Source organism: Triticum urartu, chromosome 1A (assembly GCF_056163025.1).
Source record: "Triticum urartu cultivar PI428250 chromosome 1A, HENAU_Tu73, whole genome shotgun sequence".
NCBI lineage: Eukaryota > Viridiplantae > Streptophyta > Magnoliopsida > Poales > Poaceae > Triticum > Triticum urartu.
This window is the reverse complement of record NC_141873.1, coordinates 244,688,751-244,760,839: the sequence shown is the minus strand read 5'-3', so window position 1 is coordinate 244,760,839 and position 72,089 is coordinate 244,688,751. Positions and strand designations below refer to the sequence as shown.

General features: G+C 47.8%; 2 protein-coding genes across 2 annotated transcripts; one reads left to right on the top strand and one right to left on the bottom strand.

Annotated features, from left to right (window-relative positions):
• The first annotated feature begins 32,371 nt into the window (after positions 1-32,371).
• Positions 32,372-42,529, top strand: LOC125552281 (putative prolyl 4-hydroxylase 7). Its single transcript, XM_048715784.2, has 7 exons — positions 32,372-32,639; positions 32,731-32,788; positions 32,886-32,990; positions 41,156-41,213; positions 41,305-41,480; positions 41,584-41,644; positions 41,854-42,529. The coding sequence occupies exons 1-7, from the start codon at positions 32,509-32,511 to the stop codon at positions 42,153-42,155; spliced, it is 891 nt and encodes a 296-aa protein (XP_048571741.1). The 5' UTR covers positions 32,372-32,508; the 3' UTR covers positions 42,156-42,529.
• A 7,041-nt stretch (positions 42,530-49,570) lies between these two features.
• On the bottom strand, positions 49,571-52,795 carry LOC125552272 (glycerol-3-phosphate acyltransferase RAM2). Its single transcript, XM_048715773.2, has 2 exons — positions 52,013-52,795; positions 49,571-50,548 (listed from the first exon to the last, which is right to left on the bottom strand). The coding sequence occupies exons 1-2, from the start codon at positions 52,661-52,663 to the stop codon at positions 49,664-49,666; spliced, it is 1,536 nt and encodes a 511-aa protein (XP_048571730.1). The 5' UTR covers positions 52,664-52,795; the 3' UTR covers positions 49,571-49,663.
• Positions 52,796-72,089: the final 19,294 nt, after the last annotated feature.

Here is a 72,089-nt window from a genome sequence, read left to right as displayed (position 1 = left end):
GCTGCATCTGGCTAGCCAGCTGTCCTCACCTGCGCAAAAGCGGGTCATGAGGCTTGTTAATGCTGCCATTGTTATCGGCTTTTCTTGGCCGAGGTGTCTGGCAAGCCATTCATCGCGGACGATATGCTTAAAAGTTGCCAAGGCTTCGGCGTCCGGACAGTCGACTATTTGGTTCTTTTTAGTAAGAAACCTGTTCCAAAGCTTTCGGGCTGACTCTCCGGGTTGTTGAGTTATATGACTCAAATCGTCCGCATCCGGAGTTCGGACATAAGTCCCTTGAAAATTTGCCCGAAAAGCGTCTTCGAGCTCTTCCCAGCTTCCAATGGAGTTTTCCGGGAGGCTTTTAAGCCAGTGCCGAGCTGGCCCTTTGAGCTTGAGGGGTAAGTACTTGATGGCGTGGAGATCATCTCCTCGAGCCATATGGATATGGAGGATATAGTCCTCAATCCAGACCCCAGGGTCTGTTGTTCCGTCGTATGCCTCTATGTTTATGGGTTTCAATCCCTCTGGAAATTCATGGTCCAGCACCTCATCGGTGAAACATGGGGGGTGTGCGGCACCCCTGTATCTGGGTGTACCGCGTTGTTCAGATGTTTGTTGTGTTGCATTGTATGCTGGAGCGCGCTTGCGTGGTCCGTAGATGGATCTGGTTGCGCCGTCCTTTTGATGCGAGCCCTCGCGTGGATCGCATATTGGCTTATGTGCGGCGTTGTTTGCCGCTCTATGTTGGCCGTGAGGTCGTCTGTCTGGCCAGGTGGCTGTTTTAATTTTTGGTTGTGGGCGGTCTAAGGCCTCCTCATCGAATTTAGGTAGCAACTTCCGCTTCAGGTAGATCTTGGTGGGGCAATTACCGCCGTACTTCGCTGCTGTGTTGAGTACTTTACTCCATCTAATTTTAAGTGTCTCTTGCGCAGCCTTGAGACTTTGCTTCTACTTTTTTAGACTCCTCGCGGTGGCAACGAGCCTTTGACGGGCATTATGTTGCTCCGGGTGTCTGTCCAGTGTGATGTCGTCCGGACTATTATCTTTGACAGAATTGGGTTGTTCGGTTTGATTCTCCATGTTGCCGTGGTCCGGCGATGGTTCACCCTGCTCTAACGCTGGGTCTGTATGATCGTTGTTTCTGCCAAGGCGGGATTTGGAGCGGCGCTTACGCCGCCGCTTTGACTGCTTCTCGAGGGGACAACCCTTTGTTGCGTCCTTCTGTTCCTCGTCGTCGTTTTCTTTTGGTGTGTCCACCATGTATACGTCGTGTGACGAAGTGGGCGTCCAGTGCCCTGTGGGCAGTGGTTCCTGTTTGTCTCCTGCATCGTCGTCCATACCGTCGATGTCTTCGGAGTTGAAGTCGAGCATGTCGGTTAGGTCATCGACAGTGGCTACTAAGTGGGTGGTGGGTGGGCGGTGAATTTTATCCGCATCCCAATCCTGCCAGACATAGTTCGGCCAGGATTCTCCTGACAAGGAGAGAGATCTTAACGAGTTCAGTATGTCGCCAAGCGGCGAGTGCTGAAAAATATCTGCGGAGGTAAACTCCATGATCAGTGCCCAGTCGAATTCGCTAGGAACGGGCGCAGGCGGTTTGGAGTCCGTGGCCGGAGAAGAATCCAGCAGTTTAGCAACACGGCTCTCGTGCAGGGTAAGGTCGATGTTCGGCTCGATCGTCGCTGAGGGTAAAGCCTCTGTGGCGGGGTCCATCCACCCGTCCATAGAAGGCGCAACTGGCTCCGAATTAAGGGTCGGAGCGGCTGCCGGTGCGATCTCCTGAACACTGTTTGATGGTAGAGCTAAATCGTACTCATCGTGATCGTGTGATGCACAAGGCAGAGACTCGAATCCGTCGAAGATCAAGTCTCCGTGGATATCGGCCGTGTAGTTTAAGCTTCCGAACCTGACCTGATGGCCAGGGGCATGGCTTTCAATCTGCTCCAGATGGCCAAGCGAATTGGCCCGCAGTGCGAAGCCACCGAATACAAAAATCTGTCCGGGGAGGAAAGTCTCACCCTGAACTGCATCGATATCGATGATAGAAGGGGCCATCAATCCTAACGGCGACGACACAAAGGAACTCTCAATGAAAGCACCAATGTCGGTGTCAAAACCGTCGGATCTCGGGTAGGGGGTCCCGAACTGTGTGTCTAGGCGGATGGTAACAGGAGGCAGGGGACACGAAGTTTTACCCAGGTTCAGGCCCTCTTGATGGAGGTAAAACCCTACGTCCTGCTTGATTAATTTGATGATATGGGTAGTACAAGAGTAGATCTACCATGAGATCAGAGAGGCTAAACCCTAGAAGCTAGCCTATGGTATGATTGTGTGTTGTCCTACGGACTAAAACCATCCGGTTTATATAGACACCGGAGAGGGCTAGGGTTACACAAGGTCGGTTACAAAGGAGGAGATATGCATATCCGTATTTCCTAGCTTGCCTTCCACGCCAAGTAGAGTCCCATCCGAACACGAGACGAAGTCTTCAATATTGTATCTTCATAGTCTAACAGTCCGGCCAAAGAATATAGTCCGGCTGTCCGGAGACCCCCTAATCCAGGACTCCCTCAGATACACTCACCCAATCCACGTCTACTAGCATAGCATGGCAATATAAGCAAACGTAGAAATAACTCCCAAGGGTTTGATAATAAAACAGGTAATAGGTACTACCTCATCTACTTCCCAAAACCCACAATTTAATTAGACCCTAATAATGCAATGTTTGGGGATTGATCTAATGCAACAAAACTAGGTAGTAAGAGGTATGATCAAAGTGTTACTTGCCTTGCTGATGATCCGTGAAACCTAGAGATTCGAAGTAGCAAGCAGCGCACTCTGGGTACTCTATCGCAAACAAACAAGCATACAATAAGCACTCATCTAATGCACAGGTAAAACTCAAATAAGCGAACTAACCAGAAAGTTCAACTTAAGAACTCCGGTTTGCAAAAAGAAACAAATCAAACGAAGCAACGAAAGTCAAACGGCGAAAGAAACAAGCTTCGTTTACTAATCTGGATCTAAGTAAAATTTTACAGAAGCAAAAACTTGTTTGAGTTGGTTAAACGAAAAGAGGATTTCGAGAGGCACTTGAATCGCCTGATTCCGATAAACGAGCGAAAAGTTATACTAAAAGAAAATCGGATCAGAAATCGCGATTGAAAATAATCGCGGAAAATCCGAGAAAAAGAAAAACGGACGAACAGGCTAACGAACGAACGTTCGCTGTCTGCGGCTAAACAGCGAAACCCGTTCATTAAAACGAACCTACGGACGAATGTCCGCTAAATAACTAAACCGAAAAAAACAATCTAAAAAAATAAACCGGATTCCTAAAAAATAATAAACCGACAGTTTCCTCTCGAAAACCGCGGCGGCGACGGGGTCTACCTCCGGCAGGTCAACGGCGGCGGCGGCGGGTCCACAGGTGGCGGCGGCGGTCGGCTCCGGCGGGGCGGGTGGCTCCGGCGGCGGCGGGTGGCTCCGGCGGCGGCGGCGGAACGGGCGGCGGCGGCGAGGGCAGCGGGCGGCGGTGGCGGCAACCGGCGGCGGCGCAGATCGCGGGCGGCGACGGCGGCGGCTGGCTAGGGCAGCGGCGGGGCAAGGGTTTGGGGTGGGCTAGGTGGGCTCGGGGGCTATATAAAGGGGGCGGGCCAGGGGAGTCCTGGCCGAATACGGCCCGAGGACGGTTCGCGTTTTTTTAAACATTACACGCAGAAAAACAAATAAAAGAAATACTAAATAGACTCCAAAAATCCTGAAATAAATTTTTCCCGACTTCTAAAATCAAGCCGGACAAGGTGAACATTTATTTGGGGCCTAAATGCAATTTTGAAAAACGCCCATTTTTTCTAAATTCAAATAAAACAGCGGAAAGCTCCAAAATAAAATCTTATTTGATTTTTTATTAAATCCTCAATATTTCTTTATTTTGGGAAAGTCATTTTATTCCCTCTCACTTATTTTTATAATTGAAATAATTGAAGATAAAATAAATAAAATCAAATGATCCTATTTTCAAAATTTGAGAAAACTCAAATATGAAAATAACGAAATCCCCAACTCTCTCCGTGGGTCCTTGAGTTGCGTAGAATTTCTGGATCAGGATAAAAGCAATAAAATATGATATGCAATGATGATCTAGTGTATAACATTCCAAACTAAAAATTTGGGATGTTACAGAAAAGATTCGGTATTTGTCGTTGTGGACTGATTCTCTAAGATGGCACACTTCATACCATGCAACAAGATAGACGATGCTTCACATGTTGCCAATCTCTTTTGTAGGGAAATATTGCATCTACATGGAGTGCCAGAGACGATCGTCTCGGACCGTGACGTCAAGTTCCTAAGCTACTTTTGGAAGACCCTATGCGCCAAGCTCGGAATCAAGCTACTCTTCTCCAAGGCGTATCATCTGCAAACCGACGGCCAAAGGGAAGTGACCAACCGCACACTCTCCGCTCTACTTCGAGTACTCATCAAGAAGAACATCAAGGAGTGGGAGGAGTTTCTACCTATCGCTGAGTTCACCTACAATCGAGCAAAACACTCAACAACCGGCAAGTCCCCCTTCGAGGTCGTCTACGGATTCAACCCATTGTCACCATTGGACAATATTGTTCCTCTACCACTCCATGAGCGCATCAATTTGGACGCAAGTGCACGTGTGAATCATCTCAAGAAGGTGCTTCAAGATACAAGGCATACCATCGAGCGGCAAGTACAACATTGGAGATCTTGTGTGGCTACACCTTCGCAAGGACCGCTTTCCCCAAGAACGCAAGTCCAAACTTCGACCACGAGCGGATGGACCCTTCAACGTGCTTGCACGCTACGACAACAACGCATGCAAGATCGACATTCCACGCGACAAGTACTCCATGAGTGACATCTTCAATGTCAAAGATCTCTCTCCCTACATGGTGATGAAGAATTTGATCCGTGGACAGATCTTCCCCAAGGGAGGGGAGATGATGCGGAGCATCCCAAGGTCATCCCCATGGACCTACCATTGTCTCACCAAGTGCCTACCAGACCCATGACACGAGCACATGCAAGAGCTCTCGAAACCGAGGTGACATCTCTCCTCTCACATTTCCACTTCGATGCAAATGAGACATGGCTACTACCTCAAACGGAGACATTGTGCATACTCAGGTATCAAGGAGTTGGCCATGAAGAAGCTAAGGAGCAAGGAGGATCAGAAGAGGAAGATGTCCGTGAAGACGGAGAAGAAGAGGAGCTGGAGGAGAAGTCCCAGCCACCGGACGACCGGTCTGGACTGGACGTCTGGAGCCTGAAGCTCCAGCCGAACCCCAGCGAGCGGACGCCCGGCCCGGACCGGAAGACCGGTGTCCCTGCACCCGAGCCCAGCGAGCGGACGTCCGACGCCACCGGACGACCGACCACTTTCGGAAATCCGCTACACCAGCATCCGAGCCAGAATGAGCGGACGACCGGCGCTTACCGGACGTTCGGCCGCCCATGAGCCACCGGACGATCAGTCCCCAGCGGACGTCTGGTACCTGTCTGTGCACAGGATTCGGCCACGAGGCCCATGTACCCCCTCACTTCGTCCCCATTTGCACTAAGACTGTAAATAGACCTCCGATTCATCATAGCTAGGGTTAGCATTGGTTTAGCTCATATTTAGAGATAGAGCATTGCTCATCCACATCGGATCTACTCCACGGGAGAGACCGCGGCCCCTCTTCGGAGAAGATCCCTTCGGATTCAAGACCCTGTTACGGGAAGATCCCCTTGTGGATTCAAGACATCCTCATGGAGAAGACCGGCTACCTTTGTATCGTCCTTAGTTGTCCGTGGATCGTGTCATTTCTTATGTACTCCAGGATCTAGCACATGTGTGACTATTTCTTGTTGGTTTAGTGTTTCTCTCGTGTTTCCCCCGTGTTTTCCCTCGTTTCCCTCCTCGTGTTCTTCGTGTTCGTCGTAGGAACCGCTCCTTTCATGAAAGGTCGGCCGATTAGGGTTCTGCCCTACATCATTTTGGTATCAGAGCCACGTTGATCACGATTTCGGAGCCTCCCCGTTGTGTTGCTAGCCTAGTTTTTGTTGATTTTGTCCCTATTTTGAAAATTCCCCACAAAAATAGCCCCAAATTTTTTTGTCATTTGTTGGTGTGTTGAAATTTTGTTGGATTTGATCCATGGATTTGCTTTGTTTTGAGTGGATCTAGCTTTTCCCCCTTTTCCCCACCTTTTCCATCCACAAATCCGCCCGGATTCGAAGAATTTCGACCTCTCCATCACGAACACCGCCAGTTCATCCCGTGCCTGTGAAGAACCCAAGCACCGGACGTCCGCTCGCCGCCGGACGTCCGATGACCGGATGAACGCTCACCACCGGACGTCCGGAGTTCCCCGACAAAATTGAATTTTCTTCAGTTTTGGTCACCCCCACCGCCACAAATTTCCGCATACGCACTCCCACACCACCTATACACCATCACCACTTCTGCATACCACCACCATTGCTTACCCGTTTCGCACTCCGACACGTGTTGCCACTACGAGTTTTGAGAATTTGAGTTGCGGTTCCATGTCCTTTTGTGTTTCGGCTATCTAGGTACAGTTCGACATCAACATCACTGCCGCTCATCTTCGCCACGGACGCGTCATCAACATTGACCACCTCGACTACATCTTGGTATTCGTGCCACCATTTTGACACCATACTGTAAGAAAGAACGGTAACCTCGTCTTGGTATTGGACATATCACTCTTGCCATTACATTGATAGCCATCATAGCCTTACTCCTTTGCATCGCTTACCCATCGAGACTAGCCTTTGAGTATTGCCGGCAACGAGACTTGTGCACATTAGTGATCATACTCCCCATAGCATACATACATCATTGTTACATATCCTGGTATCATCTCTTGTGTCACAAGGTTGTCATCGCATACACAATTGCTATCTTGGTTCGTGAAGCATTGCATGAGAAAAGAGCTCAAACAACAAAGAGCCAAACAAGCTTTTAAGCAAAAGGGAAAGATAAGCAAAGAGCTTTTAAGCAAGCACCATAGCATCATACAACATTAAGATTGTCATACTAGATCATCTTGGATCATATCATAGAAACACCTTACATAGTGCATACTTGGGATAGAAGTCGTTGCATTTTTGCTTAGTAGGTTGTGCACAAGTCTTGTATCCGCCTATTGTGCAATCGTGCTAGCATCTCTCTAGTGTTGTGCAACAAGAGCATTCTTGTGGATTCCACATTTTGGCTCATCCTTGGTTGCACAACCCCACTTATCTTTTTGCGTGTGTGTTTCCGTGTACCGTATATTGCTTGGTCTACTTGTTGCATTGCGAACTTGCAAATCTTTTCCAACATTATTGAAGCTCACTTACAATTGCATTAAATTTTGTGCCACCATCCTAACCAAGCTCCACCATAAGCTTTTACTTGTGTAGGTGTGAGAAACCGACAAGAATTGGTACCAATTGTGTTATTTCCTTTTCCACATTGGAGTGATCATTGATCCAATTTCAACTTCGGTCAAGGTACATTTGGTATTCATTCTTCTCTTTCTACCACTCACATTTTTCTCTTGGAATGATGGATAGGCCAAGTACTTCTACCAACCCACTCTTCATTGAGCACGGCGACGACATGAACTCCTACGTCACCAAGAGCCACCTCTTTCGTGCACAACGTGCTTTGCATCAACAGCAACAAGCAATGAATGAACGCATCGACAACCTCACCGACGACTTGCGACTCTCCGAGCAACGTACAAGAGATTACTTCGACCATAAGCTCGACGATCACAAGCAAGAGAACGAAGCAAGAATGGACGAGATTCGTGCTTTGTTGCTCAGTCGCTCTTCTTCCACTTTGTCCTCTTCCAGAAGGAGCCGCTCAAGTCGACACTCCGACTTCACCCTCTCCGGCTCAAGTACACCGACATCGAACACTCTTCGATGTGCCGCGCGCAATGATCGTCAAGCAAGCCTCAATCCTCTACGCGAGACCGATTCACAAGAGCACTGTTAACGGCAAACCCAAGCGGCTTTCGCGCTAGCACGAGAAAGGCAAACGACAATGTCAACATGAAGCGGAAGAGCGAGCACGTCTACACCAAGAAGCACAAGATGCCGAGGCACAACGTCAAGAGCTACAATTGCGAGATGCTCAAGCACTTGAGGTACAAGAAGCCCTCCAAGATGCAAGTCGAGCCATAGCCAACCGAGGCCGACAAGCTCGTGAACATGAAGAAGAACTTCGCGAAGAAGCTAACGAACGAATATTTCAAGCTCGCGTGCATCATCAAGTTCCTCAAGTACCTCCTCGAGCTCGACAAGCTCCTCCACAAGCTCGCCAAGAACATCAAGTTCAACAAGAGCATGAAGACAATGGACATCCTCCACGACAAGAGAGCAACACGAGGTTGACAACCCTCCTCACCAAGAGCAACACGAGCTTGACAATCATCAACAACATGGACGTCATCATCCCCGACCCCAACACAATGAAGAGAAACGCTACCTCAAGCTAAAATTCACCATGACTAAGTTCAACGGAAGCAATGATCCTGAAGAGTACCTTTCATGGGCATTGAAGGTCGACAAAATCTTCCGTTTGCACAACTATGACGAAGAAAAGAAGATCATGATGGCATCCCTTGAGTTCCAAGACTATGTCCTCATTTGGTGGGAACAAGTTATCGAGCGCCGTGAGGCAAGAGGTGAACCACCCATCACTACTTGGGCGCATATGGAGGATGTCATGAGATCACGATTCGTGCCTACCACTACAACCGCGACCTCTTCAAGAAACTTCAACTACTCAAGCAAGGAACCAAGAGCGTTGAAGAGTACTACAAGGAGATGGAGATTGCCATGATAAGAGCCAATGTCACGGAAGATGATGAGCAAGCTATGGCACGTTTCTTGAATGGACTCAACCATCCTATCAAAAATATCGCCGACCTCCAACCATACTCGAACCTCATCGAGCTAGTGCATCAAGCTACCAAAGCGGAACGTCAAGTGCAAGACGATTACAAGTATGCCCAGTTCTCATCCAAGTCATACGACTTCTCCAACACCCAAGCCTCAACGACTCCAACACCGTCTACCAAGCCTTCTACAAGCAACGTCGACAAGTCGAGTTACAAGAAAGCTTCATCAACTCCAAGTCATCCTCCTACTACAAGCAACTTCAAGCCGAGAGCTTCATCATCATCAAACCCTACCGATGAGACCGTTAAGACAAGTTCCTTCAAATGCTTCACATGCGGAGGCCGAGGCCACAAGTCCTCTGAGTGCACCAACAAGCGGACCATGTTCCTCAACGACGATGGCATTTACGACTCAATGAGTGAAGGATAAATGGACGCCCTCGAGCAAGTCACCATGCACCGACAAGTGAACGATGAAGAAGGACAAGTATTTTGTGATGAAGATTCAAGTCCCGCCCTTGTTGTCTCCAAGGTCTTGACTCTCCAACATCACCAAGAAGAAGACCAAAGATGCCATGTCTTTCATACCAAGGCCGGCATCAATGGAAGATCCGTCAAGGTCATCATCGATGGAGGGAGTTGTCATAACCTCGCAAGTGAAGAACTTTGCTCCAAGCTCCAATTGCCCAAGACGAAGCACCCACATCCCTACAAAGTTCAATGGCTTAGCGACTCCAGCACTATTCAAGTCGAGCATCGAGTACAAGTCTCTTTCAAAATTGGCGCCTACAAAGACACCTTGGAGTGCGACGTCGTTCCAATGACCGTTTGCCACCTTCTTCTTGGACGCCCATGGAAATTTGATAGAGGTGTCATCCACAATGGCCGAACGAACCAGTACATCTTCAAGATGAAGGGAAAGGAGTATGTACTTCGTCCCATGTCTCCAAGCCAAGTGATCGCCGACAAGCAAGCCACCCATCATGGAGAGAATAGTGAGAGAGCGAGCCACCAAAAAGAGAGTGAGCGCCACAAGCCCAAATCGAGCGCCTCCACGATGAGCGACAAGAAGAACTTAGTCCTATTTGCCACCAAAAGTGAGATAAGAGGAGTGTGTGAGAACCCATCTAGTGTCCTACACTATGTCCTTTTGTGCAAGGACAATGCAACACAAGCTAACACCTCGCACGCTCTACCTTTAGTGTTGTCTTCTCTTTTGCAGGAATTTCAAGATGTTTTCCCCAATGAGCTACCTCCGGGACTACCTCCACTACGAGGCATCGAGCACCGCATCGACCTCATCCCCGGAGCAGCTCTTCCGAACAAAGCTCCCTACCGCATAAACCCCAAAGAAACCAAAGAAATATAAAGGCAAGTAAAGCATCTCATAGACCATGGACATGTGCGTGAAAGTTTGAGCCCTTGTGCCATCCCGGTCATTCTTGTGCCAAAATGAGACGGTAGCTTTCGCATGTGCTCCGATTGTAGACCTATCAATGCTATCACCATTCGTTATAGGTATCCCATTCCATGCCTTGATGATATGCTTGATGAAATTAGTGGTGCCACTATCTTTTCAAAAATTGATCTTAAGAGTGGTTACTATCAAATCCGCATACAAGAGGGTGATGAATGGAAAACCGCTTTCAAAACCAAGGTTGGGTTGTATGAGTGGTTAGTCATGCCTATGGGTCTATCGGAAGCACCGGGTTCTTTTATGCGTCTTATGAATCATGTCTTTCGCCCTTACATTGGTGTGTTTGTTGTGGTCTACTTTGATGATATCCTTGTTTATAGCAAATCTCTTCGAGATCATGTCACCCATGTTCGAACCGTTTTTGCAAACTCTTCGAAACAAGCATCTCTTTGCTAACATGGAAAAGTGCCTTTTTGGCGTTGATAAGCTTGTTTTCTTGGGTTTTGTTGTTTCTTCTAAGGGTGTTCATGTAGATGAGTCCAAGATCAATGCTATTAAGACTTGGTCCCAACCAACCAACTTGCAACAAGTGCGTAGCTTTCTTGGCCTTGCGGGTTTCTATCATCGCTTTGTGAAATATTTTAGCACCATTGCTTCGCCCTTGCATGCTTTGAGCAAGAAAAACGTGCCTTTTGTTTGGGGACCATCCCAAGATACCACTTTCAATGAGCTTAAGAATTTGCTTACTCATGCTCCTGTGCTTGCATTACCCAACTTTTACAAGCCATTTGAGATTCATTGCGATGCTAGCGGTAATGGCATAGGAGGTGTGTTAACGCAAGAGAAGTGCCCCATAGCTTACTTTAGTGAGAAACTTTCCGGAGCGCAACTCAATTACCCCATCTATGACAAATAATTATATGCTTTAGTGCGAGTTTTGCATGAATGGGAACACTATCTTCGCCCTCATGAATTCATCATTCATACGGATCATGAAACGCTCAAGTACCTTAAGTGCCAAACCAAGTTGAACAAGTGTCATGCTAAATGGAGTGAATTCATTGAGTCTTTTCCTTATGTCATCAAGTACATCAAAGGTAAGGAAAACGTTGTGGCGGACGCTCTTTCCCGCACATGCATGCTTGTCCCTCAACTTGAATTGGATGTTATTGGCTTTGAGCACATAAAAGACTTGTATGAGCATGATACTACTTTTGCTATTCTGTATGCCAAATGTTTGACGCATACATATTGGGAATGCTATTACATCAAAGATGGATATCTTATGAGAGCTAACAAGCTTTGCATCCCCGAGTCTTCTCTTCGTTTGTTGCTTTTGCAGGAATCTCATGGAGGAGGCTTAATGGGACATTTTGGACGCGACAAGACATTTGCCATGCTCTCCAAGAACTATTTTTGTCCCCAGATGTTTTGCGACGTCAACCGCTTCACCAACCGATGCTCTACATGTCGCAAAGCTAAGTCAAAAGCTCAATCCCATGGCTTTTGCATGCCTCTCCCAATTCCATATCTACCATGGGAAGACATTAGCATGGATTTTGTACTTGGATTGCCTAGGACTAGAAATGGAAAAGATTCGGTATTTGTCGTTGTGGACCGATTCTCTAAGATGGCACACTTCATACCATGCAACAAGATAGACGATGCTTCACATGTTGCCAATCTCTTTTGTAGGGAAATATTGCATCTAAATGGAGTTCCAAAGACGATCATCTCGGACTGCGACGTCAGGTTCCTAAGCTACTTTTGGAAGACCCTATGTGCCAAGCTCGGAATCAAGTTACTCTTCTCCACGGCGTATCATCCGCAAACCGACGGCAAAACAGAGGTGACCAACCGCACACTCTCCGCTCTACTTCGAGTACTCATCAAGAAGAAAATCAAGGAGTGGGAGGAGTGTCTACCTATCGCCGAGTTCTCCTACAACCAAGCAAAACACTCAACAACCGGCAAGTCCCCCTTCGAGGTCGTCTATGGATTCAACCCATTGTCACCATTGGACATTCTTCCTCTACCACTCCAAGAGCGCATCAATTTGGACGCAAGTGCACGTGCGAATCATCTCAAGAAGGTGCATGAATATATAAGGCATACCATCGAGCGCCAAGTACAACGACTTGCGACCAAGCTCAACATCAACAAGCACCCTATGGTATTCAACATTGGAGATCTTGTGTGGCTACACCTTCGCAAGGACCGCTTTCCCCAAGAATGCAAGTCCAAACTTCGACCACGAGCGGATGGACCCTTCAAGGTGCTTGCACGCTACGACAACAACGCATACAAGATCGACATTCCTCATGACAAGTACTCCGTGAGCGACATCTTCAACGTCAAAGATCTCTCTCCCTACCATGGTGATGAAGAATTTGATCCGAGGACGGATCTTCCCCAAGGGAGGGGAGATGATGCGAAGCAGCCCAAGGTCATCCCCAAGGACCTACCATCGTCTCACCAAGTGCCTACCGGACCCATGACACGAGCACGTGCAAGAGCTCTCAAAACCGAGGTGACATCTCTCCTCTCACATTTCCACTTCGATGCACATGAGACATGGCTACTACCTCAAACGGAGACATTGTGCATACTCAGGTATCAAGGAGTTGGCCATGAAGAAGATAAAGAGCAAGGAGGATCAGAAGAGGAAGATGGCCGTGAAGACGGAAAAGAAGAGGAGCTGGAGAAGAAGTCCCAGCCACCGGACGACCGGTCGGGACCAGACGTTCGGAGCCTAGAGCTCCAGCCAAACCCCAGCGAGCAGACGTCCGGCCCAGACCGGACGACCGATGCCCCTGCACCCGAGCCCGGCGACCGGACGACTGGCCACTTCCAGAAATCTGCTACACCAGCATCCGAGCCAAAACGAGCGGACGACCGGTGCTTACCGGACGTCCGGCCGCCCATGAGCCACCGGACGACCAGTCCCCAGCGGACATCCGGTACTTGTTTGTGCACAGGATTCGGGCCCAAGGCCCATGTACCCCTCACTTCATCCCCATTTGCACTAAGACTATAAATAGACCTCCTATTCATCCTAGCTAAGGTTAGCATTGGTTTAGCTCATATTTAGAGATAGATCATTGCTCATCCACATCGGATCTACTCCATGAGAGAGACCGTGGCCCCTTTTTGGAGAAGATCCCTTTGGATTCAAGACCCCGTTACGAGAAGATCCCCTTGTGGATTCAAGACCTCCTCATGGAGAAGACTGGCTACCTTTGTATCGTCCTTAGTTGTCCGTGGATCGTGTGATTTCTTATGTACTCGAGGATCCAGCACATGTGTTACTATTTCTTGTTGGTTTAGTGTTTCTCTCGTGGTTTCCCTCGTTTCCCTCCTCGTGTTCTTTGTATTCGTCACGGGATCTGCTCCTTTCGTGAAAGATTGGCCAATTAGGGTTCTACCCTACATCAACAACGTAGGGTAGAGGTGTCATCTTTCAAGTTCATGAAGGTGATTTTCAAGCTCGTGTTGCTCCACTAGGGTACTACCCTACATCAACAAAAATGCCCATTATGATGCACATGTTGTCAACCTTGTGTTGCTCTTGTCGTGGAGGATATTCATTGTCTTCATGCTCTTGTTGAACTTGATGTTCTTGGCGAGCTTGTGGTGGAGCTTGTCGAGCTCGAGGAGGAACTTGACGATGCACGCGAGCTTGAAATCTTCGTTCACTGGCTTCTTCGCGAAGTGCTTCTTCATGTTCACGAGCTTGTCGGCCTCGGTTGGCTATGGCTCTACTTGCATCGTGGAGGGCTTGTTGCGCCTCAAGTGCTTGAGCATCTCGCAATTGTTGGTCTTGACGTTGTGCCTCGACATCTTGTGCTTCTTGGTGTAGACGCGCTCGCTCTTCCGCTTCATGTTGGCGTTGTCGTTGCCTTTCTCGTGCTAGCGCGAAAGCTGCTTGGGTTTGCCATTGACGGTGCTCTTGCGAATCGGTGTCGCATAGAGGATTGAGGCTTGCTTGACGATCATTACGCGTGGCACATCGAAGAGTGTTCGATGTCGGTGTACTTGAGCCGGAGAGGGTGAAGTCGGAGTGTCGACTTGAGTGGCTCCTTCTTGAAGAGGACGAAGTGGAAGAAGAGCGGTTGAGCAACAAAGCACGAATCTCGTCCATTCTTGCGCTGTTCTCTTGCTTGTGATCGCCGAGCTTTTGGTCGAAGTAATCTCTTGTACGTTGCTCGGAGAGTCGCAAGTCGGGGGCGAGGTTGTCGATGCGTTCACTCATTGCTTGTTGCTCTTGATGCAAGGCACGTTTTGCACCAAAGAGGTGGCTCTTGGTGACGTAGGAGTTCATGTCGTCGTCGTGCTCAATGAAGAGTGGGTTGGTAGAAGTACTTGGCCTATCCATCATTCCAAGAGAAAAATGTGAGTGGTAGAAAGAGAAGAACGAATACCGAATGTACCTTGACCGAAGTTGAAAGTGGATCAATGATCACTCCAATGTGGATAAGGAAATAGCACAATTGGTGCCAATTCTTGTCGGTTTCTCACACCTACACAAGTAAAAGCTTATGGTGGAGCTTGGTTAGGATGGTGGCACAAAATTTAATGCAATTTAAGTGAGCTTCAATAATGTTGGAAAAGATTCGCAAGTTCGCAATGCAACAAGTAGACCAAGCAATATACGGTACACGGAAACACACATGCAAAAAGATAAGTGGGGTTCTGCAACCAAGGATGAGCCAAAACGTGGAATCCACAAGAATGCTCTTGTTGCACAACACTAGAGAGACGCTAGCACGATTGCACAATAGGCGGATACAAGACTTGTGCACAACCTACTAAGCAAAAATGCAACGACTTTTATCCCAAGTATGCGCTATGCAAGGTGTTTCTATGATATGATCCAAGATGATCTAGTATGACAATCTTAATGTTGTATGATGCTATGGTGCTTGCTTAAAAGCTCTTTGCTTATCTTTCCCTTTTGCTTAAAAGCTTGTTTGGCTCTTTGTTGTTTGAGCTCTTTTCTCATGCAATGCTTCACGAACCAAGATAGCAATTGTGTATGCGATGACAACTTTGCGACACAAGAGATGATACCAAGATATGTAACAATGATGTATGTATGCTATGGGGAGTATGATCACTAATGTGCACAAGTCTCGTTGTCGGCAATACTCAAAGTCTAGTCTTGATGGGTAAGCGACGCAAAGGAGTAAGGCTATGATGGCTATCAATGTAATGGCAATAGTGATATGTCCAATACCGAGATGAGGTTACCGTTCTTGCTTACAGTATGGTGTCAAAATGGTGGCACAAATACCAAGATGTAGTCGAGGTGGTCGTTCTTGGTGACGCGTCTGTGGCAAAGATGAACGGTGGTGATGTTGATGTCGAACCGTACCTAGATAGCCGAAACACAAAAGTACATGGAACCGCAACTCAAATTCTCAAAACTCAAAGTGGCAACACGTGTCAGAGTACGAAACGGGTAAGCAATGGTGGTGGTATGCGGAAGTGGTTATGGTGTATAGGTGGTGTGGGAGTGCGTATGCGGAAATGTGGGGCGGTGGTGGTGACCAAAACTGAAGAAAATTCAGTTTCGTCGGGAAACTCCGGACGTCCGGTGGTGAGCGGTCATCCGGTCGTCGGACGTCTGGTGGCGAGCGGATGTCTGGTGCCTGGGCGATTTGCGGGCACGGGATGAACTGGCGGTGTTCGTGATGGAGAGGTCGAAATTCTTCGAATCCGGGCAGATTTGTGGATGGAAAAGGTGGGGAAAAGGGGGAAAAGCTAGATCCACTCAAAACAAAGCAAATCCACGGATCAAATCCAACAAAATTTCAACACACCAACAAATCACAAAAAATGGGGCTATTTTTGTGGGGAATTTTCGAAATAGGGACAAAATCAACAAAAACTAGGCTAGCAACACAACGGGGAGGCTCTGAAATCGTGATCAACGTGGCTTTGATACCAAGATGATGTAGGGTAGAACCCTAATCGGCCGATCTTTCACGAAAGGAGCGGATCCCGCGACGAACACGAAGAACACGAGGAGGGAAACGAGGGAAAACATGGGGGAAACATGAGAGAAACACTAAACCAACAAGAAATAGTCACACATGTGCTAGATCCTCGAGTACATAAGAAGTCACACGATCCACTCAAAACTAAGGACGATACAAAGGTAGCCGGTCTTCTCCGTGAAGAGGTCTTGAATCCACAAGGGGATCTTCCCGTAACGGGGTCTTGAATCCAAAGGGATCTTCTCCGAAGAGGGGTCACGGTCTCTCTCGTGGAGTAGATTCGATGTGGATGAGCAATGCTCTGTCTCTAAATATGAGCTAAACCAATGCTAACCCTAGCTAGGATGAATAGGAGGTCTATTTATAGTCTTAGTGCAAATGGGGACGAAGTGAGGGGGTACATGGGCCTCGGGCCTGAATCCTATGCACAGACAGGTATCGGACATCCGCTGGGGACCGGTCGTTCGGTGGCCCATGGGAGGTCGGACGTCCGGTAGGCGCCGGTCGTCCACTCGTTCTGGCTCGGATGCTGGTGTAGCGGATTTCCGGAAGTGTCCTGTCGTCCAGTCACCAGACGTCCAGTGGCGTTGGACGTCCGCTCGCTGGGCTCGGGTGCAGGGGCACCGGTCGTCCGGTCCGGGCCGGACGTCCGCTCGCTGGGGTTCGGCTGGAGCTTTAGGCTCCCGACGTCCGGTCCTGACCAGTCGTCCGGTAGCTGGGACTTCTTCTCCAGCTCCTCTTCTTCTCCGTCTTCACGGCCATCTTCCTCTTATGATCCTCCTTGCTCCTTAGCTTCTTCATGGCCAACTCCTTGATACCTGAGTATGCACAATGTCTCCATTTGAGGTAGTAGCCATGTCTCATGTGCATCGAAGTGGAAATGTGAGAGGAGAGATGTCACCTCGGTTTCGAGAGCTCTTGTATGTGCTCGTGTCATGGGTCCGGTAGGCACTTGGTGAGACGATGGTAGGTCAATGAGGATGTCCTTGGGATGCTCCGCATCAGTTAGAGTATCCAAACAGGAGCAGTATAGAACATGCAAGTTGCTCAAAGCATACCATAAAATTCGCACATGAAAGGATCTTTTTTTGAAACAAAACGTGAAAGGATCTTTGAATGACATAATTTTCAAATTATATAAAATCTTATCAATAGTCAAAGGCAACCTCGAAGAATACATTAGGCCCTATATAAAATCTTATCAATAGTCAAAACCAAGTGTTACTACTACACCAAACAAGTTCAAAACGAGAAACTGGACCCACTCACGTCACGACACGCCTATCTCGTTTGGTCCATGAGTCAAAGCGCTTCCTCTTCTTGGCATAACAATAGAGTACATTAATTTTTTTAGAATGCTCTTGGCATGTCGCTAACATGTGATGAGTTAACCGACCTTAATAGATGGCAAAATTGCCAGCCCGCCGCACTTTGAGAGAGACGAGGAGCAAGAAGCAATACGAGCTAGTGGATTACTAGAGCTAGGTGTCGCACGGAGGCCAAGAAACATGGTGAAAGCATGGGTTGGCCATGTATGATGTAACTACACTGGGCTACCGTGTTTCGGACTCTTTCGGTCTACTATGGAGAAGATTGGGTAGATTTTATATCGCCGAATAAAAATATTAAAGATTCCAGATGCTCCACCGCGAGATTTCTTGCTCCTTCTCGGTCGTCGAAAAGCGTTCTTATAAGTTTTGCCAACATGTGGGACATCCAGCATCCAGGTCCACGTGTCATGCAAGAAAATGGAGTTAAGTATAGTAGGAGAGACTCACCAACAGTCATGAACGTAGGTGGAGTACGTGCATGAATCCCTTGAAAAAATGAATACAAGCACGAAGAGAAGAGGTGCAAACACCGACGCAGGTACTCTTTGCCTCTTTCCCTAATACTCACGCGCGGGTACACGGTGAGCTCAATTATGTACGAAGAGGCAACTCACCAGATAATTTGCGAGTGTAGTAGTTGTTCATGGGAACCACGCATGGACGAATCAAAGTTTGATCATGACCCGGTGGCGTGTCTTTTACAAGTTAAGTTATTCTATTCGATGGCATGTATGCAACATTATTTTCTCAATGGAAGGTGAATCGTGCATGCACTAAATGACGGAGCACGGGATGGTAGCCATGGACATGGCCAGCCCTTTTTGGAGACTAATACACAACTTTTGATGTGTCCCGTCAACTCGCAAACGAGGAGAAGCTTTGCTTACTATGACTAGCTACAGTGGAGAGTAACATACACTAGTAAAATACACATATTCCTAGACTATGTTACTACCTTCATAGTGGGTAGTAACATAAGTGTGGTGTCATGCAAAGCTGCATTTATTAGGTTATAGACTCATATTGCATTGGGACATGTGATGTTACAGTAACTAGCTAAGTTACTCAAACTACCTCTCTCCTCATTAACTCACTGCCACATAAGCAAATTTGCTGAGTTGGACTCGATGTTGCTGCTGAAGTTACTCCCACTGTGGCTAGTCTACTACTCACGCGTGCGCAGTGGCTCGCAGGACGAGGAGAAGCTTTTTCTTTACGATAGTGCGCTTAATACAGGCGGTAGACGTGCAACAGTTCATTCGGTGTCAGATTGCCAGAAGTATCTATACTGTAGTACCATCATCATTGTTTGACTTCCGGAAGAGGCGAAGAGCCAAGCGCACGGTCACCTACTCATATTATAACCGACTGTGTTTGCATGAATTTTTTAACGTAGTACAATCTGAGTGGATTGCTCTAGTGGTCATCACACGTGAGCCAGTCGATTCGCACCCTTCCGCGCTCCATTTTGTCTTGCATTCCTTCCTTCGTCCAGTACGCTGACAAGTGGGCCCCATGCTCATGTATGCCAACATGGTAGTCCATTATTTTGCCAAAGTCACCTATCACACCCTTTCGATTCCACGTCAATGTACCCACTAAAAACAAGTTAGACTTGTTCGCTTCAACCGCCTCCCTAGGTGCTTGGAGAGGAATTGGCCGTCGCGAGGATGTTCTATAAGTGGACAGATGGCAAAAAATAGGGGAAAACGCGCAAACCAGCTAGACGAGAGATTTGGTTGATTTTATATCGCTAAATAATATAAAATATTATGAGTGCGGACGCTCCATCGAGCGGTTCCTTGCTCCTTCGCTGTCCTCGGGAATCTATGCTCTTCCACTCTTTTTTATGTGAGCTTTGTTCATCCTTTTGCCAACACGCGGGACATCTAGCATCAAGGTGCACGTGTCATGCAAGAAAATGGAGATAAGCAGTGCGTAAGTGAGTCGTGCTGGCACCTAGTACTACGCAATATTTTTTCTCCTCGATGGCACGTGAATAGTGCACGTACTCAATGACAGAGCACGGGATGGTAGCCATGGACATGGTCGGCCCTTTTTGGAGAGAGTACTAAATAACTTTGATGTGTCCCGTCAACTCGTAGAACGACAAGAAGCTTGCTTACTATGCCTTCTCCCTCGCCAACGTGTGCGTCGTGGCTTGCAGCACGAGGAGAAACTTTTGCTTACAAGCAGTGGACGTGCAACGGTTCATTTGGTGTCAGATTGCCAGAAGTACTACTGTAGTACCATCATTACTGTTCGACTTCCAGAAGAGGAGAAGAGCCAAGCGCAAGGTCACCTACTAACCAGTAGTGTCGTGGGAAACCACGGCCACCTATGGGACTAAGGGCCCCTTGCTGGTTCGGCAGGGGGGTGTCATGTCGCACAAAGAGCAGAAGAGCATGGGGCAGGACGACAGAGATCACACGAGCGATTTTACCTAGGTTCGGGCCGCCGTGAGGCGTAAAACCCTACTCCTGCTTTGGTGGACTGATGGTGGAAGAATGGTGGTGGAGCGTAGTACACTTTCCCGGCAAGGTTGCCTCAGGGCGGCAGTGGCTACGCGCATATGAATGCGTGGCTATCCAACCTTCTAACCCTTGTTAGGGTTGCCATGGGCCTCCTTTTATAGATTAAGGGGTCACCACAATGGCAAAGTAGTCATTATGCACTGATAAGATAGCAAACAGTGCTATCATACCTAACCCTATAGGCTGACAGGGTGCATCAAATGTGCCGCTTAACGTCACATCGTCGCTTGCCTGGCTGTTTTTCCAGCTTCACACCTGCTCGCTAGACATGTCGCAGGATGGGTGCTGTTCATAGGCATTTCCTATAGAAAGAGGCTGCCATGTGGATAATGGTTGCCACTTAGTCACTTTGCGGCTTGACACCGCATCAATTGACGATGTGGGTTGTGGTGGAGTAATTGGGTGAGGTGGTTTTGCCTCCACGAGTCCTGGCAGGCCCTGCCGGGACGTCTTGGATGTTTTCTTGCGGGGGTTACCCCGCCCTCACCGAGCTCGCCTGCCCGGCAAGGGAGGCTTTTCTCCTGGTGGTGTCTTGCTTCTCTGGCTTGTCTTGGTCCTCTTGATGTGCATGTTGGTCCTTCGAATATCTTGGTCTCTTGTGCTCTGACATGGCCTGGTGTCGTAGTCTTGTTCCCATGCCTGTGCACAGTCCGTGAAACAAACCCAAGGTTTGTTGCACCGACAGAAGCCTCCGGACCTGCCCCGAACATGCTGCCGAGCATCGTCGGGGTAGGCCCTAATAAGTGCACAAGCAGGGCGTGGAAGGGGCTGGTCTCTTGAGGTCTTCTTTGCTTCTTCATTAATCTGGAGTCTTGGCCAGTTTCCAGTTTCTCCACGCGTCGTGTGCAACGTTATGGAAAAATATGGATAGTGGTCCGGCGGATGCTCACGCCCCACGATCACGGGGTGGAAACTGCCATCCCACTCGCCTCCTGCCTCGCACGCTCCTACCACATGTTCTTCATGCATTGGGCATGGTAGGTGCCCCTCCCCTCACCCCTTTATAAAAGGGGGTGGATATGGTGGATGCGGAGAGCGCGGGGACGAGCGCCATGGCAGAAAACTAGGCGATGATGGTTGGAGCAGAGCGTCGGCCTTGATTCCCAAAGCTGTAGAAGGCGCAGGGAGGCCGTATTGGGGGAGCGGGCGACCGTTTCCTGTGTGAGAGGGCAGCTCCTCCCCTCGCCCCTTTATAAAAAGGGGGGTGGAAATGGTGAGTTTGCTCACACACCCTTCTCCTCCTCTTTTCCCAATCTTTCTTCGCTCGCCATGGTGAGGGGGCAAGGGCGTGGCGGTCTCCCAGCAGTGGCGACGGGAGTTTCCGCTTGATAGTGCATCCCTCCCCCTCCAGACCCCGCAACGGCAGAGCCTACTGCGAGAGGAGGAGGGAGTGGGAGAGGTCACGGTCATCATGGCGCTCGAGGAAGAGGAGGACGGGGCAACGCTTTGGCCGCACCTCTACCGGAGGCTCCTCCCCCGATGGAAGGCCATGTCGGAGATCAGCCTCGAGAGTTCATCATCAGGCTGTACAAACCTCCGTGTGGTCATCTTCGTCTTCCTAGTCCATTCGCACAGGAAATGGAGCTCGAACGGCCACGCGCTCTGAGGTTGCATATGAGGGGCTGTGGGAATGGCGGCATGTGGGTGGACATTGACTACCCAGCCCCTCACGTTATGTACCTCCGCCATGGTTGGAAGACCTTTGCTCGTGCCCACAGCTTCTCGGAGGGGCATGTTCTACATTTTAAACTAATGGAGAGCGGCCTGCTCTCCGTCAAGATCTTCGGGCGCTCAGGATCTCGCTTAGGGTGCTGCACGGAGAGCTCAACCGACAATGAAAGCTCCTCGTCGAGCGAAAGCGACGAGGAGGACAGTGACGGCGATGACGATGGCAGTGACCGGGAGGGTGATGACTTTGACTCCGGTCGAGTGTCGCCCGCACCATCTTCATCAGGCGACAGCACCATCATCTGCACCTGCATCTCCTTCCCGGCAATGCGATTTGCCGGGGAGTTGGATGTAGAGGTGGGGATGGTGCTTCCTGGCTTCCTCCAGCAGCCTTCCAGCTGGACCCCGGCAGGCTTCCTCTCGGGCTGTAGCTCCGTTAGCCCTGTCGCGCCCTGCTGGCCCTGGTGGTGGTGGTCGATGGGTCACCTCCGCCATGCTCTCCATCGACGCATTCATCGACGTCCTCCTTCCCCCGCCAGGCTACCTCTCCTGGAACCCGACGGGGGGAGGCTGGGTTCCTGCCTAGGCGCTCCTTTTGCCTTCTTAGCCTTCTACTGCCGTGCCTAGGAGGAGAGGGACAAGAAAGGGCATTACTGAGCACTTATCTTTTTTCAATCTTAAACTTGTTGGCACTTGCCAAATTTTAATTCAAATAATGTAATCTCTCGAGTCCATATTTGCGTTATGTAAGGTTTGTACTTGTATTATCAGCATATTAATGAAAATGATGAACCTTACCGGGAACTCGTGCATGTATATGTCCATGTAGAGGTGGGATGCCTCTTTAGTTTAAATAAACGAGTCTTCCCCGGCAGGCTATCCTACTGGTACCCTTTTGATAGTTTGCTGGAGAACTGAGCCTACCGGGCAAAAAATGAAGGGACCAGCCCCCTGCCAACCTCTTCTCACCAAAGGCCACTGCGACCATCCTGGCCGAAGCAACATTCCAGCCAAGGACAGGAGCACCTAGGTTTCAAAGAGTGGCGAGGTTTTCTCATGCACAAGTTCTAGCTTGCAGAATACTTATAGACAAGAGGTAAAACTTATCTGTTTGGCTTGCTGGAGATCGCAGCACTGTCCATCTCCCAAACTCCTTGTAGAGGCCAAGTTCATGGCAGGAACCTGTAGCCTCATGCAGATGGGAATGATGCAAGATGCAATCCTATCTATATGCATATGTGAATGCTTATGAAATGCTCTTGGAATGCTCATGCATGCATGCAACTTGGTTGGGGCCTCCCTAGTGCTTCGTTTATTTCTCTGTTGCTCAGGGTCATCGCCTGGCTTTGTACAAGGGGTTACATGCAACTGAGGCAAGGCCTGTACAAAAGGGTGGCTGCCAGGCAGGGCCCGACACCCACGCCTTATAGGTAGAACTTGCGGAGATGCTCAATATTCCATGAGTTTTGCAATTGAATGCCATCTCTGGTCTCTAGACGGACTGCGCCAGGTCTGGTGACACATTCTACCCGGTAAGGGCCTTCCCACTTTGGTGTCAACTTGTTTGTACCCTTGGCGGACTGAACGCGCCTAAGGACAAGGTCGCCTTCCTCAAAACACCGGGCATGAACCCTACAGCTATGATAACGACACAAGACTTGTTGATAGCGTGCAGCACGCATAGCATCCCAGAGATGGTTCTCCTCGAGTAGCACAGCGTCATCACGCCGGTGCTGATCTTGAGCTACTTCATCATAGGCAAGCACTCGAGGCGACCCGTAAATGAGTTCCGTGGGGATAACTGCTTCTACCCCATAGACTAGGGAGAAGGGAGTCCGCCCGGTAGCTCGGTTCGGTGTCGTTCAGAGGGACCAAAGAACTACCGACAGCTCATCGATCCACCGCCTGCTGTGCTTCTGCAGCGTATCAAAGGTTCTTGTCTTGAGTCCTCGCAGCACTTTAGCGTTCGCCCTCTCAGCTTGTCCATTTCTTCTGGGATGTGCGACAGAGGCAAATGAGATCTTGCTTCCGAGGGCATGAACATATTGCATGAAGGTGCGGCTCGTGAACTGGGTGCCGTTGTTGATAATGATCCTTGTAGGAATTCCAAAACGACACACCAATTCTTTCAAGAACTTGATAGCTGACTGAGCACTCACCTTTCTCATGGCAGCTACTTCCGGCCACTTTGTAAACTTGTCGATAGCAACGAATAAGAATTCAAAGCCCCTGATTGCTCGGGGGAAAGGGCTGAGGATCGAGCCCCCAGACCGAAATGGCCATAATAAAGGGATTGTCTAAAGAGCTTGGCCATGGATGTTCTTGGAATGGAACTGGCAGGCTTCACATTTGGTGACTAGCTCAACCGCATCTTGGAGGGATGTGGGCCAATAGAATCCTTGCCGGAATGCTTTACCAACCAATGCCCTTGATCCAATGTGGGAGCTGCACATGCCTTTGTGTATCTCAGCCAGCAGTTCCTTTCCTTCTTCCCGGCAGATGCACTTCAATTTCACACCATTGTGCCTCCTTTTGTACAAAGTGTCATCGATAAACTGATACATATTGGCCCTCCAGGATACTCTTTCAGCTTCATCTTGGTCATCGGGAAGTTCTCCGGTTTGGAGGAAGTGGACTATGTGCCTTGCCGAAGTTGGAGCCTGGGGCTCGGCAACGAGGACTAGTGGCACCTCCTCAATTGCGGGGGCTCATTCCTCGTTTGCGGGGACCATGGGCCCGGCTGGAGGGTGCGGTCCAGCAGGTGGTGAGGAGTTGTTTCCGGCAAGGTCCCTGCCAGGAGCAGAAGGCTCTACTGGGAAAGGCTTACCAGAGTCCATCTTTCTCCTTTTCCGGGCCATTGTTGCTGGGGATACGGAGGGCTGAGTAAGATGGAGAACAAAAGTCCCTGGTTCCATAGGAAGCTTCTGCGCAGCACACTTTGACAGATGATCAGTTATGTTATTTTCCGCATGAGGTATGTGCTCTGTTTGCAATCCGTCAAAGCGCTCCTCCAATCTTCCCACTTCCTCAACGTATGCCTCCATCAATGGGCTTTGGTAATCCTTGTTGACTTGTCTCACCACAAGCTGTGAATCTCCTCGAACGATTAGCTTCTTAATTCCCAATTCCGCGGCAATCCTGAGCCCGACAAGGAGCCCTTCATACTCTGTTGTATTGTTGGTTGCCTCTACCTGGGCAAAATGCATTTGCACGACGTACTTCAAGTGCTCCCCAGAGGGAGCGACGAGAAGCACGCCAGCCCCCACACCTTGTAGGGAAAAGGCTCCATCAAAATACTTAATCCATTCTTGGGGCGCCTCCTTGCCGGGGATAACTGTTTCTGGTACTTCCTCATCAGTGGTTGGCGTCCATTCTGCGATAAACTCTGCCAATGCCCTGCTTTGGATCATTGATGTGCTCTCAAACTTCATGCCAAAACTGGATAACTCCAAAGCCCACTCCACCATTCTGCCGGTAGCCTCAGGGTTTCGGAGTATCTTTTGCAACGGGAAGCGAGTGACAACCATGATCTCATGGACTTGGAAGTAGTGGGGCAGTTTTCTTGAGGCCATGATGAGGCCAAAGATCAACTTTTGCACACCAGAGTACCTCGATCTAGCCCCCTGTAGTAAGGAACTGACGAAGTACACTGGGCGCTGCACCACTTTCTTCCTTGCCATGTCCTTGGGGTTTCTCTCGTTGTCGTACTCATTTCTGTCTTGATCCTTATCTGGCTCTGTCGGCCCTTGCTCACTTTCTGCTTTGTCCACTTCCCGCTGCGCCACCAAGGCTGCACTAACCACTTGATTGATTGCCACTAAGTATAGCAGCAACGGCTCTTGTGGTTTGGGAGCAACCAAGGTGGGTATAGAGGACAAGTAGGCCTTCAACTCTTTCAAAGTCGCATCTACTTCCGAGGTCCACTTCATGGGTCTCGCCTTCTTCAGGGTTTTGAAGAACGGCAGGGTGCGCTTGGCAGACTTGGAAATGAATCTGCTTAGCGCGGCAACGCACCCTGTCAGACGCCTCACATCCTCGACTGCCCTTGGTGCTTGGATCTGCTTGATAGCTTTGATCTTGTTGGGGTTGGCTTCGATCCCCCAATGGGACACAAAGAACCCAAGCAGCTTTCTAGAGGGAACGCCAAACACACACTTCTCCGGGTTAACCTTCAAGTTGATCTTGCGCAGATTAGCAAATGTCTCCTCCAAATCCTAGACAAGGGTTGCTCTGTTCTTGGTCTTGACCACAATATCATCCATACAAGCTTCAATGTGTTCTGTGTAGATGTGGCTCGAAACCAATCTAGACTGCCCTTGCAAAAGTAGACCCGGCACTCTTTAATCCGAATGGCATGCAGATAAAACAGTACGTACTACATAGGGTGATGAACGAGGTCTTCTCCTTGGACATGAAGATTTGGTGGTACCTAGAATATGCATCCAGAAAGGAAAGCAAATCGCAGCCCAAAGTGGAATCCACAATCTGATCGATGCGCGGCAAGGGAAATGGGTCCTTCGGGCAAACCTTGTTGAGATCTGTGAAATCTATGCAAAGCCTCCATTTCCTGTTACCCTTCTGAACCACCACTGGATTTGCTAACCATGTGGGATGTAGCACTCCTCTGACCAAACCAGCTGCTTCAAGCTTCTTGATCTCCTCTGCAATAAACTGCTGCCTCTGCAAGGCCTACTTCCAGATTTTCTGCTTGATAGGTCGGGCATGTGGGCAGATGGCAAGGTGGTTCTCGATTACCTCCCTAGGAACACCGGGGATATCAGATGGTTGCCAGGCAAACACATCGATATTTGCCCGCAGGAAGCCAATGAGCGCGCTTTCCTATTTGTCATCGAGGGTGGCGCTGATAGTGAAAGTACCATCAATGCCAGCCAGCCCTGTCGGGGCCTTCTTCACTTATGGTGCAGTAACCTTGGATCTTTTGCTGTTGGGACTCTCTGACAAGTCATCAACAGGCACAGCGTACTCCGAAGAGGGACGCTTCCTGGATTCCTTGCCAGCGTCCTTGCTATCCTTCTTCTTCCCTCTATTCTCCTTAGTGGGAACTGCTGCTGCCGCTGCCTCTGCCGCGACTCCATCCCGGTACATCTTGTCTACACAAATGATTGCGTCCTTCTCATCTGATGGGATGGAAATGACTCCTACTGGCCTAGGAATCCTCAAGGTGTTGTAGGCATAGTGGGATGCTGCCATGAATTTGGCCAGGGCTGGGCGTCCAAGGATCCCATTGTATGACAAGGGGAGGTCGACCACATCAAACACAATCTTCTCAGTCAGGTAGTTCAGCTCTCCCCAAACATCACAGGCAACGTGATCTTTCCCTTAGGATGACCCCTGCCGGGATTAACTCCTTGAAACGTGTCGGTGGCCTTTAACTCTTCCTATGCTATCTGAAGTTTGTTGATGACCTTCGGGGAAATCAGATTCAACCCGGCCCCGCCGTCCACCAACATTTCATGACCTTGAGGTTGCAAATTGTTGGAGGGACCAACAATGGCAAACACCCTACTGCAGTGGTACGGTGAGGATGATCCTCTTCGACTCTTCGTCAAAGATGATGGGTGTGCGCGACGATTTGAGTGGTTTCCGGGCCTCTGGTGCTGGTTCCACGGCATTGACCTCACACGCCCATCGTTTGAGTTGGCGGTGAGAGGTGTGCATGGATGCACCCCCGTCAATGCACAGGGCGTCAGTGGCCTTCTGGAACTCCTGCTCACTGGTTTCCTCTTCATCCCCTCCATCACTCTCATCATCATAGGCTTCCTTCATTCGACCTCTGGCGGATTTTCCTTAGTTCTGGAGGGGTTTGCCGGGCAATTTATTTCACCGCCTCGGCCCTTACCACCAGCGACATTCTGACCCTTTTCCTTCTCACGCTTCTCATACTCTGCTCTCTGCCTCTTAACGAGCTGCTCAACCTGATAACACTCTTGAAGATCATGGCCCTTTGTTCGATGAATCTTGCAGTACGGCCCATCGCCTTTCCCGGCCTTCTCAGCAGCCGCAGCTTCTCGGCAGTCAACGCACATGGCAGCTTCCTTGCCGGGGGCTTCGGCCTTAGCCTTCTTGTCGGTACTAGGTGTATCCGATCCTTCAATAGTCATCACTGCCTTATCCTTGCGCTTCTTATTGCATTTCTTGCCCTTCTTCTGACCGGTGGATTCATCATTATCCTCTGAGTCGACATTGATGCAATCCTCCTGTCCGGGTAGCTTCCTTCCCTCCTCCATCCGAGAACACTTGTCCACCAAGGTGTAGAGCTCCTTCACGGTCTTGGGCAACTGTACGTTCATCTTGGAACGGATCCTACGGTTGTGCACATTGGATTGGAAGGCAACTATCACAGCTACTGGATGGATATTCAGGATGTTCCTATGGACCTTGCTAAATCTCTGCAAATACTTTCGGAGGGTCTCTCCTTCTTTCTGTTGGAGAAGCTGCAAGTCGCTGGGCCACCCTGGCTCTTGATGGCCGACGGTGAAGGCGCCAATGAACTCATGGCACAAGTCAACCCACGACGAAATGGAGTTCTCTGGCAAGTGCATTAGCCAAGACCTCACATTGGACTTGAGGGCCAAAGGGAAGTAGTTGGCAAACACCTTCTCATCTCTTCCCCCGGTAGCTTGAACAGCGATGGTGTAGATGCTCACAAACTCTGTCGGGTTTAGCCTCCCATCATACTTCTCGGGTATAGCTTGAACGTGCGAACGGATGGCCAACGGACTTTCCGTAGCTCACGAGTAAAGGCACCCAACCTCGAAAGGTAGGCACCCGCCAATATCAAGCGCTGGCTCGTCGACATCGGGACCATCGCACCCATTGGTCCGGCTGGGGTCGTTGCAGCGTCACTCAACGATGACGCGCGTGTCTCCCCTTTGCCTGTCCTCCGGGGCTTGCTATCGGCTTGGACGCGCTCAAGGGTCAGAAGAGGCCATCGAGACGTCACCATGTTCTTGATTCTACTGCGCTCGCGCTGGCTGCCGTGGCGGGGACTGTACCGTGGGGGTGGCCCCTTCCGTACGACCAGCAGCATGAGCCGTCATTGTCACTTGGGGAGGCCATGGCAGGCCAGCTCACTGCGAGCCTCCAGCCTCGGCGAAACCGAGCGAACTCTGGATAGTGGCACGCCATTTGTCCATCTGCTCGACCAATGGCGGAAACCTTAGCAGCAGCTGAGCCCACGCCATGGCCTCCGTAGCAGTACTTGGCATGGGTGATGACGATGTAGATCGCACCATCGCTCAGCTCCTCACTGTGTCGGCGGCGGTGGTAACACGTCCCCGTTGTTGCGGGGCGGCCACCTGGATGTCGTGGTGGCCTGGTGAAGGCGCTTGAGGGCCAGCGGCTCCGTTGGGCGCAGCGGCTTGGTTGACTCGCCCCGGGGGAGGTGCACGCGCTGCGGTCGCTCCCGTGGTGGGGGCGGCCGGAGGGCGGCGATTCACCCCGAACCGAGCGCCATTGCTGCGGATGTGCCCGTCGGCGAGAGGAAGGGGTGCGGACGGAGTAACCCCTTTCACCTGTACCTTGTGGAGCATGGCCGTCGGGGTGTTGCTGATGCTGCTCTCCTCCGGTGTCTCCTGCTCCTGCTCCGGCTACGGGGGATGTGGTGACGGTGCTGCCTGCTCCGACCACATCCCCAGCAGCGTCCACATCCTCACGCGCCTCCGCATCCCCCATAGTAATGGTGGCTGCGGGCGGTGGAGCCTTCGAGGTGGACGGGTGAGCCGAAGCACCAGATTTCTTCTTGGGCACCATGGTCGATGGCGCCGTCGAAGACGAAGATGGTGATGAAGATGACGCGCTGCGCACGCTTTCAGGTTCGCGCAAGTGACCCCCTACCTGGCGCGCGAAAGATGTCGTGGGAAACCACGGCCACCTATGGGACCAAGGGCCCCTTACTGGTTCGGCAGGGGGGATGTCACGTCGCACAAAGAGCAGAAGAGCGTGGGGCAGCACGACAAAGATCACATGAGCAATTTTACCCATGTTCGGGCCGCCGCGAGGCGTAAAACTATACTCTTGCTTTGGTGGATTGATGGTGGAGCGTAGTACACTTGCCCTATAGGGTTGCCTTAGCGCGGCAGTAGCTACGCGTGTATGAATGCGTGGGTATCCAACCTTCTAACCCTTGTTAGGGTTGCCATGAGCCTCCTTTTATAGATTAAGGGGTCACCACAATGGCAAAGTAGTCATTACGCACTGATAAGATAGCAAACAGTGCTATCATACCTAACCCTGCAGGCTGACAGGGTGCATTAAAATGCGCTGCTTAACGTCAAATCGTCGCTTGCCCGGCAAGCCTTGCCGGGCTGTTTTGCCAGCTTCACACTTGCTCGCTCGACACATCGCAGGACGGGTGTCGTTCGTAGGCCTTTCCCGTAGAAAGAGGCTGCCATGTGATGAATGGCTGCCACTTAGTCACTTTGCGGATTGACACCACATCATCATCACCGTCACCACGCCGTCGTGCTGACGGAACTCATCTACTTCCTCGACACCTTGCTGGATCAAGAGTTCGATGGACGTCATCGAGTTGAACGTGTGCAGAACTCGGAGGTGCCGTCATTCGGTGCTTGATCGGTCAGAACGAGAAGAAGTTCGACTACATCAACCGCATTGTCAAACACTTTCGCTTTCGGTCTACGAGGGTACGTAGACACACTCTCCCCCTCTCGTTGTTATGCATCTCCTAGATAGATCTTGCGTGAGCGTATAATTTTTTTCTGAAATTGCATGCTATGTTCCCCAACAGAACTCTGATAAATTTGTTATACCACAAGAAACCTAACCATCCGAGTTACTTTCAGTTTGAACCCACAGATATTTTACTAGTACTAGTAGGCATGGACTAAGAGTCCAGGGTTCAATTCTGACTAAGTCTAGTGCCTCTTTGATTCGCAAGATTCTAAAAATACAAAGATAGGAAACATATAGGATTGGAGTGTCATATCACTTAAATTCAATAGAATTAGCAAGGTGTTTGATGCCACACACACATAAAAAAGTAATTGTAAAAAAAGTTGTGGATTTTAGATTTCATGTGAAATATAATACAAAAGATTACAAAGGATTTTTTTATGAAATCCAATCCTAAGAATTAAAGGATGAATGTAAGAAAAAATTTATAAGAATTTCAATTCTCCTAAAATCCTATAAGGCGTGTTTGGTTGGGGTAATTAGAACTAGGGAATGCGAACTAAAGGGTACGAGACTTTAAATCTATTGTTTGATTAGAGGAAATGGGAATTCATAAAGGAATAGTTATGGGACTTGAGACTCCAACTCCCATCATTTTATTGAAAGGAATCTTAACCCTTCATCATAATTTTTTCGTTAGTTTCCCTTGTCCAGTCCCTGATCAATTCCCATGAACCAAACAAGGGAATACAATTTCTATTCAAATTCTCCCATATAATTCCTATCATGCGTCAAACAGCAATTGAAAATAAAATGGCTCACCTCATGTCTAATCTCAATACAACTCCATATTTTAAACTCGCACTTCCCTTCTCAAATATTGCCAAACACGTTGATAGGGTTTCTTTGAATCAATCAAAGAGATTAATTAATTCAAAGAACCTAACTAGAGCATCTCCATTAGAAGATGTAAAACAGGAGAAGTAAAAATTTACATCTCCAAAAAATGCTTTTTACGTCTTAAAAAAAGAAGCAACTCTAACAGATGATGTATATTGGAGATGTAAACCGGCAACCCCAATAGATGATGCAAAATGGAGATATAAAAACTAGTGGGCGACGGCTGAATCAGGGCGGGGGTTGTGGGGATGGTGGCAGCGTGACGCGATTTGGGGCAGCAGCATCGGGCCAGCGTCGGGGCGGCGAAGGCTGTGCGTGGGGGCGGTGGAGGAGCGTCGGAGGGGCGGCTGGGGGTGAAACGGGATGGCGGCGACGCGAATCGGGGCGCCGGAGTAGCGGCGGTGCAATGGTGGAGGAGCGACGATTCAAAGTGAAGGAGCGGTGTACGAGCATCGGAGGGGCGACGGGAGCTCGGCACTGCGGGCGGCTGGCTTCGCGCGGCGGGAAGAAAGATGGAGGCAGGCGGCCGTCGGGGGCGGGCGGCGTGGTGTGGCTTCCCTACCTCCGACGGTGGGTCGAGGTTAGGAACAAGCGCAGCCCGTCCACGGCCGCGCCGTGGAAGCCATTACGGTAGCTGGACCTCCGATGAAGCTTCGATTCGAAGCGGTGTCCGAAATCGAATCGGCGGCTGCAGGGGGACAGCCGGTGCTACTTCGGCGAGGCAGGCGACGGGGGGCAGGCAGGCGGAGTCAGAGGTGGGCGAGCCTGCAGCGGCGGCCTCAATTTTGGGCGAAATCGAACGGCGGTGGAGTTGGATATGTGGCGGGCGATGGGCGATCACGTGGAAGCCAACTGAAGGCACTTGGATGGTTGGCATGCAGCTGTCGTTTTTTACATCTTTGATGGGTGAAGATGTATATTTGCATCACCAATTGTTATATTTTACGTCTTCTTCGGAAGGTGGATGCTGCTGGATGTTTGGAATAGACTTCACTCATACACGAGCTGCCCTAGCACCACGGGCTCCCGGTCTTCATCTCTGACTCCTCCCTCCCGTCCTCCCCTCCATCTCGCCGGGCCATGGCTCGTCTCCTCCTCGTCGTCCTAGCGGTTCACCTCACCGCTGCCAGAGCCTTCGCCGCGTCAAGCGTCGGCGGCCGTAACGGCGACTTCGACCCCTCCCGCGTCGTCCAGCTCTCGTGGCACCCCAGGTGAGGATCTGATCTTCCTTGCTTCACCTCCCTCTGAGCCTACGCAACGTACAACTCTGATGGCTGCCTCTTTTGTGCGCGTGGCCGCTAGAGCGTTCCTGCACAAGGGGTTCCTCTCGGACGCGGAGTGCGACCACATGATCGAGCTGGTGAGTATGGCCGCCCCTCGATCTCGTTGTCTCGAGGGAGATTTTTCCTTTTTGGCTGGATAATGGTTGATTGATTCGGCTCTTGCGTGGTCTGTAGGCGAAGGACAAGCTTGAGAAGTCGATGGTGGCGGACAATGAGTCGGGAAAGAGCGTCCAGAGCGAAGTGCGGACCAGCTCCGGCATGTTTCTCGAGAAGAGGCAGGTCAGCACGAATGGACCTTGTGATTTCTTTGTTCTTGATAATCTTTCGCAGATTTTATTGCTTGGGGGCTTGATAGGTGCCTACTTTGGATTTGATTTATATCACGATCTCGATACACAAGCGAAATTAATACAATTGTTATAGAATTATTCAGATACATAACAAATACATATTTTTTTGTTTCTTCTGACAAACTTGAAGTTTAAATTTAAAGGGCATTAGCTCCACTGAAAGTGACATCATTAATCCTCCCTGGAAAGTTTCAAGTTGATTTGATGTCTTACTGAAGTCGTGTTGTTGCACTGAATGTTTCATTTCTTATTTGTTGTGAATGCATCTTTTGTCAAATGTTGGCTGAGCTATAGTCTAGAAAGCACAAACATTTCCCTTGTAGGACTGTATGCAAAGTTTGCCACTTTACTGATTATTAGTGATTACTACTTTATTGACTTCATTTGTATACACATCTGAGATATGGATTGTGGATGTCCATTAGCAGATTTCCCATAATATGATCTACAAAGTGGGTGACAAACTTCAATTTGATTGGATGGCTGATGCTTCTTATCCTTGGTATATCATGTATTTTATCGAAGGTGGTCGTTCCCTCAGCAGTGTGCCCCTAAAGTCCATTTAATATTATCATTTTTCATTAGAAATGTGATATAGGCCCAAGCCTAGGAGTGGCCCAATCTTCAACAATTAGAGGTGGATTTCTGTAAGAATACGAGGGAAATCACAAGGAACACAAGATAAACTAGCACAAATCAACACACATGTTGCAACACAAGATACACATGGATAAATAGTTGATCCAAATCATCCACAAGAGAGAGATGGAACAAGCTAGGGTTCTTCCCCGAAGTCCTAAGACATGGAGGTCTTGAATTGAAAGTTGTCACCGATGAATTAAGCTTATGTGTCATACTTGAGGCTTTGGGAGAGAGTGATTGAGCATCATTTGAGAAGAAAAACGAACATCACAAAAAACCAATTTGGTTTTATGCTAGGGAGACCGATTATAGATGCCATTTTCCTCCTACTACGCCAGCTTATGGAAAGTTATAGGGAGCGAAAGAAGAATCTTTGTGGTTTTCATTGATTTGAAGAGGGCATATGAAAAGATACCAAGGACAGTTATTTGGTGGGCGATAGAGAAACATAAAGTACCAAGAAAGTACATCACCTCATCAAGGATATGTACGATAATGTTGTGGCAAGCGTTTGGGCAAGTGATAGTGAGACCGATACCTTCCCAATTACGATAGGACTGCATCAAGGATCATCCTTGAGTCCATATCATTTTGCCTTAGTGATGGACGAGGTCACCCATGATATACAAGGAGATATCCTTGGTACATGTTCTTTGTTGATGATGTGATGTAGTCCTAGTTGACGAGACTAGATTGAGTGTCAATAGGAAAATAGAGTTGTGGAGACGGACTTTAGAGTCCAAGGGGTCTAAGCTTACTAGGACCAAGACCGAGTATATGAGGTGTGACTTTTGTGGTGTTAGGTGCGAGCATGGAGAGGTTAGTTTAGGACATATAGTGCCTAAGAGGGACACCTTCCGATATTTGGGACCAATGCCACAAAGGAACGGTGATATTGATGATGATGTTAGCCATAGAATCAAAGTAGGGTAGATGAAGTAGCGGGAGGCATCTACCATCCTCTATGACTAGAAGGTCCACCAGAAGCTCAAAGGCAAGTTCTATAGGACGGTGATTAGGTCCAGCGGAAGCTCAAACGTAAGTTCTATAGGACGGTGATCAGACCTGTGATGCTATATGGAGCGAAGTGTTGGCCTAAAAAGAGAGAACACATCCAACAAATGAGTTCACTGAGATCACATGCTAAGGTGGATGCGTGGCATTACAATAAAGCGTCGAATTAGAACTAGGCAATACATGGTAAGGTAGGGGTGGCACTGATTGAAGAGAAGCTTGCCCAACACCCTCTAAGGTGGTTTGGACATATCCAACGGAGGCCTCTAGAAGCACCGATGAATAACAATATTCTAAAGAATAGCGAAAAATTGGGAGGGGTAGGGGACGACCAAAGTTGTCTTGGGAGGAGGCAGTAAAAAGAAATTGAAGGACTGGTATGTACCTAGATATTTGGCTCTTGATAGGACTGCATGGAACGTAGCAATCAATGTACTCGAACCTTAATTTACTTTCCTTCACTTTGCTTACTTGTACTTGTTCACTTTTTTTTTGGGTTCTTGTAGGTTTCTGTTGGGTTTCATCTCTAGCCTACCCCAACTTGCTTGGGACAAAAGGCGTTTGTTGAGTCATATTGCCCGAGCTTTAATAGTGGTCATTCTCAAGCTTGCAACTGCGATTGTTTAAAACTTACTCCCTTCGTTTCTTTTCACTCCGCATATAAGATTTGGTCAAAGTCAAACTACACAAAGTTTGACCAAATTTTTATAAAAAAGTATGAACATCTACAATATTAAAACTATATAGTATGCAAATACATTTTGTGGTGCATCTGATAATATTGATTTCATATTGTCAATGTTTATATTTTTTAATATAAAGTTAGTCAAACTTTACAAAGCTTGACTTTGACCAAACCTTATATGCAGACTAAAAAGAAACGGAGGGAGTACTAGATGAACGGAACGTTCAGTATTGCTAATATGTGTGCGTATAACCACATGTGATGGAGCTTCCTTTCTGCGCCAAAGATCTTGTTAGACCTAGTTTTGTATAAGTTAGTAGGACCAATAGGGGCAACTCCAACGTGGATTACAAAAACAGACCTCACCAAATGTCTGCGGACTTGTCTGCCGACAGGTATAGGGGCGGGTGCCATCCAACCGTAGGCACCAAATGTCCGCCCCATTCCAAATGGATCTTTAGGAAACAGACGACTCATGCTAAACTGGATGATTTTGTTAAATTTTGTTATATTACAAAAATAATGGACAAAATTTAACAAAGTTTCAACTAAACCGAATGACAATTTAACTAAACCTAAGCTAAATTATTGAGGTATCGGGCGGTGACCTCATAGGCATGGCCTCCAAGGGCGCTAACACCATCGTCATCGTCATCATAGCCGCCGCCACAATTGTTGTCATCCTTCTAGTGGCGGAAGGCCCGCTAGGCGTCACGGCAACCCTGATCTGCCGCCGTTGCTTGCAGACGCTTGGCCGCCTTCGCCGGATAGCGACGGTCGGACGTGGAGCGCTTGTAGTCGCACGCCGTTGCCTTTGAGATAGGTCAAACGCTCGGACTGGCAAACCCCACTTTGAGGAGCTGCTGCTGATCTGGCGATGACGGGGTCCTGTATCAATCAATGGCCCATGCCTCCGCGAGCGCAGGGTTCGCTGGGACCTAGGGCGGTTTGACCGCGCGAACGATGCCGGATGTTGCACATTGCGCTGCTCCCGACGCGCCGCCTGGGAGTTGTCACTGTGGAGGACAAGTTGCCGCCTCCGCCTTCGCCTCCATCACCAAGGTAGTAGGCTAGGCGGCTCCTCAATGGCGATCGGGCACTATTGGCCCCTCATCCTTAACAACAATTGGGCGCCACTGGCTCTTGGATTCCCGACAGGATGGAGACAGCTACGCAGTGGGGATAGTGGCTCCTTCATGCAACATCCGTTTTGGGCGCCGATGTTGCGCGAGAGCTGCGGGGATGGTGGCGCCAGACCGCGGTTGTAGCACGACCGCTCGAGCAACAACTCCATATGCTGCATGAACTCCTTGTCCGTTGTGGCGTCCTCGGCGAGGAGTGGATGATGTTGCTCCTTGGTCGATGCCAGCGGGCTCGGAGGACGCGGTCGGCGGTGGCAGGAGCCAAAGCTCCCCTGCTCTGCCCCCCGCGGATCTGGAGGGGGTCGCGGAGAACCACTTCGAGCCGTCCTACTTGCCTATCCCTGCCGTCGGAGCTGTAGTTCTACGGATTTGGGGGAAAGGAGCGGAGAGGGGAGGCAGCGGTGTAGAGTTTACGCTCGCGGCCGGCTGACTTAAATAGCTGGGCAGGGGGACAGACTCTGCTTCAATGCGGGCAGTGGCGGCTTCTTGGCCGACACGCCTGTGTGAATGCCGGGCAGGCGGTTGGCCGGTCAGGAGGCATGAATGTGTGTAGGAAAATGTCCTGTCATTTCATCCGGTCATGTTTGCTTTGACCGGTATGAATGTGTCGCAGAGAGCATAGCAAGGTTTCTAGGCGGAGCGGAGAGAGGGTTTTTCGATGTAGGTTCGCGGTGTCGGAGACCTACGTGGCAGACGTCCGGATGCCTATAACCTCCCCTACATTTGGTTCCGGTTTGTGGGATTTCGGACGTCTGGACCGGTCCGGACAAATTTGGTGACTGCCGTTGGATGGCAAAAAATGTTCGGACGTTCCGGACATTTAGGGGTGATTTATTGATGCGTATTGGAGTTTCCCTAATAAGCTATCTCGCCATGCGTATTGGTGATTTATTGATGTTCGTGATCCCTTGGCCACATATATATATATATGTTTGTGATCCCTTTGGCCACATACGGAATTAGTAGAATGCTACATAAGGCATGTCTTATAGTAGTTGCCTCTATTTTAAGTACAACTTGTAACATCGAAAGATCAAGGCAAATTGACTAGAGGATGAATAGGAGATTCTATAATTCCTACCCGAAAGGAGAGTAGTCAGCGGAATTGAAGAGAAGAACTGATACGGAGTAAACAGTCTGAAGAAACAGAGACAGTTCTAGACAACATCGGTAACAAATGCATCAATGGGTACACACGGTAATGAGGGAACAGATGCAAATAGCAGCAGAGGTAAGCATATATGCACATGTAAACTAGAACTTACACTTAGCAGAAAACAGTAGCAAGAAGGATTCAGTGCTAAGTCAAATGCAAAACAGTATATACATGACAAGAACAGTGCACGAACAGAAACGTAAAGGAGTGAGTAAGATATAGAACCGGGTTGCAGTTGAAGACACATGATTTGTTTACTGAAGTTTAAGTTGGCAACATGACGTATTCATTGGAGAGGCTGAGCACACTGCTCCGAAGTCACACAAGGCTTGACCTTTATTCTCCTTGAGCTATGTTTGTCAGAACTCGCCCAATTACTCATGGTAGATATTGCGTTGATCTCGAACCGATACGAAGTTGTTTGTTGCGAATCAACACTTTGGATGCTCACCAATTGACGCTTAATCGTCTACAACATGCCAATTCTTCAAGAGTAATAAGCAGAGTTTCAAGGCTCAATTGTTCTTGGGGTGATGCTCAATCACAACTCAAACTGGTATCTCCTCATTTAGTATTTTTCTCAGAATATGAGAAATGAGAAACTCAATGCATACATAACAGAATCCACCTCAAACCGGAGGGGGTAGTGGGCTATTTATTTCCTTGGCACAGAAAACTAGTTGTTGGTCGGAAGTTCTTCAGCCAACGGTCTGGGATCGAACTGTAGCTCACAACAGTAATCTGGTTCACTCTGAGGAACCTAGAGCAACTCCAAGAACTTGAGTTCCCTAACTCCTTGATGAAGCTAATAACGGTGACATACCGAAGAACTACACTCCTGAGTACTCAACCAAGCTGATTCCTCAGACATATTCAACTATGCCACTGAAGCTAGTAGATTCATCTAAATGGAGATTTTTGAAGTCCTTTGTGTAGATGGTTGGGTTATAAGAGCATCTCCAACCGGACAGAGTAAATATATCCGTGGATGACAAGTTCGCGGCCCCTGCAACCACAAGCCCTATTTTTAAAATCTCAAATCCATGCAAGCAGTGGCGGAGCTACAGCAAGGCTGAGTTGGCCATGGCCCGCCCAGTCCATGAGTTTTTTCTATTGTATACCTACTGTTGGAACATGCAAAATAAGCCCAGATACGCATTTCCTTCAGCCGGCCCGCCCAACTAATTGGGCCAAGCTCCGCCACTGATGCAAGCACATGCACATTGATCATTGAACGGTACACACAAATAAGATGTCGATCACTGAAACACAAATAAAATTTATTTGAAGAGGAAAATAAAGTTCAAACATAAAATCTATTCAGAGTGCATAATTCAAACATAAAATTCAATGATTTTCAGTGTGGATCCACATATGCTCCACAAGAACATTGAGTAGTTGCACGTGCGCCTGTGTGTCTTGAAGTTATCAATGCATCTCTAAAAGTTCACAACATGCTCTGCATCTTTGTTCCGAGAGGCGGACATGTACTCTGGGCTTCTCAAGATCATGTGTGCGACTGCGGGCTGCCCCTTCGCCCTCATTCTACACAATCATGTTGTGCAAGATTACACAAAGGTCATCACCTACCACAATGTCACCGGATCCCACATCATTGCAGCTCCAGGAACAATACCCCAACGAGCTTGGAGCACTCCAAATGCCCTCTCCACATCCTTGCTAGCACCTTCTTGCATTTATGCAAAGAGACATCGTTTGTTACCTTGGGGATAGGGTATAGTCTTCACAAACACCGCCCACCAAGGATAGATACCATCGGCAAGGTAGTACCCCATGTTGTGGTCATGCTCGTTGATGGTGTAGTTGCAAGTCGGAGCATCTCCATCACAAAGTCTCTTGAACAACGGAGATCACTGAAGCACATTGATGTCATTGTGAGACCCTGACATGCCAAAGAAAGAAAGCATGCCAATCCACAAGTCCTTTGATGCCACTGCTTCAAGTACGATGGTGGTCTCTTTGGTGCGACCTTGATACTGCCCGCGCAAACCTGCCGGGTAGTTTTTCCAGTGCCAATGCATGCAATTGACTGAACCAAGCATACTTGGAAAACCTCTTGCCCCTCCAATTGCCAATATTTTTTCCCTATCCTCAGCATTTTGTTTGCCATGGCCTCAATGCATGTGCGATCCATCTGGATGTACTCATCAACAACATCTGCAGCTTTACCATCACAAGCATGCTCATAGCAGCCTTGCATTTCTGTAAAAGAGAGAATGATAGTTGCCCGCAACAATCCTTCCTTGGCATGAAGTAAGGATCATACGCCTTCACACCATCCACTATGTGCAAAGAACAAATGAGTGCTCATCTGGAAGCGATGCCGACGCCCCCTCCCCCCTATGAAATACATGTATTTTTTAAAATTAGTCGTTGTAGAGACTCTGTGCGCCACTTATCCTATCCCGGGCAACAACTATCTGGCCCTTTATCGAACCCTTGAAGTTGAGAACATGCTCTTGTTTCTTCATTTCTTCCTGGATGCTCATCATCATAATTATGTCAGCATCTTCGTCGTCATCGATGTCTAAATTGGACAAATCAGTGGATTCTTCGAATATATAGTCATCAAGCTCCTTGTAACCAAAATCATCATCCGAGGAATCCATCGCTTGCCTACAAATGAGCAAAAGAATCTCAAAAACAGCTCGGACATTTTGTCGAACACATGACGGCTAAGGTGTATGTCTGGCGGAGCAGGACGTACCGGGGCGGCAAGGACGGCTGAGAGGGGTTTGGGGCCCGTGGTGGCAGCGCTGCGGGTTGGGGATGGCGCAGACTAGGCAGGACAGAGGAAGAGGGCGGGTCGGGCGAGGGTTGGTTGGGGACGATTTGGAGAGATTTAGGGTGGGTCTGGCCCTATCGGATCCGACATGGCGGACGCGTCCGGGCAGCCCAAAATCCGCCCCACAGGGTTTGAGGGGTGCCAGACAGCCCAAACATATGCGCTGGTTTGGGGGGTCTGGTTGGTGGTGTGTTTTTTCTGTTTGGGAGGTGACGGCTATCCGCCCGGACATATGGGGGTGGAGTAGGGACCACCTGGACGCGTCAAACAAGATTTGGAGTGAAAGTTGGAGTTGCTCTAACTGAGCGTCAAACATGATTCACCTTGTTGACACGATATCCAGCCCCCCCCCCCTCCCAATACTATGACTCAAATCAAGAAGCAACAGAAGAACTAGAAACAGAAGGTTCACTACAGTTTTTTTTTTCAAGCGGCAGACCAAATCCTTCAACATTATTCGACAACATACTTCGGTTAAATCATTTCTTCAGGGACTACCAATCCGTGTATATATAACTCTTAACTGTTTGTTATGAATGATCAAAAAACACCAGGGGACACTAGATGCACCAACAAACATCATATTTTAACTAAAACAATATTTTAACCCTGCAAAAAGAACATTTTAACTAAAACAATCATTTGGCAGGATGAAGTAGTAGCAAGGATAGAGGAGAGGATTGCTGCTTGGACTTTCCTTCCGTCGGGTACTTTGACTTAATCTAACCATTTCATCTTGCCTTTTCTGTTTTTCTCAAAAGTTTGTAATATTATATCAATTATTCTTTCCATGCTCAGAGAATGGCGAGTCCATTCAAATATTACACTATAAGAATGGTGAGAAGTATGAGCCACACTATGATTACTTCCATGACAAAAATAACCAAGCTCTCGGTGGTCACCGAATAGCAACAGTGCTCATGTACCTGTCTAACATTGAGAAGGGTGGAGAGACCATCTTCCCTAACGCAGAGGTAATTTCCTTGCTCTTTCTTTCCCGACTTTCTTAGGCATCCGTAAAAGAAAAGAAAAGAACTTTTCTTAGGTATCCCATGCACTAATTCAGATATTCTGCAGGGGAAGTTAACACAACACAAGGATGAGACGGCATCTGAGTGTGCTAAAAATGGATATGCAGGTACGGTCGACAGGCTCTAAAGATACTGAAGTACTTTTGAGATCCTTGCACACCATATTATTACCTCTGTACCCCTTTTTTTGATAGCTTCAGTACTCAGTAGAGCTTAGTTCTTCGATGTGCATCTTAATTTTGCATATCTTACTGGCTCCATATGCAATGATAATTGACGTTATTGTGAAGCTTAAATTGTTTGTTGTCGTATGCAGTAAAGCCCGTAAAAGGTGACGCCCTGCTGTTCTTCAGCCTCCACCCTGATGCAACGACAGACCCTGACAGTTTGCACGGGAGCTGCCCCGTCATCGAAGGCCAGAAGTGGTCCGCCACGAAATGGATCCATGTGAGGTCCTTCGAAAACTCGGGCAAGCAGGGAGGCGGGTGCGAGGACGAGAATGTCCTCTGCTCGCAGTGGGCTGCCGTTGGGGAGTGCGCCAAGAACCCCAACTATATGGTGGGCACCAAGGAAGCTCCTGGCTTCTGCAGGAAGAGCTGCAACGTCTGCGTGCAGTAAGTTAATTTTTAATCCACCCATCCACCGTCATCACACGGCATCGATAAATTACTGGCCCAGTACCGGGTCCAGGGTGTGTGTGACTGCTCATAGATAGCATGTGTGATCTGGAATGGAATTAAACTGCAGCTGGAGAAAGAAAAATACACTATACTCGCTAAGAACTTTGTCTTTTGGGGCTGCTCAGAACTTTCTTGTTTACCCGTTTTAGCCGAGCAATCAAATTAATGAAGATGGATCCAGCAATCTTGTTCCATTGGGTTAGTGTCGTCTCCTTGGACCTCAACGTTGTACTATGTTGTTCTGGCGGGACAAGAAAACAAGATGGCAGCACAAAATGGAAAAGAAAACGATCTGATCTGAATCTTATCTTCTTGACGTGGTCTTTACTTGTTGAGCTGTTGGTTCGCTGAGTGGGACGGAATCTACCAAACCTAATAACTTTGCTTTTATATGTCCTGAGCTGTTGCCTGCAGGTGGATGCTGACACGAGCAAGAATAATTTCCTGTCCCCCAATTTCTCATCTATTATTCCTTTTCTCAGTTTGTGTAGTAAAACTGCATTCAACTCCCAGCTGGTACAATGGCAACATGCTCAGAGAAGATCACAAATGGAGTACGTAATAATCAGAGGAAAAGATAATCACTGCCGGTGCATATGTGTTGAGTAAATAGGCAATTTCTCGATTAAATTAATCCATGAGTAAATCACTAGCATGGCATTGACTAAGTTGATGACGTATTGACTTTGATCTAAACATGCACGTACTAAGCAAACAGTAGACAAATCTACACATACTGCTAGTACTGCTAATATGAAAATAATCAGGAGCGGGATAAACGAGTTATACCCTCCAGTAGGCCACGCAGAGGCCGCGGCTTTGGTGGCAGCAGCGGCGTCCTTGGCGGCCTTCTTGTCGGCTTCAGCTTTCTCGGTGGCGGCACGGTCGACGTCGGTGGACATGGTGATGATGAAGGCGACGCGGACGTAGAGGAAGTAGACGATCGGAAGCGAGCAGTCGCGTAATCGCTGCCCAAAAACCTATTCGCCCCTCACCCCGTACAGGAACCAGAAGGGCGTGGTTTCGGAGACCTGCTCTCCCGTCGACCCTGTACGCGGCGGACGGGATGGAGTCACCAGTGGCAGCAGCAGCAAAGGAACGACGATGGGCGTGCGCGTGAGCAGATGTGATATGTTCGTGGCGGCTAGGGTTAGGAGACACCGCATACTTATATGCGCAGCCGCGTGGAGAGACGTGGGCTCGACCCACGTCCGAGTCCGTGACAGCCCACGATCCGACGTCTCAGATCGTGGCCCAGCTATTAGAAAACTCTCCATTAGTGACCGGCAAAAATTGTTGGAAATATGCCCTAGAGGCAATAATAAATTGATTATTATTATATTTCCTTGTTCATGATAATCGTTTATTATCCATGCTATAATTGTATTGATAGGAAACTCAGATACATGTGTGGATACATAGACAACACCATGTCCCTAGTAAGCCTCTAGTTGACTAGCTCGTTGATCAATAGATGGTTACGGTTTCCTAACCATGGACATTGGATGTCGTTGATAACGGGATCACATCATTAGGAAAATGATGTGATGGACAAGACCCAATCCTAAGCATAGCACTAGATCGTGTAGTTCATATGCTATAGCTTTTCTAATGTCAAGTATCATTTCCTTAGACCATGAGATTGTGCAACTCCCGGATACCGTAGGAATGCTTTGGGTGTATCAAACGTCACAACGTAACTGGGTGGCTATAAAGGTGCATTACAGGTATCTCTGAAAGTGTCTGTTGGGTTGGCACGAATCGAGACTGGGATTTGTCACTCCGTATAAGCGGAGAGGTATCTCTGGGCCCACTCGGTAGGACATCATCATATGCGCAATGTGACCAAGGAGTTGATCACGGGATGATGTGTTACGGAACGAGTAAAGAGATTTACCGGTAACGAGATTGAACTAGGTATTGGATACCGACGATCGAATCTCGGGCAAGTAACATACCGATAGACAAAGGGAATTGTATACGGGATTGATTAAGTCCTTGACATCGTGGTTCATCCGATGAGAACATCGTGGAACATGTGGGAGCCATCATGGGTATTCAGATCCCGCTGTTGGTTATTGACCGGAGAACGTCTCGGTCATGTCTGCATGTCTCCCGAACCCGTAGGGTCTACACACTTAAGGTTTGGTGACGCTAGGGTTGTAGAGATATTAGTATGCGGTAACCCGAATGTTGTTCGGAGTCCCGGATGAGATCCCGGACGTCACGAGGAGTTCCGGAATGGTCCGGAGGTAAAGAATTATATATAGGAAGTGCTGTTTCGGCCATCGGGACAAGTTTCGGGGTTATCGGTATTGTACCGGGACCACCGGAAGGGTCCCGGGGGTCCACCGGGTGGGGCCACCTGCCCCGGGGGGCCACATGGGCTGTAGGGGGTGTGCCTTGGCCTATATGGGCCAAGGGCACCAGCCCCAAGAGGCCCATGCGCCAAGAGATGGGAAAAAGGGGAGAGTCCTAAAAGGGGAAGGCACTTTCGGGGTGCCTTGGGGAGGATGGACTCCTCCCCACCCTTGGCCGCACCCTTCCTTGGAGAAAGGGGCAAGGGCTGCGCCTCCCCCTCTCCCTTGGCCCTATATATAGTGGGGAAAAGGAGGAGCAAACATACCTGAGCCCTGGCGCCTCCCTCTCCCTCCCGTGACACATCTACCTCCTCCCGCAGCGCTTAGCGAAGCCCTGTTGGAATCCCGCTACTTCCACCACGCCGTCGTGCTGCTGGATCTCCATCAACCTCTCCCTCCTCCTTGCTGGATCAAGACATGGGAGACGTCTCCGCTCCGTACGTGTGTTGAACGCGGAGGTGCCGTCCGTTCGGCACTTGATCATCGGTGATTTGAATCACGACGAGTACGACTCCATCAATCCCGTTCACTTGAACGCTTCCGCTTAGCGATATACAAGGGTATGTAGATGCACTCTCCTTCCCCTCGTTGCTGGTTTCTCCATAGATAGATCTTGGTGATACGTAGGAAAATTTTGAATTTATGCTACGTTCCCCAACAAAAATAAGCGCGTAGGTGTGAGCTCGGCTCGGCTCAATCCCGCAATCCGCGGCGCGACGAGGCGTGGCGTGGCGTGGCGAGGTGGGCGGCGGAGGAGGAGTGCGCGAGGGCCTCTTCTCTTCTCAAACTCCAATAGCATGTAGAAGAGAAATCCTTATAAACCACTCCAACTCTCCTTCCACTTCCGGGGTGGGACTAAACTTCCCACTTCACCTAGTGCCATATAACCCACATGGGCCCTTAAAGATTTTTCAGAAATTGCAATGTGGGCCTAGAGCCCATCTCAGATTTCAGCAATCCCCCATCAGATCTCGAGGGCCCATTGTGTCCTCTGTTCCAATTGCTGTTTCGATATACCAGTGTTTCAGTGAAGACCTGTTAAGGTTGAACTTCACCTAGAACAAGTGGCTACACTCCTTCATAACTGAACAATGGACTATGCCTTGAATTGTCAGTTTGGCGTAAAGAAGTTTCACTACATGTCTTACTAGTACTAGGCTGCCGAAGGCTGACCCCTCGGGTGGAGCATATAAGTCACACTCCTGACCTATTCATGAGCTTACTAGAGATCACCCTAATCTCATAGACTGTGACCAGCAGTCAGGCTCATATAGGTGTGTTCCTCCAAAGATCGCTCTGTAGGATAGCATCTTGCTTTTATAAGCTTTGGAACACATTGAGACCGTAGTCATCCTACCATACAGTATCGAGAGTATTGCATCTCCAACGGAGTGGGTTAGTATAGTTACTCTCCTCAGTTCACCACTAACTTGTTTTCCCAGGTCCTAGTTCACGAGATCTCCGATCATATAGGTTGGGTTACCACCATGGCAACTCATGTGGGTCTCATACCCATCTCCCTCGATGCATTATCTATCACAACATGTGATAGCCCTTTTGTAAAGGGATCTGCCAGATTCTTAGCCGTATGGACATAGTCCAACGCTATCACTCCGGAGTTTCTTAATTTTCTGACAACTTTTAATCTCATTCTTATGTGTTTGGTGGACTTCATGTTGTCCTTTGAACTCTTCACCTTGGTGATGACAGTCTGATTGTCACAGTTCATAAGGATAGCCGGAACCGGTTTATCAACCAATGGCAAGTCCATCAAAAGATCTCGAAGCCATCTCGCTTCAACACCAGATGTGTCTAATGCCGTTAATTCTGCTTCCATTGTCGATCTCGTTAAGATCGTTTGCTTGCAAGACTTCCAGGAAACAACGCCACCTCCAAGAGTAAACATATACCCAGTTATGGCCTTCATCTCATCAGCATCAGAGATCCAATTCGCATCACTATACCCTTCAAGTACCGACGGGTATCCGGTATAGTGAAGTCCATAGTTCATAGTACCTTTCAGATAGCGCATAACTCTCTCAACAGCATGCCAATGTACATCACCCGGTTTGGAAACAAACCGGCTCAGTTTGCTCACAGCAAACGCGATGTCAGGCCTCGTTGCGCTCGCTAGGTACATCAGTGAACCAATGATTTGAGAGTATCTCAATTGATCATTAGCCATGCCTTTGGACTTTCAAATCAATACGCTAGGATCATATGGTGTTTGAGATGGTGTGCAGTCCGAATATCGAAAACGACTCAACACCTTATCAACGTAATGGGATTGCAGAAGTGTGATCCCACCCTCATTATCTCTCAGTAACTTGATGTTCAAGATAACATCAGCCATACTAAGGTCTTTCATCTCAAAGTTCTGAGATAGAAACGATTTGACCTCCTCAATGACTTTGAGGTTTGTTCCGAATATCAGTATGTCATCAACATACAAGCACAGTATAACTCCTTCGCCCCCACCATGGCGATAGTATACACATTTGTCAGCCTCATTAACAACGAAACCAACAGATGTCAGAGTTGTATTAAACTTATCATGCCATTGCTTAGGTGCTTGTTTCAGGCCATATAAAGATTTTATCAACCTACACACCTTTCTTTCCTGACCATCTATCACAAAGCCATCAGGCTGTTGCATGTAGATTTCCTCCTTTAGCTCTCCATTTAGAAAAGCCGTCTTAACATCCATCTGATGGACGAGAAGACCATGTGAGGCCACCAACGAGAGTAATACTCGAATGGTGATCAGTCTAGCCACAGGTGAATAAGTATCAAAGAAATCTTCCTCTTCTTGCTGGTCATAGCCCTTGGCCACAAGCCTAGCCTTGTACTTTTCAATCGTACCATCGGGCCTAAGCTTCTTTTTGAACACCCACTTACATCCCAGTGGTTTGCAACCATAGGGACGGTCAATGATCTCCCATGTCCCGTTAGCCATGATGGAATCCATCTCGCTACGGACCGCATCCTTCCAGTAGTCAGCTTCTGGAGAGGCATACGCTTCTGAAATAGAAGTGGGAGTATCATCCACGAGGTACACGAAGAAATCATCACCAAAGGTCTTTGCAGTCCTTTGTCTCTTGCCCCTACCAAGGGTTTCCTCGTCATCCTCCTCAGGATTTTCATCATGTGTTTGTTCATAATATTCCATAGGGATGGCAGGTTCAGGAGTTTCCTCAGATTCCTGTCTAGAAGTGCTTTGCATATCTCTCATAGGAAAAATATCCTCAAAGAATGTAGCATCCTTAGACTCCATAATTGTACCGACCTTCTGGTCAGGTACCTCAGATTTCACTACTAGAAATCTATAGCCAACGCTGTTCTTAGCGTAGCCCAAATTAACGCAGTCCACGGTCTTGGGTCCAAGCTTACACTTTTTGGGGATCGGCACGTTGACTTTCGCCAAACAGCTCCAAGTGCGCAAGTACGAGAGTGTCGTCCTTCTCTTTGCCCATTTCTCATAGGGAGTGATCTCATTATCCTTTGTCGGAACTTTATTCAGGACATGACATGCCGTCAATATAGCCTCCCCCCACCATGCCTTGGATAAACCCGATGTATCTAACATGGCGTTAACCAAATCAGTTAGAGTACGGTTTTTCCGCTCGGCAACCCCGTTTGACTGGGGTGAATAGTGAGGCGTCCTCTCATGAATAATGCCGTGTTCCGCACAGAAGGAATAAAACTCACTCGAGAAGTACTCTCCACCACGATCTGACCGGACTCGTTTAATTTTCTTTTCAAGTTGATTTTCAACTTCTGCCTTATAGATTTTAAAGTAGTGTAGAGCCTCATCTTTAGTATTTAACAGATACACATAGCAATATCTAGTGGAATCATCTATCAATGTCATGAAGTATCTCTTTCTACCTTTAGTCAACACACCATTCATCTCGCAAAGATCAGAATGTATGAGTTCTAATGGTGCCAGGTGTCTCTCCTCCGCGGCCTTATGAGGCTTGCGAGGTTGCTTAGCTTGCACACATGAAAGGCACTTAGAACCTTTGGCTAAAGTGAAACTCGGGATTAAATCCAATTTGGCTAGCCGCGTCATAACACCAAAACTAATGTGACAAAGACGTGAATGCCAAACTTCAGATTCATTAACATTCGAATGAATATGATTCACGACTTTATTACAAAAATCAGCGAGCGGAACATCCCTCCGCTCTCATAACCTTTTCCAACAAAGAGTCCATATTTTGGCTTCTTGTCGGCTTCAGCTTTCTCGGCGGCGGCACGGTCGGTGTCGGTGGACATGGTGATGATGAAGGCGACACGGACGTAGAGGAAGTAGACGATCGGAAGCGAGCAGTCGCGTAATCGCTGCCCAAAAATCTATTCGTCCCTCACCCGTACAGGAATCAGAAGGGCGTGGTTTCGGAGACCTGCTCTCCCGTCGACCGTGTACGCGGCGGACGGGATGGAGTCACCGGTGGCAGCATCAGCAAAGGAACGACGGTGGGCGTGCGCGTGAGCAGATGTGATCTGTTCGTGGCGGCTAGGGTTAGGAGACACCGCATACTTATAGGCGCAGCCGCGTGGAGAGACGTGGGCTCGACCCACGTCCGAGTCCGTGACAGCCCACGATCCAACATCTCAGATCGTGGCCCAACTGTCAGAAAACTCTCCGTTAGTGACTGGCAAAAATAAGCGCGTAGGTGTGAGATCGGCTCGGCTCAATCCCGCAACCCGTGGCGCGTCGTGACGAGGTGTGGCGTGGCGAGGCGGGCGGCGGAGGAGGAGTGCGCGAGGGCCTCTTCTCTTCTCAAGCTGCATAGCATGTAGAAGAGAAATCCTTATAAACCACTCCAACTCTCCTTTCATTTCCTTTTTTTTTGAAGAGAACTCTTCTTCCACTTTCGACGTGGGACTAAACTTCCCACTTCATCTAGTGTCATATAACTCACATGAGCCCTTAGAGATTTTTCAGAAATTGCAATATGGGCGTAGAGCCCATCTCAGATTTCAGCAATATGCACATCCACCCACACAAGCAAATCAAATAATTAAATATAGATATGGTAAAACACCAGAATTAGCCACGGGGCAAGCAACATTCATTTAGCTAGCGTGCCTTGTTCATCGGCTTGACGTCCACGATGCCGTCGTTGCCGGCGAGGGCCCGGTACTTGTCCTTCCTGGTGAGGCTGGTGCACTGGTAGGAGAGCGTGGCAGCGATGAGCCTCTGGATGTAGTTGGCCACCTCGTGGCTGGGCCTGCCGCCGCTGCTGCAGGTGAGCTCCGACGGCAGCTTGCTCAGGAACGTGACGGTGTACACCGGGCTGGGGTTCATGAAGAAGTAGAAGGGGTCCATCCCCTTCCACCCCCTCGCCGTGGTGCCGTGGAACATGCCCATCCGGCTCTCCATCGCCACAGGGACCACCTCGTCGGTGAGCTCCGCGAAGAGCGCCGAGAACCGGAGCAGGAACGGCTCTCGGGACGTCGTCCCCTCGGGGCAGATGGCGAGGTCACCCTCCTGCAGGAGCCTCGTGATCATGGCGGCGTCGGTGACGCGGTTACGGCTCAGGCGTACGGTCCGGATCGGCGAGAGTATCTCAGACAGTCTTGACAGTGAGTAGGTGACGGCCGCCACGGGCCGGCCGAGCGCCGCCGAGAGGAAAATGGGGTCCAGCAGCGTGCGGTGCGAGCAGGCGAAGAGCACCCCAGTGCGGCCCGCCGTGCTCCCGGCGCGCGGGGGCGGGCTGCCCTTGACCACGACGCGCACGCCGAGCGCCCAGAACGCGTAGTAGACCCAGGGCATGGGCAGCAGCGCCCCCGCGGCGATGCGGAGGCACGCGAGGACGAAGCCCGCCGGGCACCACAGCACGGTCAGCAGCGCGGCCAGCGGCGTCGGGCGGAGCGCCAGGCGGCCGTCGTGGAAGATGACCTGCCTCCGCAGCTGGTCCATGCTAACGGCCTCCACCGGCGCCGACGGTACGATGTACGCTTCCTGCCACACACGGGAGCAAAGCCCCCCACCATGTTCATCAATTCCACAATTAAAGAGACGCTCAAGATCACTGTACTGTTAAAGACTCGTGCAGTGCGCACTAAAATGCATTAATCGCGTGCAACTAGGACGCCATCATGGTTCATGTCTGTCCGGCCGTATAGCTATTTTGGCTTTAACACCAAACACCAAACACGTATCACCTCTGATTTCATAATAAATGTCGCAGTTTTGAACTAAAACCAGTTTAAAAGTGCGACACTTATTTTGAATCGCAGTGGGTAGTACTTAGCTATCTCGTGACTAATATTTTCTTCCTATCCCGTAGGAAAGGTATTTCGTGTCGTATGCTGCCGTTAAATATGATATGATGTTGTAACTTGTGGGCATGCACTATCTACCAGTCTTTAGATTTAACTTTGTTCTATCCAACTAGGTGCACCAAGCGCTGACCGTGTGTGTGTCCTAACTGTATCTTGTTCTTACTTATTATCTACGTACAATCTTTAATTTTCTTCTACCTTTTATTTTTGAACAATAAAGTTATTACTGGTAGTACTACTACAGGAGTAGTAAATCAAAACCACCACTTACGGACTTACCTACCAACCTACCAGGTACGCTGGCCGTGTAAATGTAATTGATGCTGCCGGAGCTTTTCTTTAATCAATCAATGTTGCGTAGCGCGTAGGTAGGGGCAAGCAAAGCCGTGTCGGGTCCTTCACCAGCACGCTCATAACAGCGGGCATGGGAGCCAAGATGTGATCCAACCAACCATACTGTTTGCGTGTAATCTTAGTGCATCTGTTAGTGCACAATAGGGATAGTTGATAAGTAACTAATTTTGAGCCTAACCTAGGCTCAGTTGTAATCGATGATCACCTTACCTTAATCCACGCTCGAGCTACGCATTTGGCACGGTGTGATCAAGAATGAGTAGTTTTACGGTGATTGGAAGGCCACTAGTTTTTAAACTTTTGATCCACTTTGTTATGCAGCAAGCAAATCAACAAGTAGTTTCTACGTAGTACGGCAGTGTGGGCCATTTTGTACCAACAGTCTAGAACTTAATATTGCACATGCATATAATAGAGCTGAACCTGACACCGTATACCCCTACCACACATGCGTGATGCGTACAACATGGACTCGCTTCGCACTTTAGTATGGCAGAGACGCAGGCATGACGCCAATGTATGTACCATATGCGCCTTAAAATTGCAACTCTGTTTCAAACGCGGCAACGAATTTGCATTGTGGAGTTTTTCTCAAACATTAATTAACCACTTAGGCAGTGAACGTACTGTACAGTACATGTACTACGTCCACTCCTTGCATGCTAATTGCTAAACCATCCAAAGTTGATTCTGAATTTCTGATACTAGTAGTGGGGATGCTACGAAGAATTACACTATGGATATAGAAGGAGTAATTAAGAGATATAATTACCGGCTAGGGGCTAACCTTGCATTGGCACATGAAGGGGTAATCGGACCGGCGGTCGCCGAGGCCGACGTCCGGCACGTCGCCATCCTCGCCAAATATCTCATGCAGCGCCTCGGCCTTGCGTCGCCCGACGAGCACGCCTCGGCGCGTCTGCACCATCCCAGTGGCGCGGCCGCGCCACGTGGCGAGCTCGGTGCCTGCCACGGCGTCGGCTCCGAGGCACTCCCTCAGGAACGGCTCCGCCATGATCCGCGGCGTGGAGGTGAGCACGACGCGGCGCCTGGAACACGCCGAGAACACCCGCCACGCGCCCGGGTGCACGTCCGCGGCGTAGAACCGCGGCAGCACGGCCTGCGCCGCGGACTCGATCGACGACACCCGCGCTCCCGCCGTGGCCGCGAAAACGAGCACTCGGACAGCCGCAGCCTCCGATACGGCGATCCCCAGCAGGGTGGCTAACGGCGCGAGGAGAAGCAGGAGCAGGAGCCGCGGCCACCCGCCGGTCTCGAACGCCACCAGCGCGTAGTAGGGGAACGGGCTGCGAGACCGCAGCAGCGTCCCGTCGAGGTCGGCTGCCACGGCGTGCGAGCCGCGTCCCGACGCGTCGCATTTGTCCACCGACGGGAACGGCTCCACCCCGGCAGCCGCAGCTGCCAGCAATGACTCCATCTTGGTTCTCCTCGCCTCGCCTCGGAACTGGGTAGTGCCTGTGAGCTGCGCTTGCTTCCACGAGTTCGAGCCGCTGCGCGAGTCTAGCTATGTGCTTTTGGGTTGAGTCGAGCCTGCTTCTGTGCGCGGGCACGCCGGAATTTATATAGTGCCGCGAGGGGGGCGATTGTGCTCTGTTCGTGGTGGTGAAATATACGGTTGGTTGGTGAGCGGTAGGGGTATTGTGGTACATCACAACATGCATATGTTTATATTTGTATATCTGGTAATACGAGTCTCATTAGAGTAGAGCATTTTGGAGCTCGGTCTCCATGAAGGCCAGAATTTTTGAAATTTTTAAAACTCAAACTTCTCAGTTTAACTCTTTTTAAAATAATTGTACAAGCATACAAGGATGTGATGTGTATATGGGTAAAATTTCAGAATGAAATACCTTAAAATGCGAGCTGTGAAAAAAATAATCATGAACTTTGAGTATGAATAGTGCATTTACTGAAATGCCACATATTTTTTAGCACTCATTTAACGTACATGGTCCTGGAAATTTACACACTTGTGCATTACATCTCTAAATATATGTGTATTTGTTTAAAAAATGAAAAATAAAATGTACAAATATGTAGTTTGATCATTTCAAATTCGGCCTTCGTGGAGGTCGAGCTCCATTCAACATTTTCGATCTCATTACTCCTATAAAAAATGGTGGAGTACCCGCTTTCCGAGAGCCTCCTCCTCCGAGCCTCCGCAAACGAGGAGGCCACTCACGTCGTCCGTTGTGCGAGGGCCTCCCGTGGCTAGCTCCCTGAAGATCCCCCGGCCATCCGATTTGCATGCGCGCCCCGCATCCGGACAACTTCCCTGGGGTCCATGATGGGTGGGCCGTGGGCGCGACCGGGGCCATAGTAGTGTGTGCCGCCCCCTGTCGGGTTGCGTCGCTAGTGCCAGTCAGCCGCCTCATGGGAGCCTCCGCGAGCGAGAGCGCCCTCCACGCCGTTTGTTGCTTGAGGGCCTCCCGTGGTTGACTCCCTGGCGCGTACCGCGCCGTCCAATCGGCGCAGATGCCCACACCCGGTCGGGCTCTCTCTAGGGTCCATGAGGCGTGGTCCGCAGGCATGACCAACTCTAGCTCTCTATGGGGATTTTCGTCGCGCTCTCGTTGCTAGATTTAATTGCTGAGATCATGCAACTGTTAATCAGATCTTATTTAATACACATGAACATTATTTGATTTGATGCGGAAATTAGTGGACAGTAGAGTGATTATACCTTCATTTGAAGAGGCCATCTTGGTGGAGGGAGTAGTCTGATATTGGTGATGAATTGCAGCAACGTAGTCGATCACAACTCCGGAACCTCGTTGGAGTAAGGCCAAGCCTTCACGTCAACATCCAGCGCGCTCCTGATTGGATTTGGAGTAGTTATCGGAGGGCACTGGTATCCTAAGAGACACCGCGATCAAATAGGTGCAGGGATGCCCTTCTTTATATATAGCGTTGTATCTGACGTGGGACCTAACCATAATCGTAAGCCCCCAATCACAGGCACAAATTGCTAATTACCATTAATTAGTGTTAATCCCATAATTAACTAATGATCCCACTTTAACTTATAGTAATTAATATATTAACCATTTAATCATTTAATTTTCTAACATTCTCCCACTTGATTGAATGGTTAATATCATTAGTCTATACTTCAACAAAGGCATCACACCAAGATAATGTATTCATAACAATAGTATAATCATTACCCAAAATCTATAGTGATGCGCAGCATCCTATGGTCATTCCCATGTACAATGCGACTACTCCCCAAGCCCCAAGAGGACATACAATGAGACCTCGACCATACGCCATTGGACACAAGCTGAACTCGCTCCTCTCCGAACCGTCACTTTCCACATGTGAGATATGGCTACTACCTCAAACATATGTGCAATGCATGACCAGGAACCAAGAGGAAGACCATGGAACATCTAGGAGCATTGGACAAGATGGCAAGAACACCAAGCGCGAGGAACAAGAGAAAGAGCTGACTGCAAGTCACAACCACCGGACGACCGGTCCGTACCGGACGTCCGGCGCCTAGAGGTCCAGCCACCCAAGAAAACTACAGCCGACGCACCCTACAACGCCCGGACAGCCGCCAGACGCCGGACGTCTGACACTCGTCAGCCAGCAGATGACCGACAGCGTCCGGATATCCGGTGCCACATGTCTAGAGAAGAAACGTCGGAAGTCCGAAGACTTCCGGACATCCGGACGCCCACGAGCCAACGGACGACCGTTACCCACCGGACGTCCGGTACCTGCCCGCGTGCAAAGACTCGGGCCAAGGCCCATGTACCCGTTTCGCCCCTCACTTACCCCTTCGTGGCCCTAGACTATATATACTCCTCCACCTCCACCATTTGTTAGCAAAGTGATAGCTCATTTGTATATGAGCTTTGCTCCTCTACCACTCCTCCCCTTGAGAGAGAGAGACCACTCCCATGGAGTTCAAGACCTCCATGTGAGAAGATCCCTAGTGGATTCAAGACCCCATCTAGGGAAGATCCTCCATGGATTCAAGGCCTCCTTCATGGAGATGAACTAGTTACCTCGTGTATCCCCTTTTTTTGCATTTGTACCTTTGTATGTATCTTTGTGTGTTTGCATCTAGCATATGCGTGATTGGATCAAGTCAATTTGAGTGTTTTCCTCTTGTGTGTTCTTGTGTGTTCTTCAGGAATCCCCCTCCAAATTGTGAAAGATCGGCCCCTAGGGTTCCACCCTACATCATCTTGGTATCATGAGCCATGGTTGATCATGAATTTGGAGTCCCTACCCCCGTTTTCTAGCCTAATTTTGTTGTGTTATTCCCCAATTTCAAAAATCCCCACCAAAAATAGCTCCCTTTTTTGCGATTTGTTGGTTTGATGATGTTTTGTTGATTTTGATCCATGGATTGATAGTGTTTTGAGTGGATATAGCTTCCACAAGTTTCCCCACTTTCCATCCACGAAATCTCCTCAATTTTGACCCCAAAATCTTCAATTTCCTCGCAAAATTGTGTCCCGAATCTTGAATCTCGAGTTGACCCCGACCCACCGGACGACCGACGTTTACCGGACGTCCGGACCCTCATGAAGCACTGGACGACCGACACCTTCCGGATGACCGATGCCACCAAACAGAACCGAAATTAACGGATTTCCTGACCTACGTCCGTCCACCGGACATCCGACACTTACCAGACGTCCGTTACATGTAGATATTGATTTCAGCTGGTTTTTGTTTCGGCCATAACTAATTCCGGACTTGGATTTTGACGTTCTTTAGCTCGTTTTAAAGCTATTGACACCCCCTTCACACAAAAATACAACCACCATCATTTGACTTCATCAATTTTTGGAACTTTGGCATCTTTGCCTAGGGCCTTCACCACATCATCCCCTATACTACCATCGACTTCCGCAACCTAACCCATTTTGTTCCCCATAGCATTGGTGGTTGCTTGAGTAGTGATTCCAATCTCCTAAGGTGTTTCGGCTACTTAAGGACGGTTACTTCTTCATCAACCACCACCATAACTTCCGCATAAGCTTGCCCACCATACACTTCCGCCGCCTAAACTTAACCCAATTTTATTTGAGCTTGTTTGAGTTGTGGGTTGTGTCTCCTAAGGTGTTTCGGCTAATTAGGGACAGTGACTTCAACTCTGACTCGCATAACCCATCATTGCACTTCTGCAATTCCTTTGAGCCTCCACAAAACCACCACCGCTTTCCGCTACCACCATTTGACATTTGTCTTTGGTGATTTTGAGTTTGCGGGTTTTCCGTTTCCTAGGGTGTTTCAGCTAACTAGGAACGGCTCAACGTCGACAACACCGCCGCTCAACTTCGCCAAGGATTCGACATCGGCACCTTCACCATTTTGACACCCTAACCGTATGCAAGAACGGTAACCTCTATATCATCTTGGTATCGTGGTATCCCATCATTGTACATTCTTATTGCCATAGTATTGATAACCCCTAGCCCATTTTGAGTCACTTGCCTATCGAGACTAGCCATTGAGTATTGCCGGCAATGTTACTTGTGCACATTAGTGATCATCGATCTACACCTTCCACTGCATACATACCATATCATCTTGGTATCCTCATCAAGGAATCATCATATCATATCTTGTGTCACAAGATTGTTCCCGCATATACACAATTGCTATCTTGGTTTGTGCATTTCGCATAGTGGTCATAACAAAAAAAAGAATAAGCTTTTAAGCAAAAGAGTGAACTAGGAGCTTGTAAGCAATAGCCATAGCATCACACCACATTGCATATAACATTGTCATATCCGACCATCTTGGATCAAATTGAGAGAGACACCAGAACATCATACATATAGCATACTTGGGATACAAAATTTGATACATTTTGCATCTTATAGGTTGTGCACAAGTGTCGTATCCGCCTATTGAGCAATATCATGCTAGCGTCTCTCTTGAATTGTGCAACACGAGCGTTTTCCGTGGATTCCAAAATTTGTGCTCACTCCTTGGTTGCATGACTCCATTTATCTATCCGTGTATGTGTCTCTGTTTGCCATATTTCTATTGGTCTACTTGTTTTAGTTGCTAATTTGTGAATCTATTTCAACATTATTGACTCTTGCTAACATTTTGCATCAAATTTTTGTGCCACTATCCTCACCAAGCTACTCCATAAGCTTTACTTGTGTAGGTGTGAGAATTGACAAGATCCGGTACCAATTGTGCTAATTCCTTGCTACACTATTGAGTGATCATTGATCCATTTTCAACATTGGATAAGGTACATTTGTCTAGTTCTTTCCGTTCTTCCACTCACATTTGCTCCAGTCTTGTGATGGATAGGCAAAGCATTTTATCTCCAGTCTTCGATGACAACGACGGCGTGAACAACTACATCACCATCACTCACATCGTCGAACTACAATGAGCAATGCAAGGCACACAATCTACCTTGCACAAGTGCATCGACAACCTTGGCACCAACATACGACAATCTGAAGCACAAACAAGGGACTACATCGACGACACGTTCGACTACCACAACAAAAGGATGGACAAACACATGGAGGACATACGACAAGTGTTGTCCGACTATAAGTCTTCTTCCCCTTCGTCATCTTCAAGGAGGCGGTGAGTGAGTCACAAATCTTCGGAGCACCCATGCGATGGAAGCGCAATTTGTCAACGTCCACATCTACATGGCGACCATCGTAACATTTGTGATCTACATCATCATGAAGGGCAAGCCACCTCCAAGCATCATGTGCACGACGACGAAGAACGACATCTACTACGAGCTCAGTCACGACAACGACATCATCAACATAAAGATGCTCGAGACATGCAAGCCTACAAGTCCCAACAAGCTCTACATCAAGCTACGGCCAACCTTCAAGAGCACAAGAGAAGACCGCGAGACAAGCACCACCAAGAGGAAGCTTCAGCTACCACAACCACTCCAGCATCTTCGCCAAGTGTTATCAAGGCATCTTTGACTTTTTACGTACGACATCTTCGCCTACTTCCCATGAGTACGCCTACATCGACATCATCAAGTACAAGGCGACCACCTACAAGCAAGGGTGACACTTTCGTCTTCGGAAGCCCCTCAAGGAAGATGGTCGAGCATGGGAAATTCCCTTCGATCATGGAGACGACCCACAAGGTACCACATCATGTTAAATTGTGATCCAAATTCTAGCACCGTGTTGGACTAGACGTAGTACATGAAGGAAATATGCCCTAGAGGCAATAATAGAGTTGTTATTTATATTTCCTTATATCATGATAAATGTTTATTATTCATGCTAGAATTGTATTAACCGGAAACTTAGTACATGTGTGAATATATAGACAAACAGAGTGTCACTAGTTTGCCTCTACTTGACTAGCTCGTTGAATCAATGATGGTTATGTTTCCTAACCATAGACATGAGTTGTCATTTAATTAACAGGATCACATCATTAGAGAATGATGTGATTGACTTGACCCATCCGCTAGCTTAGCACGATGATCGTTTAGTTTGTTGCTATTGCTTTCTTCATGACTTATACATGTTCCTATGACTATGAGATTATGCAACTCCCGAGTACCGGAGGAACAATTTGTGTGCTACCAAATGTCACAACATAACTGGATGATTATAAAGGTGCTCTACAGGTGTCTCCGATGGAACTTGCTTCGGGAGAATTTATATGATGCTGTAAGAATTCTGCAAAAGAATGCAGACTATGAGAACCAAGGGATTCTCCCACGGACATGTACCTGTGACAGCATTAAGGTGCGAGGGAAGGGGAAGAGGTCATATGCATTCTCAGAAGATTTTGAATATAAATCAGTTTAGAAGACATTGACCTCATCGTGCGAAGACATTCACTCATAGATAAGGAGTTGGTTCCAGATTTGTACGAATTCAGAGATCAGTACAAGTGAGGAATCTAACTACTTTGTGAAGTACAAGTGAATATACTAGGCATGTTATGAGATGCAGTATGAGAGAGATCTAGCTTGTGTGAATAGAAACTGCTTATGGTAGAAAGTGACAAAGCCATAGGATCAACGGTGCCATAAAAAGAAAGTTTTATTTACCACACTAAGAACTGCTAGACGGAGTGGAAGATGAGGCCGAGCAGTTCGATCTTCCGTGCCCTAACTTGGCGACGGAGGACACCTACGGCGACGGCGGAGAGGACGATGTCCGCGGTCGGTGTGAAGACGGCGTCGGAGAGGTTGTGGCAGCGAAGCGCTGCGTCGTCGAGGGCTAGCGGTGGCGCTAGGGTTCATGCGAGAGTGGAAGAAGAGATAATGACCGCCGTGAAGTGTGTATTTATAGGTACAGGGGCGGCACTATGTTATTACACAGGTGCCCCTGGCGATTCGCATCTGAGGAACACGTGGCCATCAGGGGTTTGTTCCACGTCCCACGCATGCCTGGATTGTCGGGTGGTCGTTCCTACTTCTCCGGGTTTCATGTGGAGGAATGAGCATTGAAGGTGGACTTAAGGTTTGTCTTTGTATCTTCTGCTGACAAGGATGCAGAGAAGACATTCGACAGTTTCAATAGAATGCATATGATTTGGAGAGATAGAGTTTGAGATAGATAGCATAGAGAGGTTAGGGTCCGATCACATTCACTTAGTTCAAAAGATTCAACAAGAAGACATAGCTATAAGTGAATGCTGTAGAGGACAGAACACTAGTATATATATATATATATATATAATCAACATAGTGAAGATAATCATGAAGACATGTTGAGATTGAAGCCAAACCAAATGTGAAGACATAGCAAGGTAACGCCATGAGTGAAACACTTCAAAATAGAACATTTGGTGGTGGCGTTACCCACCGTATAGGAAGTATTAGACCCAGACACGGCGCACAATTATCGTGGCGCTCCGAAGTCAAATTCCACATTAATGTATTCACACTTAGAATGTACGTCTTCATTGATTGAAGATATACTTTACTTCGTGTGTTGCACATCTAAGTCATCAATATGCATAAGGGTTAGGATGTGTGCCTGATCACAGGACATTTGAGGATTTCAGAATATTTAGCTCACACCGTAACTTGCAAAATATCTTCTCATCCAAGGGCTTGGTGAAGATATCTGCCAATTGCTCTTCAGTGTTGACGTGTATGATATCAATATCTTCCTTCACAACATGATCTCTGAGAAAGTGATGACGAATTTCAATGTGCTTTGTCTTCGAGTGCTGAACTGGGTTGTTGGCAATCTTGATGGCGCTTTCGTTGTCGCGGTAGAGTGGCACTTGCTTCAGATGAATGCCATAGTCTTTGAGCGTTTGCTTCATCCACAGAAGCTGAGCGCAGCAAGATCCAGCAGCAATGTATTCAGATTCAACAGTGGAGAGAGATACACAGTTCTGCTTCTTTGAAGACCAACATACAAGTGATCGTCCCAGAAAGTGACATTTGCCTGATGTAGACTTGCGATCAACTTTGTCACCAGCATAATCAGCATCCGAGAATCCAACCAGATCAAACTCTGAACCCTTTGGATACCATAATCCTAGAGTTGGGGTGTGAGCCAAATATCGAAGAATTCGCTTCACAGCTAAGTGATGCGACTCCTTTGGTGCTGCTTGAAATCGAGCACACATGCAAACACTAAGCATAATATCTGGCCTAGATGCACATAGATAAAGTAAAGAACCAATCATGGAGCGGTATACCTTTTGATTGAACTCTTTACCATTGTCGTCAGGACCCAGATGATGCTTGGCTGGCATTGGCGTCGTGAAGCCTTTGCAGTCTTGCATACCGAACTTTTTCAGGCAATCTTTGAGATACTTCTCTTGAGATATGAAGATGCCGTTGCGTTGCTGTCGTATTTGAAGACCGAGAAAGAACTTCAACTCTCCCATCATAGACATTTGATATTGCTCTTGCATCATATATCCAAACTCTTCACTGTACTTCTGATTGGTGCAGCCGAAGATAATGTCATCCACATATATTTGGCACACAAACAGTTCACCATCATATGTCTTCGTGAAGAGAGTGGGGTCGAGAGAACCAGGTATGAAGCCTTTGCTCTTCAGGAAGTATTTAAGTGTGTCATACCAGGCCCGAGGGGCTTGTTTGGGGCCATACAGTGCCTTGTTGAGCTTGTATACCATGTCAGGATGTTTTGGATCTTCAAAGCCAGGAGGTTGTGCAACATACACTTCTTCTTCAATCTTTCCATTGAGGAATGCGCTCTTCACATCCATTTGATAAAGAAGTATGTTGTGATGATTTGCATAGGCCAGCAGTATGCGTATGGCTTCAAGTCTAGCCACAGGAGAAAATGTTTCATCGAAGTCAATGCCTTCCACTTGAGTATATCCTTAAGCAACGAGACGAGCTTTGTTTCTGACAACTTGACCATGCTCATCTTGCTTGTTGCGGTATATCCATTTGGTGCCTATTATGTTGTGCTTCTAAGGATCGGGATGCTTGACCAGTTCCCATACATTATTCAGCTCAAACTGTTGAAGCTCGTCTTGCATAGCTTGAATCCATTCAGGTTCCATGAAGGCTTCTTCAACTTTCTTGGGTTCTGTTATTGAGACGAATGCGAAGTGCCCACAGAAATTTGCTAGCTGAGTTGCCCTTGAACGAGTGAGTGGACCGGGTGCATTGATGCTATCAATTATTCTTTCAATCTGCACTTCATTGGCAACGCGAGGATGTACAGGGCGAAGATTTTGCTCTTGCTGATCATTGTCGTTGTTAGAAGGAATGTCTTCAGGCTGAGCATTGTCTTCATGTTGATCAGGTGCCGAGATGATAAGTTCTTCTACAGGATGAGCTTCAGAAGGTATAATTTCTTCAGTTCCCATTAGCTTGATTGATTCACTGGATGGAACTTCGTCTAGCACATTTGGCAGTTTCTCTCTTTGTGAACCGTTGGTCTCATCGAACCGCACATCCACTGTTTCAACCACTTTGTAATGAAAGAGATTGAAGACTCTGTAGGAGTGCGAATCCTTTCCATATCCAAGCATAAAACCCTCATGTGCTTTTGGTGCAAACTTTGAGGTGTGATGTGGGTCCTTGATCCAGCACCTGGCGCCAAATACTCCGAAGTAACTGACATTTGGCTTCTTGCCAGTAAGGAGCTCATAAGATGTCTTGTTCAGAAGCTTGTGAAGATAAACACGATTGATTGTATGGCATGAAGTATCAATGGCTTCAGGCCAGAATTTTCTTGGAGTCTTGTATTCATCTAGCATCGTTCTGGCCATCTCAATGAGTGTTCTGTTCTTGCGTTCGACGACCCCATTCTGCTGTGGCATGTACGGGGCTGAGAATTCATGTGTGATGCCCAAGGTATCAAGATATGTATCAAGGCCAGTGTTCTTGAATTCAGTGCCATTGTCACTTCTGATATGCTTTATCTTGGCGCCATAGTTGTTCATTGCTCGATTGGCGAAGCGTCTGAAGACATCCTGCACTTCAGTCTTGCAAAGGATTATGTGCACCCAAGTATATCTAGAATAATCATCAACAATGACAAAGCCATAGAGACAAGCAGTAGTAGTAAGAGTTGAGTAATGAGTGGGACCGAAAAGATCCATGTGAAGCAGTTCGAATGGTCGAGTAGTGGTCATGATTGTCTTCGAGGGATGTTTGGCCCTCGTCATCTTTCCTGCCTCATAGGCACCGCATAAGTGATCTTCCTTGAACTTGACGCCCTCGATGCCTATGACATGCTTCTTCTTTGCCAGGGTGTGGAGGTTCCTCATGCCAGCATGCCCAAGCCTTCGATGCCAGAGCCAGCATTCTGAAGTTTTTGCTAGAAGACATACGGCAAGCTGTGGTCCTGCTGAGAAATCTACCACGTACAAATCATCTTTTCGATACCCTTCAAATACTAGAGACTTGTCAGATTCCATTAGAACAAGGCAACGATATTTTCCAAATATTACGATCATGTTTAAATCGCAAAGCATTGAGACAGACATTAAGTTGAAGCCAAGGGATTCAACAAGCATGACTTTATTCATGTGTTGATCCCTTGAGATTGCAACTCTACCTAGACCCAATACCTTACTTTTACCAGTGTCAGCAAATGTGATGTGGCTCTTGTCGGATGGACGTAAGGTTGAGTCCATAAAAAGGCTTGTTTTGCCAGTCATGTGATTTGTACACCCACTATCAATAATTCATTCTGAAGACGCTGGTGTCGTACCCTACAGTGCAGTTCGGGGGATAGGCTTCACGAAGAGCATTGTGAAGCAAAAACATTTGACGAACCAGTGGGTTATGAAAGCTTAGATCCAGATTAGGACTAATAGGGAGAGTAGCAAGCGATTTAGGAACGAAGTACATAGTAAGACCATTCGGGCATTTGATCTTGCACCCTACAAGATGTTTAAGGTCCCCAATAATAGCGTCAGACGATTTTGGTTTTCTGCTGGAGACCTTTCCCTGCAAAAGAGAGTTAAGTTTTCTTAGCCACCCACATCTTCAAGGGTGGCTTAGAAGCAATAAGTCTAAGTGCAGCATCTGAGAACTTTGGCTTTGGAGCCCTAGCAAACAGTCTTGCAGGCGGACAATAGTACTCATAAGAATAAGCAGAATAGTTCTTGGTCTTATGAACATGGCGGTTTGATGAACCGCTCTCATATTCATATGCCTGAGTATGGTTTCCCTGCAAAACATTTGCGTTAGTGCGACTCAGGTGAGTCCTCTGTCTGTATGAAGCCTTTGGACCGTATGAAGGCTTTGGTCTGAGGTTTGTCTTCTTCACGTGAGGTGTCATGATGACATTCACAGGAAGATTCTTCAGACACCTTTTCGGAACCCAGATCTTCTTCATAGGCGGTCCATTCCTGCAGTTAGTACCAATGTACCTGGCAAACACTTCACCATTCTGATTTTTAAACAGTTTATAGTTTGCATCAAGGGATTCATCAATGATAATGGGGTTAGCACAAGTGAAGCCAGATAGATTGGATGGATCTGCTGAAGGTTTCTTTGCAGCAACCCACATGGTTTTGGGGTACTGCTCAGGTTTCCAGTAAGAGCCATCAGCATTCATTTTCCTTACGAACCCAACACCCTCTTTCCTCGGGTTTCGGTTCAGAATCTGCTTTTTGAGGACATCACATAGTGTCTGATGCCCTTTAAGACTTTTGTACATCCCTGTTTCAAGCAATGTCTTCAACCTAGCATTCTCATCAGCAATAGCAGTGGTATTCTCAGCAGAGGGGTTAGTTACCACATCAACAGTTGAAGATATTGCAACAGTAGTAGCAGTAGAACATTCAGCAACAGAAGTAGCATTATCACGCTCAATGCATTTAAGACATGGTGGTTCAAATCCTTCCTGAGCGGAACTGATCTGTTTGGCGCAAAGTGACTCGTTTTTCTTTTGAAGATCTTCATGAGCCGCTCTCAATTTCTCAAGATCTTGCTTCCTTTGAAGATAATCATAGGAAAGCTTTTCATGAGTTGTTGAGAGAGTTTCATGACGACTTTCAAGTTTCTCATACTTAACATGAAGATTTTTTATGTCTTCAATTAAGGATTCAGATCGAGTCATTTCAGCACCTAACAAATCATCGCTTCTGTCTAACAGTTTTTGAATATGTTCCATAGCTTTCTGTTGTTCAGTTGCAATTTTAGCAAGTGTTTTGTAGCTGGGTTTTGAACCACAATCAGAGTCATCGTCACTAGATGTTTGATAATGAGTAGTGCGTGTGTTTACCTTGGCACCGCGTGCCATGAAGCAGTAGGTAGAAGCGGAGTAGTCCTTGTCATTTGCATCAGTGTCGGTGATGAAGTCATTGTCTTCAGTGTTGAAGATGGACTTGGCAACATATGCTGTAGCCAGACTTGCGACGCCTGAATCGGACTCCTCCTCAGACTCCACCTCCGCCTCCTCAGAAGCGGACTCCTCCTCTGAATCCATTTCCTTGCTAACAAACGCACATGCCTTGCCAGATGAGCTCTTCTTGTGTGATGAAGACTTTGAGGAAGACCTGGAAGAAGACTTTGAGTATTTATTCTTCTTCTTGTTGTCAGAGTCATATTCCTTGCTCTTCTTCTTCTTTTTTTTCTCATTGTCCCACTGTGGACACTCAAAGATGAAGTGGCCAGGTTTCTTGCACTTGTGACATGTTTTCTTCTTGTAGTCATGAGCAGAAGCTTCATCATTCCTTGAGCTTGATCGGGAAGACTTTCTGAAACCTTTCTTCTTGGTGAATTTTTGGAACTTCTTCACAAGCATAGCAAGTTCCCTTCCGATGTCTTCAGGATCATCCGAACTGCTGTCAGATTCTTCTTCAGACGAGGAGACAGCTTTTGCCTTCAAGGCACGAGTTCGCCCATAGTTTGGACCGTAGATATCTCTTTTCTCAGAAAGCTGAAACTCATGTGTGTTGAGCCTCTCAAGTATGTCAGACGGATTGAGTGTCTTGAAATCAGGACGTTCTTGAATCATCAGGGCTGGGGTGTCAAACGAACTATCAAGTGATCTCAATAGTGTCTTGACGACTTCATGTTTGGTGATCTTAGTAGCGCCGAGGGCTTGAAGCTCATTTGAGATGTCAGTGAGTCGGTTAAATGTGAGATGGACATTCTCATTGTCATTTCGCTTGAAGCGGTTGAAGAGGTTGCGAAGGACACTGATTCTCTGATCTCTCTGGGTTGAGACGCCTTCATTAACCTTGGAGAGCCAGTCCCAGACCAACTTAGATGTTTCCAAAGCACTCACACGGCCATACTGTTCTTTGGTCAGATGACCACAGATGATATTCTTGGCAGTAGAGTCTAGTTGAACGAACTTCTTGACATCAGCAGCAGTGACACCTTCTCCAGCCTTGGGAACGCCGTTCTTGACGACATACCATAGGTCGACGTCAATGGCTTCAAGATGCATGCGCATCTTATTCTTCCAGTAGGGATATTTAGTTCCATCAAAGACGGGGCACTCAGCGAAGACTTTAATTATCCCTGCAGTCGACATAGCTAAAACTCCAGGTGGTTAAACCGAATCACACAGAACAAGGGAGCACCTTGCTCTGATACCAATTGAAAGTGCGTTATATCGACTAGAGGGGGGGTGAATAGGCGATTTTTATGAAAGTCTTCAAAATGTGGAAGTTATGGAGACAAATGATAGAAATAAACCTATTACCCTGCAGCGGAAGGTAGACTACACTAGGCAAGCCATAGTCAAGTATTCGATAGAGTGAAAGCACAGTGACTAATAGCAGCAGTGTAGTAAGGATCAGGTAGGAAAATATTGTGAAGCCACACAGAACACGCAATCACTCAGTGAAGACAAAAGATAGCGCGAACATACAATGACTTCACAAGGAGTAACAATAAGTAAAGGGAAGGGAAGATGAAACCAGTGACTCGCTAAAGACAATGATTTGTTGGACCAGTTCCAGTTGATATGACAACTGTACGTCTGGTTAGGGTGGCTAGGTATTTAAACCTTAGGACACACAGTTCTGGACACCCAGTCCTGAACACGTAGCTCAGGACACCCAGTCCTCACCGTATTCTCCTTGAGCTAAGGTCACACAGACCTCGCCCAATCACTCTGGTAAGTCTTCAAGGTAGACTCCCAAACCTTCACAGACTTCGTTCACCGGCAATCCACAATGTCTCTTGGATGCTCAGAACGCGACGCCTAACCGGCTGGAGGATGCACAGTCCTCAAGTGTAATAAGTTTTCAGATCACACAGACAAGAAGACTTAAGTGATGCCTAATTCTCTTTGGCTCTGGGTGGTTAGGGCTTTATCCTCGCAAGGAATTCTCTCTCAAAGGCTTCAAGGTGGGTTGCTCTCAAACGACAAAAGCCGTACTCTGAATCTGAGCAGCCAACCGTTTATGGTTGTAGGGGGTGGGCTATTTATAGCCACTTGGCAACCCGACCTGATTTGTCCGAAATGACCTTGGGTCACTAAGGAACTGACACGTGTTCCAACGGTCAGATTTCAAACTCACACGGCAACTTTACTTGGGCTTCAAGCAAAGCTGACTTGCCCGACTCTGGACAAGATTCGCTCTCAAAGTCTTCACTCGAAGACATATGTTTTGTTTAAGCATCACTTCAGTCATTCTGACTGGTTCTCTTGGACCCCACTTAACAGTACAGTGGTTCCTATGACTCAACACAGAAAAAAGAGAACTACGAAAGATCTAAGTCTTCGAGCTCCATAGGCTTCATGTGGTGTCTTCTCTTGTCATAGTCTTTAATGTGAATATCTTCATATACTACCTTTGACTTCAGTGTCTTCATACATTTTTAGGGGTCATCTCTGGTAGGAAAACCGAATCAATGAGGGACTTCTACCTGTGTTATCCTGCAATTCTCACAAACACATTAGTCCCTCAACTAGGTTTGTCGTCAATACTCCGAAACCAACTAGGGGTGGCACTAGATGCACTTACAGCGGGACAGATGGATGACTAGGCCCAAGGCCCGGAAGGCAGGTTTATGTTAATGGTGGGCCGGTTTAAGAGGAAAGGCGTGAAGAATATTTTACCTTAAAAGGAGTTAAGACCTGGACTTGTATCTGGTTTGTATTAGAAGGTAAACTAGTCCTAATCCTAATAGGACTCCACATGTAACCCGCCCCCTTCGCATATATAAGGAGGGGCAGGGCTCCCCAAAGAGGGACAAACAAGAAACAATAATCTCTAGGGCTAGACACAATTAGAGGAGAGCCGGTTTACCGGCGACTCCCTCATGAGCATAATGAGACCTAACCACAAACAGCACGCAGGGCTATTTTCGGATGATGTTTCCCAGGGCCCGAAGCTGTCCAAACCCTTGTCTTGTGTTGCGTTTCTCGATTCCGATCAACCCTTCTCAAGCTACTACATAGATGCGCTGGCCTCGCGACTAAGTCCTCACACTAGGACATCTGCCGTGACAATTCCACGGCAATTTAAGGTACACAAATTTTATTCCATTATATTGAAGGGTCCACTGCTCAGTTGGTAAAGCACAAAGCTCTTAAACTTGTGGACGTGGGTACAAGCCCCATGGTGGAGATTACATCATATGATGTTATTATCAATGAATCATATACAAAGTCCCACCTCAGTAATATCTTATTGAGCCGGCCCTTAGGGGCTACACGTTGTTGCTCAAGTTTACATGATCATATTCACAAAGTCCCTGCTCATTATTGCATAATGACCCAGTCCTTGGGGGCTACACTGGTTGAAGTTTTTATGAGTATCAAGCAATTACAAGTCTCAGGTTGTTGCAAGAATGACAACTCGGCACTTGGGGGCTACATATATGGAGTATTCAGTCTTTACTAGTGACTAAGATGAACAACATGGATTTTTTCAAAGTGGCAGTATTTATATTGAAGCAAGTCTTAAATCATCACTTCTTTCTGCTCAAGACTTTGGGGCTACAGGTAATATGGATATAAGGGAGAAAAATCTTTAAATTCTCAGTTTTGAGTAAACCAGATATGACCCGGCGTCGGCAGCAATTATGACCCGGTGCTATCAATATTTACAAATCGGATATTTTGGCAATGATAAACCGGCAAGTTCTACAAGCCGGCTGAAAGTCAGATGAGTATTTCAAGACCAATATTTTTTAAGCCGGCGCTTTGAAAGCCGATTCAAGTGGATTATTTCTTACAATATTTCTCTATAAGAGACCAATGTCAGCAAATTGACTCTGAAGCTGGCTTATTGACCCGGATTTTTCAAAAACTGATGGCAGGAATCTCAGTGGACAGGTACTATTATTAAGTTTACAGCAGGTTGATGGCAGTCAAGATGCTGGACTAAATCCCAAAGATACAAATTAAAGTACACTAGTACTAGATTAATTACGTCAAGGCTGATTTGATTATACTTAGTGGTGGACTACTACCCACGTGGAGGCCTGGAACAATACTACAAGTACTATGACATTTGCATGGCAATATTTCATATATTTTCTGTCCACACCGTCCAGCATTATGCATTGGCAACGTGTGCGCTAGTTCGACAAAATCACCAGGTGCTATCTTTTTTATATTTTATCAGCATATATAAATTATTTGAGAACAATCAGTTTGGTCTGTATATTTTTATGTGCAACAAAGAAGGTGCCATGTTGTGCCTATGAAGCGTACGTCAGCATCATCACGCATCGACGTCTGCGCCCGCTTACTGATGGAACAGGTGTGCGCAAGTCACTGCCCGTGCAGCTTAATTTACATCAACCAGCCGGAGCCGTGTTGAGCCGCCCTTGCCGCTTGGAGTCGCCGGGGTTATATTAAGTCGCCGGTCTACCTGAGCCGCCGAAACTATATTGAGTCGCTGGTCTACCTGAGCCACCTCTGTCGCGATAAACGGATCATCCATCGTTCAAACAAATCAGGTGATATCCATCCAAGTTTGTTTCATTAGCACATGTTGTTTTGTCAAAGAACAAGTTTATCTTTGACTTGGTCTGCAATATTGTTTATGCAAGGCAATTATTTATGACAAAAAGTGATATTATACTGCGGAGATGGAGGCACGCCAATATCTTTTGTCATAGGTGGTCTTCGTTATTCAACGGACTCCCGCACCGGCTTACAACGTCGTGGCCGTCTCTCGCGACCGCGTCGGCTTACCACGCCGTGGCCGTTTCTCGCGACCACACCAGCTTACCACAAGGAGGACAACTTGCCCGTCTGCACCGGCTTACAACACCGCGGCCGACTCATCTATCGGCTCCCGCGGCTGGCTCGGCCGTGATTGATTTTAGCTTCACCATGGTGATCATCAATTCCACGGTGATAATTACTGACCTGACGCATCATGTGAAATTCATCCAGTATATTTTATATTATATATTGCTTCCTTTAAAAGAGCAATTACTCTGGCTTGCAAGTTCTCCAGTGCAGGACAAGTTATATCACTGAGACGTTGAATGACTCGTACCGGTTTATATCATGGTCAAATGTGGAGAATCTCAAGACAACTCCTCGAGTCATCCTAAGACTCGGGGGCTACAATGACATGACTCGGGAACTCCGGGTCATTGGAGGGAATGGTAACCCGGTTCCGGAGGACACCGCCATATTGATGAAAATTTAAAGGCCATCAGAAAATTGTCGGTTCAAAATAAAGATTCCGGTTTAAAATCCGGTTCAACAGACATCTCTCTCCCGCAAAGCTTTGAAGCTCTCAAATCCGGTTCAAACATCCGGCTCAAGGTAAATTTGTCTCTTACAAAGCTTTTAAGCTCTCAAATCCGCTTCAAAGCTCCGGTTCAAAAAGAATTAATCTCTTGCAAGATTCGAGTTCTCAGAAAAATTAAAGGTTGCCAAAGAGAACTTGATGCCATGATGCGCGGTTCAAACATGGGTATCCTGCCTTATGACTTATCTTATTATGATCACTTGGGGGCTTCCTGTTCAAACATAGCTCGTATTCGAACCAAAGAGAACATAGCTGTCGTAACCCTTTTGATCGGCGCAAAGCCAAACTCACTAGGGGGCTTCTTGATCGTATCCGAATCATAGCTTAACCCCTTTTGGGTCCGACTTGGATCGTATTCGAATCAAGGTCGTTAAAAACCTCTCAAGGTCATTTGGGGGCTTTCTGTTCAAACATAGGCCGTATTCGAACCAAAGAGAACATAGCTGTCGGTACCCTTTTGATCGGCGCAACGCCAAAGCCATTGGGGGCTACATGATCGTATTCGAATCCTAGCTTAACCCCTTTGGAACGGTTACTGATCGTATTCGAATCAGAAACCTCGATTTGTATTTGGTTTAAGTTTTTGCAAACAATCTTTTGGGGTTTTGATATTTTTTGCTCATATCTGAAGCATATAAGTGTGGTTTCGTTTAAACCCGGCTTGGCTTTGGACAATAAGTCACCAGCATGTGACAATCATCATATATTTGGAAGTATTGGCTTCTAAGGATTGGGTTATCACCCTTACTGCACAGGTCATGTAAACCGGCAATACAAATTAAATATCACAATGGTTATATGTGGGATATTATGATCCGCCCAGTGGTAAACCGCCAGGGGATCTTGTGATTTACTTATGTGCAGGATAAGACTACATTTGAGTAGTTACCCACCCTGGTTTTTGACATTAAGTCGCCAGGGCATATGTTGTTTAAACTCTATGCAGGATTTACAGAGCTATGATTTTCATAAAGGATTAAGTTCCAGCCCATCATCAAAGATTGAAATTGGTGTTTCAAAAGGGTTATCAATTCTTGATTTTCTCAAAGGCTATAAGCCGCCGGATTATAAAAATTCTGGTTTACAATGGAGGCGTATTAAATCGTCATCGGCCAAGAGCCGCCAGGTATTTAAATTCCGGGTTTACTTATCAACAGATGAGGTATTCAAAGTCGCTTTGGCGCAATGGCTATTATTTTATCAATGGATAGGATTTATTCTACAATGGAAGGAATAGTCCCGAGTCGCTGCAGGCTTACAATCCGACACTTGGGGGCAAATGCAAAGTCATTTTTTGGCTCACTTTATTGAAGATCCGACTCATCACATTATAATGAGCCGGCCCTTGGGGGCTACCAATTGCTTCTGTCAACAATTTAAGGTATACAAGTCTTATTCCATTATATGAAGGGTCCACTGCTCAGTTGGTAAAGCACAAAGCTCTTAACCTTGTGGACGTGGGTTCAAGCCCCATGATGAGGGTTACATCATATGATGTTCTTTTTAAAAAGAAGTATATATAAAGTCCCAGCTCAATATTATCTTACTGAGCCGACCCTTGGGTGCTGCATGTTGCTGTTCAAGTCTACATGATCATATTTATAAAGTCCCTACTCATTATTGCATAATGACCCGGCCCTCGGGGGCTACACTGGTTGAAGTTTTTTGAGCATCAGGCAATTACAGGTCCCAAGTTGCTGCAAGCATGACAA

Bases quoted from the DNA above. Each gene is read 5' to 3' on its own strand.
- LOC125552281 (XM_048715784.2), top strand. From the start codon at position 32,509: ATGGCTCGTCTCCTCCTCGTCGTCCTAGCGGTTCACCTCACCGCTGCC. The intron at 41,214-41,304 runs GTACTTTGACTT...TTCCATGCTCAG, and splicing joins TTGGACTTTCCTTCCGTCGG to AGAATGGCGAGTCCATTCAA. The intron at 41,645-41,853 runs GTACGGTCGACA...TGTCGTATGCAG, and splicing joins TGCTAAAAATGGATATGCAG to TAAAGCCCGTAAAAGGTGAC.
- LOC125552272 (XM_048715773.2), bottom strand. From the start codon at position 52,663: ATGGAGTCATTGCTGGCAGCTGCGGCTGCCGGGGTGGAGCCGTTCCCG. The intron at 50,549-52,012 runs GTTAGCCCCTAG...CGTGTGTGGCAG, and splicing joins CCTTCATGTGCCAATGCAAG to GAAGCGTACATCGTACCGTC.